Source organism: Gossypium hirsutum, chromosome A03 (genome assembly GCF_007990345.1).
Source record: "Gossypium hirsutum isolate 1008001.06 chromosome A03, Gossypium_hirsutum_v2.1, whole genome shotgun sequence".
NCBI classification, from domain to species: domain Eukaryota; kingdom Viridiplantae; phylum Streptophyta; class Magnoliopsida; order Malvales; family Malvaceae; genus Gossypium; species Gossypium hirsutum.
The window spans coordinates 13,761,698-13,833,786 of record NC_053426.1 but is presented as its reverse complement, the minus strand read 5'-3'; the positions used below and the strand labels follow the sequence as shown (position 1 = coordinate 13,833,786).

Sequence of the window (72,089 nt, the reverse complement as noted above, 5' to 3'; positions counted from 1 at the left end):
ACCTTTTCATATATTTAATGTTAATCTCACATATTTATTATTTATTAATTACAAAAAATATTTTTAACATTATTAATTATTATCATATTTATATATAAATATATATAATTAACTAAAAAACTTGTATTTTTCTATTTTTAATTTATCCAATTATATTCAATGATTTAATAGATTTCTAATTTTATTAATTAATAATATACTGTGTTATTTTTTTAAGTGGATGTTTTAAAAAATATGACGAAATTAATTAATTTCACATTAATATATTATCATATTAATTAATATTATTTTTATCATTATCAATATAATAATATTAATAAATTATTATTCTAATGTTAATTTAGTAATATAATTCCCAAAAAGTGAATTTTTTTTACAAATGCATACTTTTATATATATTATAAATATTCAAAAAGAAACGTATTTAATCATAATTACAAGTATGCTTTTTTTTTGGTGAAAGAAAAAATATTACAAAGAACTATTTAGATATATACCCAAGCCTCTTTGGAGGAGTTTCAAAAAATTGAAGGCCATTGTTATAATCAACTGTCATTTTCGCTAGCCTATCAGCATCTTTGTTGAGTTTTCTGGAAACATGATGAATCGACCAATGCACCATTTTAGCCAATAATAGTTGTATTTTTCTGACCAAAGCGGATGCAACACCCCCAACCCGGCCTAAGAGTTTTCGACTAAGTTGAAGGTGTTACATTCGATCACCAAAGTGATCTTGTAAAACCACCTTTTTACTTGCGTTCATATGTGAGGAAACCACACTTTTGTGTTTAGAAAAACATTTATTAATTAAGCCGGCTTTTCTTAAAAAAATTAATGAAGATACTATTATCATGGAGTTTTAAAATAGTTAAGGTTTTCAAGACTTTTTCCAAAACTTCTAAGTATTTTGCAAAGGAGCGGAAAACATTATTAAAATTAATTGTTTTTAAAACCAAATAGCATGCAATTATCAAAGAATTAACTAAGTATCACGCTTAGAATTAATAAGCTAAAGAATACCAAACCTAAGATATAAAAGAAATAAATAATTAATAATTACAACCCTAAAAACGATGAAGGAAAAATTTAATGGAACTTTAAAATAATAATAAAAATGAGCTGCTAGTCCGGGGTTCCACCGATGCCTTTCCGAGTCCTAGTTTTCTGTGTTACCTGAAAGGTAAGAAAAAAGGGGAGTGAGTTTATGAAAACTTAATATGAGTCTAATTTTTGAACTGTAACACCTCAAACCCTGCCTAGATATTATGGCCGAATCTGAAGATGTCACAAAGAAGGGTTTTGAAACAGCGTCATTTTGATAAAGCTTTGTGTAGTTGTTTGAAAAATCATCCAGGTTTTATAACCCATATTCATTTATAATTATTACTGAAAGCGTTATTTAACCCATTTATTTGCCAAAACATAATTTACAACGGAGGTATTAGAAATCGTTATATTTGAAAATCCTGTTCGTACTCCTAGAAAACTTTGTTTTAGTAAAACCATATTTTTAGTTAACCATCACAAACAAAGAGTTAAATCGAAAGTCCAAAATAAAACCGAACAGTCCGGAGAGTCCCTTAATTACAAAACTCTTAGAAATAATCCATAAGTAAATAAAAACCATTAATTTAAAGCAGTTCACAAACTTGTGGTCACCGTGAGACTCCACTACACCGATCTGCCTAAGTCTGTGGATTACCTGTACAAAACAAACAAATAGAAGTGAGTTTTCGTAAACTCAGTGTGTAACCCAACAGAAATAAACATGCTATACATATAGAAAACACATATACAGTCAGATTCAGATTTGGACTTAAGTCTTTTACATATACAGATAACATAATCAGATAAGCAGAACAGATATACAGAATCCTACCTCTATCCTCTACACACCAGCTCTGACCATTCCACCATGTGGGGTTAAAAATACCCACCCATCCCTACACACCATATAGTGTCGATACTACACATCACAAATAATATGCAGTCGAGCTACCAGAGTATAGGTAAAAGGTCGCCGTACAGATTACTTCTTCCACATATACAATTCCCACCCCAAACATATACACATAATACAGATACATAAATATCATGCTTAACATGCTCGCATATAGATAGCATATATATTTAACAAAATAATCAGACATGCATAATGGTGTCCTATTCAGAGCAGAGTATTAGAATATCAGATCACATAATTTAGGGTTTGGTTAGCCCTTACCAACCCCATAGTAGGCCCACAATCGGTCGAAGCGACTCGTGCTACCTTAGAGAAAATTTTAGAATTATGGGCCTACACGCTCGTGTGGCGTCGACAGAATGCTTTTTTGGCTTCTACCGAAATTCAATTTTTTGTGTTTAGGGAACACACTTATTACAGTTTTAATGTAGAACCAGCCCCAAGACCACTAGCATCTAAAAACAGAATCCCAATGCCTTATTAGCAAACAATTTATGAATTCAACAAAACTAAACCGAGCAACGCTCAAAACTTACCACTGCAAAGATGACTACACGTGAACATTAAACCGTTGAAGAGAAAACTACAGCTTCACCGCCTTCACCCACACAATCATTTGTAGAATTCAGATTCCTTACAACTATCGTTACGCCACAAAAAAAATGAAAATGAAATGAAAAACTTACTCAGATCGCGAGAAGGATGGAAAAGAAAAAGTAAACCGATTGAAAGAACACGAAAGAACATAAAATAAATGTAGATGATGAACAAAAGGACCAAACAACAGAACCAAAGAGGAATGGCAGAAAACTGACATCAAAAAACTTGGACGAGAGACAGAACCAAATTTTTTTTTGAAAAACAAAAATAAAATCAGATAACCCCAATATCCCAACTCCCCACTATCATCTTAACCACACCCACTTACTCAGACTCCCAATCCCATCCAAACTCTCTCAGCCAATTGAGACAAAAATTAATACCCACGCTCATGTAGGGATTCGAACACAAGACCTCCAACACTCCAACTCCTTACCACTCGAACTAGTAAGCTCATTCTAATATGGATTAATAGAAAATTTTATATAAACCCACTCAAAAAGGATAAGGCTAGGATTAGAAAATTAAAAAAATTTACCAAAAGTGGGACTTGAACCCCAAACCTCATACACACACCCAGAACACTCAACCACTAAAGCAGATAGACACTTGTGTCAATTTTTACAAAACAAACTTAAAAAAATTCAAGGAGTTACAACTCTGCCCCCTAAAAGAAATTTCGGCCTCGGCATTTATATGCTCAGAATAGATGAGGTTATTGTTGACGCATCGAGTCCTCAGGTTCCCATGTGGCTTCCTTAGTACCATGATTTCGCCACAGAACTTTAACCAGCGGGATGGATTTCTTCCTTAGAACTGTAATATCTCGATCCAAAATCTGAATCGGCTCCTCCTCAAAAGTCAAATTCGGTCTAATCTCGATCTCCTGAATAGAAACAACATGAGATGGATCAGTCTGATACCACCTCAATATTGAGTCGTGAAACACATCATAAATACGGTCCAACTCTAGAGGTAGCTCCAACTGATAAGCGACTAGTCCTACACAATCCAGAATCTGATACAACCCGATGAACCTAGGGCTTAACTTGCCCTTACGACCGAACCTTAGAATTTTCTTCCATCGAAAAACATTAAGAAATACGAAGTCACCCACAGAGTACTTGATATCTCTCCTTTTCAGACCTACATAGGACTTTTGTCTATCAGAAGTCGCCTTCAGACGATCTTAAATCAATCTAACCTTATCTTTAGTCTTAGAAACTAACTCAGGACCTAAAATCTATCGCTCACCCAACTCAGTCCAACATAGCAGAGTACGGCACTTACGACCATACAAAGCCTCGTAAGGTGCCATCTAGATGTTAGACTGGAAACTGTTATTGTAAGCGAACTCAGCTAAGCTCCCAACTACCTCGAAAATCAATCACATAACTACGAAGTATATCCTTTAGTATCTGAATCACCCTTTCAGATTGACCATTGGTTTAAGAGTGGAACGCAATATTGAAGTCCAATCTCGAACCCAGAGCCCCATGCAATTTCTTTCAGAATCGAGAAGTGAAGCAAGGATCCCAATCAGAAATTACCGAAACTGGAACCCTATACAGTCTTACAATCTCAGAAATGTAAAGCTTCACTAACTTCTGCAGAGAGTAGTTCGTCCAAACTAAAATAAAATGAGTGGACTTTTTCATTTGATCCACGATGACCCAAATAGAATCTTTCTTAGTGGGTGTTAAGGGCAACCCACTAACGAAGTCCATCGTCACTCATTCCCATTTCCATAAAGGAATCTTAATAGGTTGTAGCAAACCTGAAGGTAACTGGTGCTCAGCCTTAACTTGCTAGCACATCAAACAACGAGCAACAAAATCTGTAATATCAAGTTTCAAACCTGGCCACTAGTACAGTTCACGGAGATCCCGATACATCTTATTACCATCAGGATGCATAGCATAAGGGCTACTATGCGACTCCCTCAGAATTGATTGCCTCATATCAGAATCATTCAGTACACAAACCCAACCTCGAAAACACAAAACCCTATCTTTATTCAGCCTAAAATTAGATGCACTGCCACTCTCAACCTGATAGAACAGCATAACCAATGACTTATCTTCTAACTACTTTTCTCGAATCTGCTAAATCCAAGTCGGTTTAACTTGCAACTCGGCTAATAGACCCTTATTATCAAACAGACTAAGACGAGTGAACATCACCCTCAAATCAGTCATCGCTTTGTGACTGAGAGCATCGACCACCATATTGGCCCTACCAGATGATACTCTATCGTGCAGTCATAATCTTTGAACAGCTCAATCCATCAACGCTGTCTAAGATTCAACTCCTTCTGTGTAAAGAGGTACTTGAGGCTCTTGTGATTAGTGTAAATAATACGCCTCTCACCATACAGATTGTGCCTCCATATCTTTAACGCAAAAACCATGCAGTCAACTTGAGACTATGCGTTGGATAATTCCCTTCGTGTGACTTAAGCTGACGAGACGCATAAGCTACAACCATACCATCTTGTGTCAGTACACATCTCAAACCGACGTGTGACACATCACTATACACCACAAACTCTTTTCCAGATTCAGACTATATCAGGATAGGAGCAGGAGTTAGAACAGACTTGTAACACCCCTAACCCGTAACTGTTGTCAGAATAGGTTAAAAGGCATTACCAGGCTTATAACTCAGTTTAGAACAATAATTTATCAATTATCATCTCATTTCAGTAACTATCATTCATTCACATTCAATATGTACTTAAATCGAGCATATAAAGCTTAAAACATGCATTCCGGACTAAATCAATAACATATTAAAATTTTGGAAACTTAGAAAAATTTTAACATTTCAAGTATCACACACCCGTGTGAATAGGCCGTATGCCTCACATGGCCAATAGACACGCCTGTGTCTTAGACCGTGTGAAAACAGGGCATACATACTGACTTGTGTCACATGGCCGAGGACACGCCAGTGTACCAGGCCGTGTGAAAATTGGAGAGGATACTGACTTGGGTCACACAGCCAATAACACGACCGTGTGTCTAGCCCGATTGCTCTTCTAAATGGCCTCACAAGCCTGTGTGTCAGGCCATGTCAAAATTGTAGGGTATACTGACTTAATTCGAAAGGGTACCCCAAGGGACACACGGCCATGCAGCATGACAGTGTATCGCACACACTGAGACACACACCCGTGTCTCTGCCCGTGTGGACAAAAATAGGCCATTTGTAAAGCCATTTTGCCACCATATAAACACAAGCATTCACAAGCATAAATGACCACATTTTTACAACTCAATAGGCAGCCAAAATAACCATTTCAATATACATTATTTGCCATATCCAAGCCTAATAATTACATACTTATATACCTATTTAACATCATGCATAATCCATTCATTTACCAACTACATATCAAGAATTCACTTGCATAATTTCATTCCATCATTACCTTGCCAAAGCATAGTACCATAATTGAACACTTAATTCAACTAAAACATAGTACTAAAATAAGCCAAATCACATGGCTTAACATATACACAAAAACATACCAAAGTTATGATATCAAGTACATAACTAACATATTTTAAACTAGCCTATATATGCCATATTTACATATATCCACAAGATCAAAAATACCAATCGAAAATTGGATAGTATGATGTACAACTCTGACTTTTCCGAAACGAGCGAGCTAACGAGCCTCTATAAAACATAGAAAAAGAAGCAGAGTAAGCTTTAAAGCTTAGTAAGCCCGTACATAATCAAAGTAATAATTAAAGTGCAACCAATTCAATTTACAAATACCTAATCACAAGTAGTCATCATATGTTAGTCATTGTAAAAATACATGAAACCATCCATTAATACAATGCTTTGCATCATTCGAAATTCATATATCATATATATAACATTAACAACATTTATAAACCGTAACTCATCCATATAACATTATTTATGCTCGTTGAACCTATTAGAAATTCAAAGGTTACTCGGGTGAGTAATATCAGTAATTCGTCAATTCATTATCATTTATGCTTTTTCGAGCCATGATTGGTAAGCTCTTCCCGAGCTGATGAACAGTAAGCTCTATTGAGCTAGAATGGTAAGCTCTATCGAGTTGAATAGGAAGCTCATACGAGCTGAAACGGTAAGCTCTAATGAGCTGATAACAGTAAGCTCTTACGAGCTAATATATTGGTAAGCTCATACAAGCTGTGGTGAGTCTGCAACAAATGCAGGAGCTCAACCAAAATGGTAACATCAATAATCCTACGAATTCATACAATTCAAACATGGATCAGCAACAAATAAATTACATGAATAAGGCATTCATACTTCAAGTATGTCCATTATATGCATTCATTTCAATAATTACAAGTATATAAAAGTTTGATTCTAATTATACGAACTTACCTCGTATCTTTAGATAACACTATCGACTATTCGTCCATTGTCCTTTTTCCCCAATCTAGTTCTGGTATTTGCTTATTTTGATCTATAACATATCAAATTTAACCCATTCAAAAGTTATTCAATTCAATATAGTGCATAATTCGTATTTTGACAAATTTGCATATTTGCCCCTATACTTTTAATTTTTTTTTATAATTTAGTCCTTATCACATAAAATTGCAAATTCATGCAATTTAGTACTAACCCACATCTAGCCGAATTTACTATGTATTAGTAGCAGCCCATATCTTTCATTATTTCACACTTTTAACCACATAATTTTATATTTTCTCAATTTAATCCTATTTGACATTTTTATCAAAAATCACTTTACAAAACATGTAAACTATCATCAAGCTTTCGTAATCTATCATTAAACATCAAAGAGCTCAAGTATTCAACAATGGCACTTTACAAAATCATGAAAAAATTAAAAAATTAAGGTACGGGCTAGCTAGAATACGAAGCAACGATCTCAAAAACATAAAAATCATTAAAAACTGAGTCAAAATGGACTTAAATGCTTGAACAACAATGGCCGAACCTTCAAAGCTTTAAAACCCTTATTTTTTTTCTCACATTTGACTATTGAAGAAGATGATAGCATGAAAATTGTTTTGTAACATAATTAATTCAATTACACTAATAACCTTATTATTAAACATTAATATGTCTTATAATTCATGGACATAAATGTCCACTAACCTTAGTCATGGTCAAATTTCATCATCAGGAATTATAATTTATTAAACCATAGCTATTAGGCACATTAAAATAATAGCACACAAAATTTACAATTTATGTGATTTAATCCTTTTTACCGAATTAAGCATTTAAATGGTAAAATTTCTTAACGAAATTTTTATACAGTAATTCTATCATGCTGTAAACTTTAATAAAATAATAAAATAATAAAATAAATATTTTAACTTCAGATTTGTGGTCCCGAAACCACTATTCTGATTTGACTTAAAAACAGGCTGTTACAAGACTTGAGCTTTTCGAAGCTCGATTGTTGTGCATCAGTCTAGACAAAAGGAACACCCTTGCATAGAAGCTTAGTCAATGGAGCTGCAATCAGAGAGAACCCCCTGACAAACCATCGAGAATATCCTACAAGACACATAATACGTGATATTCGTGATAGGTTTTAAATATTTATAATGAATCATTCTTGAAATTAACTATTATCACGATGAAGGCAAGTGTACCTATCGAACAGTAATATAGCTTTAGCAAGACTGGATTGTCGAACCCAAAGGAACTAAAAGTACTAGTAATGACTGTCTTTTTATTATCTAGCCTAAGAATAATGGGGTTTGTTTTAATTAACTAATTAACCAAACTAAGAATTCACAGAAAATAGAATTGGGGAATTACTTTTGGAAAACTCGATTGATTGAGACAATACCTAAGGAAAAATCCACCTAGACTTCACTTGTTATTTGACTCTGAATCAGACGATTTATTCATTTGACTTGATCCGTAGAAATCCTTAAGTTATATTATTATCTCTCTCGAGACTAACAATGTCTAACCCTAGGTTGAATAATTGAAATCTCTTTCTAATTAACTCCCTAGGGTTGCATTAACTCGATCTATTGATTCCCTTATTAGGTTTCACCCTAATCCGGCAAAATCTTGTCACCCTATCTCTAGGCGCGCAACCAACTCCGCTTAATTATGACAAATGTACTCTTAGATAGGGTCTATTCCTCCTTTGAATAAGAGCTTAACTTGAGTCAATATCCTGGAATATCAAAACAAGAATTAAGAACACATAATTAAGAACAAGTCAAATATTTATTATACAATTCAGATAATAATAACAAGATCTGTCTTAGGTTTCATTCCCCTTAGGTATTTAGAGGTTTTAGTTCATAACTAAAAAGGTAAACATCTTAGAAGAATAATGAATACAAAACATAAAGAAAAACCGAAAACTCCTGAAGGGAAATTGAGGGGAGATCTTCAATCTTGATGATGAATCCGGCTTCTTAGATAGATCAATCGGCTTTCCTTGAGCAATTCCCTACTTCCTTCCCTGTGTGTCCCTTTTTCTTCCTCCTTTAGGGTGTATTTATAGGCTTTGGAATGCCTAATAACCCTCAAAATTGGCCTTTTTCGAATTGGACTAAACTTGGGCTCGGCAGGGACACGCCCGTTTGACACACCCGTGTGCGATTACTTCAGGCCGTGGTCAAGCCTGTTAAATAGGCACGGGCGTGTGGTCCACTCGTGTGAGTCGTGCTTCGATTCTGTCAAATTGACACGGTCGTGTGGTCTGGCCGTGTGAGGAGGTCCAGGCCGTGTTGATTTCGTACATTGGCCCATTTTCTCCGTTTTTGGCCCGTTTATCATTCCTTTCACTCTCCTATGCTCACCTAAGTATAAAACATGAAATTAAGGCATTAGGAGCATCGAATTCACCAATTTTAAGGAAAAATCATCCATCAAATGTGCTAAGCATGGGATAGAAATATGTATAAATTATGGTTTATCAACCCAGAAAACTGCAAATCTCAAATATGTTCTTAGGCTGTTTCTAGTCAAGCACAACTTCAATTTTTTTAGGATCAACTTGGATCCACTCAGTAGAAACTATGTGCCCCAGAAAAGTTACCTTTCGTAACAAAAACTTACACTTGCTCAATTTAGCGTAGAGTTATTTCTCTTAGAGTATCTGAAGCACCATTCTAAGATGCTCATCATGCTCATCCTCAGTCTTAGAGTAAACTATAATATCGTCGATGAAGACTATGACCAATTGATCTAGATATACCTAAAAATATTGGTTCATCAGATACATGAATATAATCGAAGCATTCGTCAGACGAAAGGGCATAACTAGGAACTCGTAGTGCCCATAACAAGTCCTAAATGCCATCTTATGAACATCCACTTGCTTAACTCTAAGATAATGATACCTAGAACAGAGATATATTTTTGAGAATACTGAAGCCCTCGGAGCTGATCAAATAAATCATAGATCCTTGGAAGTGGATACTTATTCTTCACAGTAAGTTTATTCAACTGTAGGTAGTCAATGCACATCCTTATGGTACCATCCTTTTTCTTTACAAACAGAACTAGTGGCCCCCACGAAAACACACTCGGATGGATGAAACCATAATCTAGAAGCTCTTGAAGTTGAGCTTTAAGCTCTGTAAGCTCCTTCAGTGCCATTCGGTAGGGAGCGATAGACACTAGAGCTGTACCTGGTAGAAGCTCAATGCCAAACTCAACTTTCTGGTTTAGAGGTAAACTCGGTAACTTCTCAAGAAAGACATCCAGAAATTCCCTCACTTTTCTAATATCCCCGACAGAAGAGTTCCAATAAACTAGAACATTGACAAAAGCGATATACGTTTCACACCCTTTTCTAACCAATTTCTCAGCCACAAGAGTGGAGATCACATTAGATAGATAATCTCAATGCTCACCGATCACAACCACCTCCTTTTCATCCTTGGTCCTCAGAATGACCGTCTTAGTCGCGCAATCCAAGCTAACTCGGTGCTCAACTAACTAGTCCATACCCAGAATTAAGTCGAACTCCCCAAACGGTAGCTCCATCAAATTTGCCAGAAATATAACCCCTTTCACTTCTAACGAAACATTCCTATAAAGTCTACTAACCCGAACAGATTGCCCCAACGGACTCAGTACAGTAATCTCACTTGAAGTACTCTTAATAGAAATCCCCAAGTTTTCGAAAACAGTACTAGCTATATAAGAATGTATAGAACCTATGTTTATCAGAGGCCTATCAGAGCAGTATATGGAATATAAAAAATAAAGAACGTACCCGTGATAACATCAGGAACGTCTCTATCCTTTTGGCATCGAGCAGCATAAACCAGTACAGACTGCCTCGCCTTAGTCTGACTAACACCTCTGTCCGGTGCTTTCTATCTTCAGCCCATACCATTACCACCCCTAGCCGGTCTACGACTCCTAGATGGCTGTTGAACTACCCTCTAAGGCTATACGAAACTCAGACATGAAGCTTGCATTTGATCAGCATGCTGTGCACACTCTCGAATCCGATGCTCCAAAGGCCCACACCCCAAACAAGCCCTCAACCTTCTCCAACATTCTCTCGAATGGCTCCTACCACAATTACCACATGGCTGAATCCCAGTAGCAGTGACAGGTTCCTCCACTGTAATAGGCCTATCAAGTCTAGCCCATTTTTTAGGCCTCTGAATAGAACTAGAGGGCTTTTCCCTCTTATTCTTGCCTCTCTCACGATCCCTATTTTGGTGATCTATGCGCTTAACCTCTTTGGCGATCTTCGCCTTATCCACCAGAATAGAAAACTTACGCTTCCTCTACGGAGCTATCAGAACCCTCAAACTGTCCCTCAAACCATCCTCAAAATGGATACATTTCTTATACTTAGATGCCACTATGCCTCGAGCGTAGCGGCTCAACCTTAGAAACTCGACCCCATACTCAGCCACAGATCTATCACCTTGCTTGAGATTCATGAACTCACACCTACGAGCATCAACATAGCTCGCCCCCACATACTTTCCTTGGAAAGTAGTCTTAAAATAGTCCTAGTTCAGACAATCCGGCTGAGTACCCTCCTCAACTGACAACCATCACTGATAAGCCACATCGCGAAGCAAAGAGGTTGCACCCTTAAGTTTTTACTCAAAAGTACAATCGATGTCATTCATGATCCTCTCGGTGGCCTCTAACCAATACTCAGCCACATTAGGGGCGAATCTAGTGACACCCCTAAACAGCTAGCTCTATTGGACCGGGTCATTCAGTTACCGAGCCATAGGCCTTAGATCTAGAATAGGGTCCAACCACCCTCTCTAACACCCTCAACATGGCTTGAGACAGTGCATCATCCCCAGTCGAGCGGCTTTGGGACCTAGTCTAAGTAGCAGGTGAAACCAGTGTCTTACTCATGTCTAAATTTGGCATATTGCCTAGAGAGGATGGCTTAGCTCTAGCCCCCTTACGGCTTCTACTGCACCCACAAATACCACGATAGCAAGTTCCACGAGTGATCATTGTATATTTTCAAATTTGTCTACATTATTAAATTTTATGCATCAGTTCCAGTATTTATTAGTAGATATTTTATGCTTAAATTATCAAGAGTTCAGACGTAATCCAGAGGTTTTAGTCTCTAACTAACTCAGTATAGTTTCAGAAAGTGCTAACTACAGTGTTTTCAGAATATTCTGTCTAAGTTCAAAAATACTTACAGGATCGACGCCGAAGGCTCGGTGTACCACATACTTACTCAGAGTGATCTAATTCATTTGAAAACCAGTTCTTTTTGAAACAAGATTTTGGAACCCAAAATCCACAACCCGAGTATTGCAACCTAGCTTTGATACTACTTAATATAACACCTCCAACCTGACCTAGACATTATGGCCGAATCTAGAGATGTCACAAAGAAGGGTTTTGAAGCAACGTCATTTCGATAAAGCTTTGTATAGTTGTTCAAAAAATCATCTAGGTTTTATAATCTATATGCATTTATAATTATTACAGAAAGCATTAGTTAACCCATTTATTTGTCAAAAAATAATTTAGAGCAGAAATCTTAGAAATCATTATATTTGAAAATCCTGTTCATACTTTCAAAAAGCCTTTGTTTTAGTAAAACTATATTTTTAGTTAACCATCACAAATAAAGAGTTAAATAAAAAATCCAAAATAAAACCAAATAGTCCAAAGAGTCCCTTAATTAAAAAACTCCCAGAAATAATCCATAATAACAAAACCATTAATTTAAAGCAGTTCACAAACTTGTGGTCACCATGAGACTCTGCTGTATCGATCCACCTGAGTCTGTGGATTACCTGTACAAAACAGACAAATAGAAGTGAGTTTTCGTAAACTCAGTGTGTAACCCAATAGAAATAGACATGATATACATGTAGAAAACACATATACAGTCAGATTAAGATTTGGGCTTAAGTCTTTTACAGAAACAAATAACATAATTAGATAAGCAAAACGGATATACATAATCCTACCCCCATCCTCTACACACTAGCTCCGACCATCGCATCACACTATGTGGGGTTAAAAACACCCACCCATCCCTACACATCATATAGTGTCGATACGACACATCACAGATAATATGCAGTCGAGCTACTAGAGTATAGGCGAAAGGTTGTCGTACAGATCATTTCCTCCATATATACAATTCCCGCCCCAAACATATATACAGAATATAGATACATAAATATCATGCTTAACATGCTCGATACAAATAACATATATATTTAATAGAATAATTAGACATGCATAACTGTGTCTTATTCAGAGTAGATTATTAGAATATCAGATCACATAATATAAGGTTTGGTTAGCCTTTACCGACCCACAGTATGCCCACAATCGATTGAAGCGACTTGTGTGATCCTAGAGAAAATTTTAGAATTATGGGCCCACGTGGGGCTTGCCCGTGTGGCCCACAAGGCCTAGCCAAAAACCTACACGCCCGTGTTTTATGCCCGTGTGGGCCAACACGCCCTACTTGGCCTAGCTCGTGTGGCCCACACAGCCATGCCCACACCACCACACGATCGTGTCTTGCGCACGACCATTCCTTCGTCAAACACATGGTCGTGTCTCATGCACGGCCAACCACACAGCCAGACACACCCCTGTGTGGCGTTGATAGAATGCTTATTCGACTTTCACCGAAACTTGATTTTCTACATTTTGGGAACACAACTGTTACAGTTTCGATGCGAAACCAGCTTTGAGACCACCAACACCTAAAAATAGAATTCTAATGCCCTATTAGCAAACGATTTACAAATTCAACAAAACTAAACCGAGCAACACTCAAAACTTACCACCGCAAAGACAACTACACGTGAAAATTAAACCTTTTAAGTGAAAAGCACAACTTCACTACCTTTACGTACACAACCATTTGTAGAATTCAAATTCCTTACAACTATCGTCACGCCACAAGAAAAATGAAAATGAAATGAAAAACTTACCGAGATCGCGCAAAGGACAAAAAAGAAAAAGTAAAATGATTGAAAAAAATGAAAGAACATAAAATAAATGTAGATGATGAAAGAGAGGACCAAACGGTAGAACCAAAAAGGAATGGCAGAAAACTGACGTTAGAAAACTTAGAGGAGAGAGAGAACCAAAATTTATTTTGAAAAAAATAAAAAGCAGATAGCCCCAATATCCCAACTCCCCACTATCATCTCAACCACAACTTCCCACTCACTCAGCCTCCCAATCCCATCCAAACTCTCTTAGCCAATCGAGGCAAAAATTAATAATCACGCTCATGTAAGGATTCAAACAAAAGACTTGCAACACACCAACTCCTTATTACTCGAACCAACAGACTCATTCTGATATGGATTAACAGAAAATTTTATATAAACCCACTCAACAAGGATAAGGCTAGGATTAGGAAAATAATAAAAATTTTCAAAAGTGGGATTTGAACCCCAGACCTCATACACATACCCAAAACACTCAACCATTGAAGCAGATGGACACTTATGTCAATTTTTACAAAACAAACTTAGAAGCATTCAAGGCATTAAATGAACCATTATATGTATAATTGTTCAAATAGCAAAGCATTCAATTTATAACAACAAAATAATTAAACATAATGTAAGGAACATTCAGTAAATCAATGCATGATCATGACGAACTGCAATTATGAATTTTAAATTCTCACCCATCCATCATATCTGCCCTCGAGTATCACTCGACACACAAAAACACAGGTCAATAAATGACCATCCCTGATTTTCCGATGATGATGGTATTAGAGTATGCCTAAAGACCAATCATGCGATGACTGCAATCACATACTCATTTTATCTTGTTTATTAATATAAGACATTGCCATTATTATTTCAGTTTCTTTTTCTGTTTATATAAGTAAACTGAATTGTAATAAAGTCCTAAGAAAATATGATTATTCTTAAAAGGTCCTTAGTCAAGTATTATTGTTGGCTTGAACAAAAATAATGCATTCAGACTAATGTGTAGTTGATTAATGACAAAGAGTTGTCATTGACATAAGGATGCCAAAATCAATACATGAGTATAGGTTAGAGAACAACATATTAGACTAACCCGGTATGAGTATGTATCTTGGGTTATTATGTAATAGTCACAATATTACTTCAAGTGATAACTATGTATATGATCCTCAAACTTAAGATTATCATTGTCCCAACATCGTGAGTCATATATTTTGATACAGTCAAAACGTCTACCGTAATAGGTTGTACTATAATGATTGATGTTGGATATACCACAATCCATGTAGTGGAATATGGTTGATCAAGATAAGATTTATCCCTCCTACATAATGGGAGTAATATCTTAGGCCTCTTGATGGAGTGAGACTAGAAATGCATGGTCATGCTCGAATAAGTTGATATAAGATATCACACTTATTTGTTTATTGTAGTCTACTCAAAAAAAATCAAGAAATATGAAATTGGACTATACAAATGTGATTATTCCATGACTTGTGTCCAATTTAGATATTAAAGATAAAAAGATATAATACATGAAAAGATTATCACAGAAAGTTTATGCCGAATCACAACTTCTTCTAACTTGGGTGATAATGATGCATTGTTAGATGTCACTAATTACTTCTAATGTTAGAAATGTTCTAGTATTACTACCAACATTACAAGAGCCTATAGGGTCACACCTTATAGTTGTAACGAACATAATTCAAATACATTTGGTATTGCATTTAGTTATCACATGAATTAAATTAATTGTTGAATTAATTTAATTTGATAGTTAAATATTAAACACATTATATGTACAAACTTATTGTACACAAATAGAGAACATAGATAAAATTAATATATGAATTTGATTCATACAAAATATTAATTGTTGTATTTTATCGAATTTATTAATATAAAAAATTATATTAATTAATTTTGGTCAAAATATAAATGTAACACCTCTCACCCGTATTCAACGTCGAAATAGGGTTATGGAGAATTACCGAACTTATAAATTAATTAAACATACATTTCTCATACATTTTCAAAATTCATGCAATTATCATTCAACATCATCACATTGTCCCTAATACAAGCCTACGAGGCCCCAAACATGCATTTGAAATGGTTCAGGACTAAACCGATATCTTAGAAAATTTCAGAAAACTTATAAAAATTTTCAAACTATAGGGGACACACGCCTATATGGCTCGGCTGTGTGTCTTACATGGCCAAAGACACGCTCGTGTCACAGGCCGTGTGGATATTCGAAATGGGATCACATGGCCGTGTCCCAACCCGTGTCCGACCCCGTGTAACTCTCTGACTTGGGTCACATGGCCAACACACACGCCCATGTGGCTAGCCTATGTGCCCTAAGAAATGGCCACATACGCCCGTGTGCCAGGTCGTGTGATAGGCCGTGCCAAACCTGTAGGGTGTACTGACTCATGTCACATGACCAAGTCACACGTTCGTGTGCTGCGTTGTGTGGAGCATACTGACTTGATTTTTAAATACACACCAGGGGACACATAGCTGTGTAACCTGACCATGTGTCACACACGACTGAGACACACGCCCGTGTCTCTACCCATGTAGACAAAAATAGGCTATTTACCAAGCCATCTTGCCACCCAAATTTGCATATATCTACACCAAATCAAATGGCACCAAAACATGGCATAAATGGACATTCAAGTCAACTAAATCAAGCCTAATTCATACTAGTTCTATACCATCATCCACAATACACACAAGTAGCAAAATAGGCCATTCCATTTATACCAAATTTACATTCACAATTCAACTAATTTAACACTTTCAAACATGCATCATTTTGCCCAAATTCACAAGTATACTAATTCTCAAATATCAACCATTTGACATCCACAATACCTATAATCAACAAGCACCATACATCCATCAACAAACTCACAACATAAGCCATATGCACATATATATATGCACAAACAAATCAACAAAATCAAGCCAACTCTCATGGCTATAAACAAAACCAAACTCTTAATAATTACAAGCCATTTCAAATGACTAAATTCATTAACTACACATATACCAACATGACTAATGTCCCTATACATGGCATATACTCAAAATACTTGAGTTCAAAAGTACCAAAGTGATAGTTGGATAGTGTGATGAAGTCTCCGACGATTCTCGAATCTGAGCTAGCTTTGATTTCACTATAAAACACAGAAAATAAAAAAAAAGTAAGCTATAAAGCTTAGTAAGTTCGTATAATACTAAATTCAATTAACCACAAGTATACAATTCAACCAATTGAATATATCAACATATAACTCATATTAGATAACAAACCTTTCACATATTCAATCATAAGATTTGATGTAAAATTCACAGTTTTCTTCGATTCAAAGCTCATGCGGTTCGTGTACATACATGTACAATCTTGTATCAAACTTATAATCAACCACACCTCTAACATATATACCTATTAACCATTCAAAATAATATTAGATACTCGAGAATCTCGCACCCTAAGTGCCACATATATATAGCCGAAGCTATCTCAATCTCGTATCACATATAATGCTCACGCTAAAGCTATCAACGGGTCTGCTCACACAAGCTGATGGTCATGAAAAAGCTACATAGTGCTGCTCACACAAGTTGAAGAGTAGTCGCAACACATGTCAGATAACTCAGCCACTGGTAGGATGTACGGGCCAGCACCCAAATCACATAACCCCTAATGACATGTCATTCGTACCCTAATCTATTCCTAAGGTTCAATCAGGATTTTTCACTTGTCGAATCGTCGTCGAACATGCCCATAGAGTCGTACTCACAATTTATGCAATATCAAGGCATTTAAATACATTTATAACAAAGCTTAATACATATGAACTTACCTCGAATGCAAAAAAGGCGTAATAAGTCGATTAATCTGAACCTTGTTCTTTCCCCGATCTAAATCCGTATTTCACCTTTCTTGATCTAAATAATATAAAATTTAGCTTATTTAATTATCAATCTATTTAATTTAGTCCAAAATACATATTAAGGTAAATTTATACTTTTCCCCCTAACATTTCAACATTTTTACAATTTAGTCCTTATTTCATAAAATCACAAATTCATGCAATTCAACCAAAACCCATGCTGGAAAAAATTCAATTAGGTCCTTAGCAGACCATATTTTTCATTTACTTCACAATTTAACCACAAAAATTACACATTTCACAATTAACCCCTAAATGATAATTTTGTCAAAAATCACTTTACAAATGTTGTTTATCTAAGAACAAGCATGCATTTTCTATCATCAAACATCAAAACATACATAGATTCATTAATGAAAAAGCCATAAACCTTTAACAGTGTTGCAAATTAGTCCTTGGGCTAGTTAGACTAAGCTGCAACGATATTAAAAATATAGAAATCATTAAAAATGAGACAAAAATCATACCTAATTGCAAGAATTGTTGATGGCCAAATAAAGAACCCTAGAAATGGCTTCTTCTCATTCTAGTTTTGGTTGGGAAGATGAAAAGAGATGATAAAAATTATTTTGTTCTATTTAATTAACCTTATTTTTACTAAATACAAAAATTAACCTTTAAAAACATCATAAATTTCAAAATTACCAAGCCACTATCATCCACTATCATGTTATTGGGCTATTTATCACATAAGGGCTTTCACATTAATATTCCATAGCTATTAGAGACGTCTAACTAATAGAACATCACTTTTGCACTTTACGTGATTTAGTCCTTTTTATCTAATTAAGCATTCAAATGATAAAATTTCTTAACGAAAATTTCACACAATCATACAATCATGTTGTAAAATTAAAATAATAATAAAATGATTATTTTGACTTCAAATTCTTGGTTTCAAAATCACTATTCCGATTTAACTAAAAATAGGTTGTTACAATAAAAGACATGAAAATTAACATTCTTTTGAAAAGAATATAATTAATATATGAATTTGATTCATACAAAATATTAATTGCATATATTTTACCAAATTTATTAATATAAACAGTTATATTAATTAATTTCGGTTGAAACATAAAAGATATGGAAATTAATATTCTTTTGGAAAAGATATAATTAATATATGAATTTGATTCATACTAAATATTAATTTTATTTATAGAAATAGTTATATTAATTAATTTTGGTTAAAATATAAAAGATATGGAAATTAATATTCTTTTAGAAAGAATATAATTCATTTTTTCTAACTTTCCCTTTGCCTTCTCTATTAATAAGGGAATAGTCTTATATTCTTTTGTAAAAAAATATAATTCCTTTTTTTTTTAACTTTTCATTTGCCTTTTCTATTAATAAGGGAATAATCCTAGTTTTCCCTTTTAATATGTGATATCAAAGAGGATAAAAGGATGATAATTTCTTAGTGTCTGAAGGTTACTAACTTAATAATTTAAAAGGTCTAGCAACCATTTTAATTCTCTCTGAAAAGTTCAAAAGAAAGTGGTTTTTTCTTTTTGACGGAGTGGACTATGTAGAGCCCGAGGCACTTTCAATTTGGCTTGGACTCGACATCGAATTGGCAGCATCCTTTCAACCTTTTTAGTAAAGAAGGTACATTTTCAACCTTTTTTCAACCCAAATGATTCCTCGTATATGGATCCGTGGTTAATGATCATCAAAATAATTTATTATTGTAGATTAATTATGGCAAACAACACAATTTCTTTATCATAGTGATCAGTCCTTGAAAAGGACAAGTTGAAACGGCTTGAACTTCTTTGACCGGTTCTATAACTTGATAATTGTCATCAAACAAAAACAAAAATTATATGTCATTGAAGAACCTATTCCCAATGAACTGGCAGCTAATGCCTCTAGAGATGACTTATAAGAAGCATCTTGATGACATATTATACATAGGATGTCTAATGCTTGCAACCATGACTCCTGAGCTTCAAAATCAACATGATGATATGGTTGCCTATGATATGGTTTCTGATAAACCGTAAATTATACATATTTTTACCCCATGTTTAATGCATTTTATAGATGATTTCTCATTAGCTCCTAATGCTTTAATTTCATGTTTTGTACTCAGGAGAGCACTAAGAGTCAAAAGGAGCCAAAAACGAGCCAAAAAAGGGACAAAACGGACCAAATCAAAAAGATGACACGGCCTAAGCCTTGCCACACGGGCAGCTCACATGCCCGTGTCTTTCTAGGGTGTCGACCAAGGCTTTCATGATTCACATGGCCTGGCCATTGACCCACACGGCCGTGTGCAATTTAATGGATCGAACACGGCCTGACAATCACGTCACACGGTCGTGTCACACGAGCGTGTCCCTGCTAAGTCCAAGTTAAGTCCAATTCGGAAAAGGCCACTTTGGAGGGTTTCTAGGAATTCCAAAGCCTATAAATACGCACTAGAGGAGGAGAAAAGGGGAGACGGAGAAGAGGGGTGAGGAATTACCCCAAGGAAGTTGATTGATCCATCTCAGAAGCCAGATTCATCATCAAGACTGAAGATCTCTCCTCAATTCCCCTTCAGGAGTTTTGGGTTTTCTTTATGTTTTGTATTCTTTATTCTTCTGAGATGTTTTCTTATTTAGTTATGAACTAAATCCCCTAAATACCTAAGGGGAATGAAACATAAGACGAATCTTGTTATTATTTTCTGAATCGTATGATAAGTATTTATCTTGTTCATAATTATGTGTTCTTAATTCTTGCTTTGATATCCCAGGATACTAATTTAAGACATGCTCTTATTCAGAGGAGGAATAGACACTGTCTAAAAGTACATTTTCCATAATTAAGCGGAGTTGATTGCGCGCCTAGAAATAGGGTGACAAGATTTTTCTAGTTTAGGGTGAAACCTAATAAGGGGATCCATAGATCGAGTTAATGCAACCTAAAGTGTTAATTAGAGAAAAGTCTTGGTTATTCAATCTAGGGATTAGACGTTATTAGTCTTGAATAGGGATAATAACATAACTTAGGGATCTCTACGGAACAAGTTGAATGAATAAATCGTCCGATTCGGAGCCAGAATAACAAGTACAGTCCAGGTGGATTTTTCCTTAGGTATTGTCTCAAGTCAATCGATTTTCCCAAAAGTAATTCCCAAATTCTTTTCTCTGTGCATTCTTAGTTTAAATAATTAGTTAATTAAAACAAATGCTAGATAATAAAAAGATAGTTATTACTTGTACTTTTAGTTCCCTTAGGTACGATATCCCGGTCTTGCCATTACTATACTATTGTTCGATAGGTGCGCTTGCGTTTTCGTCGTGATAATAGTTAGTCTAGGTTTGATATTCATTATAAATATTTATTACTTGTTACGGATCACGCGATCAAGTTTTTAGCGCCGTTGCCGGGGAACTGAAATATTAGGAACACTAAATTTTTATTACTTTAGCCATTTATTTTTCTTGTAATTTTATTTTATTTTATTATTTATTAATTTATTTTTTTCTCTCTCTTGGTAGGTTTTTATAGTTTATGACTAGAAGAAACCCGTTAGGACCATTACTCTTTGACGAAGAAATCGATCGTACAATTCGCAAAAATCAAAGAGAAATAAGGCATAGTTTACGATACACGGAGAACGAGCGAGAAGACGATACTCAACCCCCAACCGAAGAGATGGCCGAAAACCCAGGAGATCATCTGCCTCCTGCAATTGCAGCTAATCAAAATCCTGCTCCACGTACTATGTATGATTATGCTAAACCGTCTTTAACAGGAACTGAGTCTAGTACAGTTAGACCTGCTATTGCTGCAAATAATTTCGAACTAAAACCTAACACGATTCAGATGATACAACAGTTTGTTCAGTTTGATGGTTTGCAGGATGAGGATCCCAACACGCACTTGGCAAATTTTCTTGAATTTTGTGATACATTCAAAATCAATGGCGTTTCTGATGATGCCATTCGTCTTCGGTTATTTCCCTTTTCACTGAGAAACAAAGCTAAATTGTGGTTGAACTCGTTACCACGAGGGTCTATCACTACTTGGGAACAAATGACCGAGAAATTTTTACTAAAATATTTTTCGCCAGCTAAAACGGCTAAATTGCGTAATGATATCTCTTCTTTTGTGCAGATGGATTTAGAAACACTTTACGATACATGGGAGAGATACAAGGACTTATTGAGAAGGTGCCCTCACCATGGGTTACCGCTTTGGCTGCAAGTTCAAACGTTCTACAATGGTGTGAATCCCTCGACAAGACAAATGATTGATGCAGCTGCTGGCAGAACCATCAACAATAAAACACCGAAAGATGCCTATGAATTCATAGAGGAGATGTCACTGAACAACAATCAGTGGCAAGTTATGAGGACAAAGCCAACAAAAACAGCCGGCGTCTATAACATCGATTCAGTCACCATGCTCTCTAATCAGGTAGAACTTCTCAATAAAAAGATTGATAGTTTTCTTGGTTCTACGCAGGTATATCCAGTAATGAGGTGTGACTCAAGTGGAGGATGTGTGCATGCAGAATACCAATCCTCCAATCCTATAACTGAAGAAGAACAAGTCAACTATATGGGTAACAATAACTTTAGATCTCAAAATAACCCATATAGTAATACTTATAATGCAGGTTGGAGGAACCACCCAAATTTCTCCTGGGGTGGTCAAGGAAATCAAAAGCCACAAAATCCTCAGGGTTTTCAATAGCCACCTTATCAACAGGAGAAGAAACTAAACCTTGAAGAGATGCTTTCTAAATTCATCTCGGTGTCAGAAACCCTTTTCCAAAATACCGAGACAACACTTAAGAATCAACAAGCATCGATCCAAGGACTCGAAACTCAGATAAGCCAGCTGTCTAAACTAATCTCGGAAAGGCCACTAGAAAATTTATTTAGTAATACCAAATCCAAAGAGCATGTCAAAGCAGTTACACTAAGGAGTGAGAAAGTGTTACCTGAATCTGAAAAAAAGTTAGCAAAAGAAGCCGTGGAAAGCGAAAGGAGGGAAGAAAAACTCGAAAATAGTGACAAACCAGTACCGAAGGAATATTCACCACCGGTTCCATATCCAGCAAAATTAAAAAGAGATCGTATTGATGCACAATTCGGTAAGTTTCTTAAACTTTTTAAGTAATTACATATAAAATTACCTTTTGTTGAAGCTATATCGCAGATGCCTACATACGCAAAATTTTTAAAGGAACTTTTAACAAATAAAAGGAAGTTTGAGGACTTATCTACAGTAGGACTCAACGAGAAGTGCTCCGCCATACTCCAAAATAAGCTTCCAACCAAACTAAAAGATCCAGGAAGTTTTACTATCCCTTGCTTAATTGGTAATCTGAATATTGAAAAAGCATTAGCTAATTTAGGCGCTAGTATTAATTTGATGCCCTATAAAATGTTCAAACAGCTTGGTCTTGGGGAACCTAAACCCATTAGGATGAGTATTCAATTAACCGATAGATCTGTTAAATATCCCAGGGGTATTATAGAAGACGTACTCGTAAAAGTAGATAAATTTATATTCCCTATTGATTTTGTTGTGCTTGACATGGATGAAGATGTGGAAGTACCCTTAATTTTAGGGTGCCTATTCCTAGCCACTGCTAGAGTTGTGATTGACGTGGGTGTCGGTAAATTGGTACTTAGAGTAGGTGACGAGGAAATGGTCTTTAAAATTTATGATGCTATGAGATTCTCTAGGGAACAAGATGATTCATGTTATTTCATTGACTCTATTGATCATATTACTCAAGACTCTTTTCAGGAAATTGTACAAGAGGAGACGACAGAACCGTGTCTAGCTCAAAACGAGGAGATAGGTGAGGAACCTAATAACCATCCTTCAAGACAAGTAGAATACGAGGGTATTAAGATCAACGATGAACTTAAGCAAAAACCCTCAATTGAGAAGCCTCGCAAACTGGAACTTAAATAATTACCAAACCATTTAGAATATGCATTCCTTGGAAATAATTCTACATTACCAGTTATTATTGCTTCTAATTTGAAACCAAAGGAGAAAGAGGAATTAATCCAAGTATTAAAAGAACATAAGAAGGCCATAGCAGGGAAAATTTCTAACATTAAAGGAATCAGTCCTTCTTTTTGCCGCCACAAAATTTTAATGGAAGATTAATACAAACCATGTGTGCAAGCTCAAAGACGTCTGAACCCCAACATGAAGGAAGTTGTAAAAGCCGAGGTAATTAAACTTCTAGATACTGGAATTATTTATCCTATTTCTGACAGTTCTTGGGTAAGTCTAGTGCAGGTTGTCCCCAAGAAAGGAGGCATGACGGTTGTGACCAATGAGAAGAATGAGCTAATCCCAACAAGAACGGTTACAGGATGGAGAGTTTGCATAGACTACAGGAAACTAAATGACACCACAAGAAAAGATCAGTTTCCCTTGTCATTCATTGACCAAATGTTAGAAAGATTATCCGGAAACTAAATGACACCACAAGAAAAGACTAGACACAAGAAGAGGAACTATCTTGCCTATCTTGAAGAGGTCAAGAAGGCAAAGGAAAATGGAGCATCCACTTCAGGTATTTATGTTATTGATATTAATTTATCAACATCTACTTCTTGGGTATTAGATACCAGATGTGGTTATCATATTTGTACCTCTATATAAGGATTGCAAAGGAGTAGGAATCTGGCTAAAAGAGATGTGGACCTGTGAGTTGTGAATTATCGCGTGTGAATATAATGTGCAAATTGTGCAAGTGTACACGTTGAATCAAGTAATAAAGTGATGAGTGAGTATTGTTCCCATGACGATTGGATGAGTGCTCTTTGTCTGAGTTATCACAATTGAACATAAAAGATAAATGTATCGAATGATGTTTAGTGAAATTAAAATGGGATTAACACATTAGAAGTGAGAGTAATGAAGTATACTAGTAGAGATTACCATTGTAACAAATCAAACAAGAGTACTAAGGACTTTAGCAAGGTTGGAATATTAGTCGTGAAGGCTGGGATTACTAAGGGATCTATTCTAACTCGTGAACAATGTTGTGGCAAAACTATGGTGAACTTTCTGGTTGATTGTGTACTAATGTGGTTTACCTCTGTCTAAAGCAAGACCTAGGGTTACTCACCCCTAAGGCACTATATGTCTATAGGCTCAGAATTAGCAACTACTACTAAAGCTTAGCCCTCTGAATCGTATAAGATAAGGCTCTATGTCTAGAGTTTACACGAGTATTTCACTCAACCCTTATTTATATTACCCAACTTCGGTCCAGTTAACCTAATCTTATCGGTGTCAAGCTACCTTAAGAGTTATTGAGCATTCATCAACACTCTTTTAAGAATTTTAACAATAACAACCATTGGGTAAAGTAGTAATATGAACCATATTAATCCATAAACATTAATCAAAGTTAAAACATCATCCAAAGCAAACCCTAGTCGTATTAAGGTAGCTCATGGCTGGGCTACACAAATTCAAGTTGTTTTCATACCATCAATATCCCAAAATATCAATTTAGAATAGAAGAAATTACTTAAAATGAAGCTAATTTTACTTAAGTACAAACAATTAATTAAGTCTAAAAGTATGAATTATACCTATTTTCAAGAGTTATCAAGAATGGAGCAGAAGTTGTTGCATTAGCTGTAGGAACACATAGTTTATCATTGCATAATGGACTTGATTTAATTTTGGAGGATTGTTATTTTATTATTTCAATTTCTTGTTTAGACAAAATTGGTTTTGAGATATTTATTAAGAATAATTGTTGTTCATGTTATCTCAATAATGTTTTCTATGGTTCGACACAATTAGTATATCGCCTCTACATTTTAGATCAAGATAGACCCATTTATAAAATAAATACTAGAAGATAAAAAATAAATGACTCTAATCAAACTTATATTTGGCATTGTCGTTTGAGCCATAAAAGTAAGAAGTGCATATCAAAGCTCTATAAAGATAAGATTTTGGATTCTTTTGTTTTCAAACAATTAAATATATATGAGTCTTACTTGTTGGGTAAAATGATTAAAACTAATTTTAATAGTAAAAGTGAATGAGCTAGTGATTTATTGGGCTTAATATATAGTGATGTATGTTGTAACACCCCTAACTCATCTCTGTCGTCGGATTAAGGTTACGAAGCATTACCGTACAATAAAAAACATTTGACATCTTAACAGTTAAATAAATTAAACATATTATAATCTATTTAATCTCATGCATTTTGTCGTTCAATCAAGCCCTTGAGGCCCTAAATATAGCTTTGAAACAATTCGAGACTAATTTGAAACAAAACAAAACTTTTAAGAAAAAGTTCCAAAATTTGGAAAATAGGGGTCACACGGTCCTGTGACATCACCCCAGGCCGTGTAACAGTCGAACAAGGGACACACGGCTGTGTCCCAGCCTGTGTCCTCACCCGTGTTAACTTACTGGGTTGCCCACATGCCCGTGTGCCAGGCTGCGTACTAGGCTGTGTAACTCTCTGAGTTGCCACACTCACCTGTGTGCTAGGTCGTGTAACTCACTAACTTGAAACACTAAGTAAGTCTCAAATGACACACGGCCGTGTCGCCAAGCCGAGTGTGTAACAAATCTTTTTAAAATATCATGATTCAATCCATTTGCATACTTACCATTTAGTTTCCTTTTCTTACTTGTTGGACCATCTAGAATTACATCGGATACTCGGGAAAGCTCACACATAGTGTGCTTTTATATATAACTGTAACCTTTCCTTTACATCAATGCTCACAGGAGATAGGAAATGGGTCTACTCACACAAGTTGTAAGTCGAAATGGAAGCTACACGATGTTGCTCACACGAGTTATGAAGAATCTACAACAAATGCAGGACCTCAGCCATCGGTAGGACATTCAAGACAAGCACTCGAAACATGAAATCCCTAATGACATGTCATTTGTATCCTAAGAATTCTAAAGGTTCAACCGGGACTCGATATTTGTCAATTTATCATAGCATGAATATATTCATATATTGATTCATTTACGTTAAAAAAACTTAGTAAACATTCAATTTAGATAACATTAAAATGATTACAATTCATACGAACTTACCTCAATAACTAAAGTCATAGAAGTAATGTCAAGCTAATCCAAAGCTTTGGCTTTTCCTCGATTTAAGTCTGAATATGGTTTATCTTGATATGCACCAAAAAGAGCTTGGCCGAACCTAACCTTCTTCTCTAATGGTGATTTTTGGTGGGGGAGTCCAAATGAAGAAGATGAAGCAAGTTTTGTTTTATTTGATTTAGGTTTTAATTATTCAATTACCATTTTAACCTTTAAAATCTATCAAAATTTAAATGAAACCTTAACCATGCACATCCACTATGTCCTTAAATGATATATTTCACATTCAAGTCCCTTATTTTAAGATTTCATAGCCATTGGGCCCCTTTAACTAATAGAACTCAACTTTTATACTTTTTACGATTTAGTGAAATTTTCACCTAATTAACCATTTAAACATCAAAATTTCTTATAGAAATTTCGATACGAACTTAGTATAATCCTGTAGAAATTAAATAAATATTAAAATAATAAATTACTCATCAAAATTCTGGTCCTGAAACCACTGTTTTCAACACCACTAAAAATGGGTTGTTATAGTTCTCCCCCCATAAAAGAATTTTCGTCCTCGAAAATCTTACCAAAAAATAGATTCAGGTATTGGACTTTCATAGCTTATTCTAGTTCCCAGGTAACTTCTTCAATTCCATGACATTGCCAGAGAACTTTAACTAGAGTTATTTGCTTATTTACTAACTCTTTAACTTCTCGAGCTAAACTTTTGATCTGTTCTTCACTGTATGACATATCTGGCTGAATCTCAACATCTACAAGTGAAATCACATGAGGAGGGTCAGATCGATATAGCTGTAACATCGATACATGAAACACATTATGGAATTTATCTAACTCTGATAGTAAAGAAAACGATAAGCCACTGATCCAATTCTTTTGATGATCTCATACGGCTCGATAAACCGCGGACTAAGCTTCATTTTTCAACCAAAATGCAGAACTTTTCTCCAAGGTGATACTTCCAAAAATACTCTGCTGCCAACTTGAAATTCAATATCTTTTCTATTCAAATCCGCATAAGATTTCTTACGATCAGAAGCAGCTTTCAAAATTTCACGCATTATTTTGACCTTTCTTCAGTTTCTCGAATCAAGTCAACACCAAATATCTTTTTCTCGCTCAACTTAGTCCTGTATAATGGAGTTCAACACTTTGACCATATAAAGCTTCTTATGGTGCCATTTTAATGCTTGTCTGATAACTGTTATTGTAAGCAAATTCAACCAACAATAGAAATTTCTCCTAGCTACTTTTGAACACTAAAATACAACATCGAAGCATATCCTCGAGTGCTTGAATCACTCACTCAGACTAACCATTGATCTGTGGATGAAACATTGTATTGAAATGCTGTCGAGTACCCAAAGCTTCATGTAATTTACTCCAGTATCGAGAAGGAAACCATGGATCCCTATCAGAGATAATAGGCACCGGCACACCATGCAGTCTAACAATATTAGAAACATACAATTCTGCATATTTCTCAAGTGAGTAATCCATACGTATTGGAATGAAAAGCACAGATTTAGTCAACCGCTCCAAAATGACCCGTACATTTTATTGCTACCAAGGTGTATCGATAAGCTACTGTTATGAGCTTCCTATAAATCCTTTGAATGACATTTGAATTTCTCATAACACAAATTATGTTGTAGAAATACAAACTACCATCTGAACTAACTTGGAATTCTAAATCAGGTGCAGACTTAATTTGTTTCTGTTTGGCATTCAACTCGGAGTCATCTTCTTGAGCTTTGCAAATCTATTGTCGAAATGCTAGTCTAGCTTTCAATTCAGCTAAAATAGAACCATCATCAATCAATGTCAATCATGTGTTCAAAGCTCACAAAGCAAACAAGGATTTTCTATTTAAAGCATCAGCAACAACATTAGCTTTTCTCGGATGATAGTCGACGATTAAATCGTGATATTGTAACAATTAAAGCCATCTACGTTGTCTCAAGTTCAGATCTTTCTATGACATCAAATACCTCAGGCTTTTGTGATCCATAAAGATATGACATTTTTCTTCGTATAGGTGGTGCCACCAGATGCAAGCTCTAAATCAGGAGTCAAGTAATTTTTCTCGTGCAGTTTCAAATGTTAGGACGTGTAAGCTACCACTTTGCCTTCTTCCATCAAAACACAACCCAAACCACTCAAGGAAGCATCACTATAAATAAAAAATTCTTACCCGACTCTAACTGAACCAACCCAAAGGCTTCAGTCAACAACGCTTTCAACTGCTCAAAGGTTTCCCTGACACTTTTCCAACCATTTGAACTTGACATCTTTTTGAAGCAGTTTCGTCAATGGCATAGCAATTATCGAAAATCCTTTAACAAATCTCCAATAACAACCGGCTAAACCTATAAAACTTCTTATTTTTGAAACATTCCTCGGAAACTTCTAGTCCACTATAGCCGATATTTTACTCGGGTAAACCTTAATACTGTTAGCCGATACAACGTGTCCTAAAAATCTAGCTTCTCGGAGCCAGAACTCACATTTGCTAATTTTAGCAAACAACTGTTTATTGTACACTACAGTAAAACAGACTTTTAGCGGCGTTTTTTTGCCTTTAGCGGCGTTTTAAGCGCCGCTAAAAGTATTAGCGGCGCTTTCCCAAGCGCCGCTAAAAGTATTAGCGGCGCTTTCCCAAGCGCCGCTAAAAGTATTAGCGGCGCTTTCCCAAGCGCCGCAAAAAACGTCGCTATATGCAGTGCCAAAAAATTTAGTGGCGTTGACCTTTAGCGGCGCTCTTATAAAAACGCCGCTAAAGATCAGGACCTTTAGCGGCGCTTTTTTAAAAAACGCCGCTATAGACTTGTACTTTTAGTGGCGCTTTTATAAAAAAAGGCCGCTAATGACCAAGACCTTTAGCGGCGCTTTTTTAAAAAACGCCGCTATAGACCTGTACTTTTAGCGGCGCTTTTATAAAAAACGCCGCTAATTTGCCCAGTTTTGCAATATGTAAATTACACCTATATCCAACCCTCCTACAAGAAATTCAATAAAAAACAACAAATATATCATGAAATCCAACCCAACCAAAACACGCAAATTTAAATAATACAAAATTATACGAAAAATATATTATATAAATTGTAAATGAATATTCAAAATATTCTTACAATAATGTTAAAAGTTACAAGAAAACAAATGTCTATGATGGCGGATTTTGAAATTGGTGGAACATAGTCATCATAGACTAAAGCTGTTGCTGGAGTTCATTGTATTTCCTGTTCTGCTCCGCCTCCCTCGCTGCTGCCTCCGCCTCCCTCGATGCTGCCTCCGCTCTAAGTTGAGAAATTTTCTCGTCTGTGCTAGCTTGTATCTGAACTATCTGATCTTTTAACCTTTGAACTTCAGCTTGACTTTGACTCCCAGAAGGCATGTATTGGTGCGAGGTGGATCCAAAATATTGGGTCGGGTTAACACCGGATCCTTGAAATCTAACCCGACCATACCTTTCAGGACCCAAAACTTCATTAATAATTCTGTTATCAATATCCTCAAAATTAACAGAACTATCAGTCGAAGTAGTCGCTTCATACTCTGCCTTCATATCTTTTAGTTTCTCCTAATAAATCAGTTAAAGAGTTAGAAACGAAATATACAATAAAAAGGAATACAACATAACATTATTTAAATTACACTAATAAAAACAACGAATTAAAACATTATAATTAAATATTATAAATATTTATAATGAATCAATTTTTATTAAGTAAATATACCATAATTTCTGCAGCCTCAGATGACATCGGAGTTCCATCTTTTTTCCTGTTCGTAATGTCAAAAAGTTGAAGGCGTCCAACTTTTTTACCAGACGAGCTTCCTACAATATAGTAGTAAAAATATTATTTAATAGTAAAAAGTTATTAATACTTGATAGATTTAATAAATCCATAGTACCTCGGCCTGAGCTACACAAGCAAAACTTTTTGACCTTGCCGTGTGCTTAAATTTTTGTTTTTGCCTGCTGCTTGTTCAACTCGCTCACGGTCCTACATAATGAAATTATTATTACGTATATAGTAAATACTATAAACTGAAAAATTTATAATAGTTTGCAAGTACATAATACCTCTCCTTTCTTCGAATTCCAAAATCGAACCGCATCTTTCCATTGGTACCTCAGCATTCCCGGTGGGACATTTTGCAATTTTTCTTCGAGGCTTATGGGTTTTTTAAAATATTCTTTTTTCAAAGTGCTTTTATTGTCTCTCCATTTTTTACCCAATGCCTTCTTGATATAGGCATCAGAGACCTCTAAAGCAAACCTATCCTAAAAAACACAAGTTTAGGAAGTAAATATAAATGAAACTTAAACAAAAGTATTATAATTACATTAACATTTTGTTACCTTAATATTAGAGAGAGCTTGATTTTTATTGCTATCAGGCATGTTATGCCATGATTCGTAGTTGATGGGCAACATATTGGCATTTCGTGCTATAATGCCCAAATAGCCTGCTAAAAGTCGAGTTTCTTGTCCAACAGGCTGACCATGGCTGTTTCTAGTTACTTTGACACGCTCGACAGAATTTAAGTTATATAAATCTGTTAGGAGCGTACGTCCTCGACCTCTACGTGTCCCACCATTTTCAGCTGAAAAATAATAAATTATTACTATATTGAAATTTAAAAATAAATCAGTAATAAAATTTAATACAATTTGTAAAATAAACTTAACATTACTTTGAATTTCCACAGACTCGTCAAGTGTCTCCGGCACGCTTGAAGATCCAACAACTGTCTGCTGTTCAGTAGTTACTTCTTCCGAATTTGTAGTATTCTGTACAATACTAAGATCTCTTAATCTTCTTCTAGGCATTTTTCCTGCAACACATAAAATAGATAAAATTTTAGTAAGAAATAACAACAATAGTAAATATAAAATAGTTAAATTATATAACATGACCAATGTTAATATTGTGACATTACATATAAATAAAAAATCATAAAATCTTACTACATCATAAATCGTAAATATCTTCGTCTACATCCTGACGAACCCATTGAAATTGTGTACTAGTACTAGGGATATTTTCATCTAAGTCTTGTTCTGAAAAAGGCAAAGTTTCTGATCTTTCACCGATGTCATCTCTACTTCCATTCCCCATGTCAAACAAGTCTCTAGGGGTGTTTCGGAGTACAACGTACCAACCCTCATCAATTGGATCTTTCGAGTAAAAAACTTGTTTAACTTGAGAAGAAAATACATACGGCTTGTCTATCAAATGTTTTCCAGTGTGAATTAATCGAGAGAAATTCACCATTGTAAAACCAAACTGATCATTTTTAATTCAGCGAGCAGTATTAGCATCAGCCCAATCACATCGAAATAAGACAACTTTTCATTTTCCATAATAATCCAACTCAATAATGCCGGTTAGAAGTCCATAATACTCCACATTTCCCTCGATAGGATTACTGTCCCTAGCACTAGCGTAACTTGTAATTAAAGAACTAACAACTACTCCACAATTTTGAGTTCTCCTCAATCTCTTGCGATATTTGGTATCAAATCTGAATCCATTCATGATGAAGCCACTATATCTTTTTACTACTCGATTCGGACCTTAGGAAAGCCATTTAACTTCGTCATTAACGATATTCCCACTCCAAACCTATTGAATCGAAAGTAAATTGAGTAATTATAAATGTTATGAGAAAACATTATTATTTGTCAACAAAATGTTGAGTTGCATACCGTTTGGCTTAACCATTCATGAAAAGATTCTGCGAATAACCTATTAATCTCGCGATGTTGTAATCTTCGTGAGCGTGGACGAGATCTTAAGATTTGTTTGTACTCACTATGTTAAACACATGTTTAATTCGTTAAAAAATAAACAAATCAAAAAAAGAAGAATATTTATCATATTCTAGAACTTACTTGCGTAATTGTTCAAGTGCATCGTGGTGGAAAAGAACATATCTATGTGCTTGTATCCAAGATCGGTCATCTAATTCTACAATTTCAACTTTGCCGATTGGTTCTCCATAACTTTGAAATAAATAAGTTTTTGTCCAAGTTAGGATCATTGAGTCCGGCATTTCTACTTGGTCTATTCAATCTTGTTTCAACATCTAAATATCTAGAACAGAATGTCATACACTCCTCTGCCAAGTAGCCTTCAGCAATTGATCCTTCCGGATAACGCTTGTTACTGCAATAAGACTTCAATTTGCTTAGGAACCTAAACACCATATACAACATTATCAAAACTGGTAACTATAGGTATAAAGGTGAATGCCTTTGAAATAAATTAGCACCTTTCAATTGGATACATCCAACGATAGAAAACCGGCCCACCAATTATTGCTTCACGAGGGAGATGAATGACAAGGTGCACCATAATAGTGAAGAAGGAAGGTGGAAAGATCTTCTCCAAATTGCATAATGTCAAAGCGGCTCGATCTTGTACTTTTTCAAGTTCTTCAACATTCAGAACTTTGCCACAAATTGCTTTCATTATATTGGACAGCTCAATTATACAGGACATTACCTTCTTTGACATACAGCACCATAAAGCAACTGGAAGTAGATCTTGCATCAGGATGTGATAGTCATGTGATTTTAATGAATATAGTCTTCGATCTTTAAGACTTACACATTGAGATATATTTGATGAATACGCATCCGGAACCTTTATATCCTTCAATACCGTGCAGAACATTTCTTTCTCTTCCTTTGACATTGCAAAAATTGTAGGCGGCAATCAATATTTTCCATTAGGAAGTACTTGGGGATGAAGATCACGCCTAATTCCCATGTGAACTAAATCAAGTTAACTTTGAAGATTATCTTTTGATTTACCATCGACGTTCAAAATTGTCCAGATGATGTTCTCACAGACATTCTTCTCAATATGCATCACATCAAGATTGTGGCGTAATATGTGATACTCCCAATAAGGCAACTAAAAAAAATACTTCTTTTCTTCCACAAGTCCGCCTCATTAGGGTCATCCTCCTCGTTAGATTCATCATCAGATTCATCCCTCGATCGTCTATTTGTTTGCCTGTTAGATGGTTGATTCAGCTTCCCGTAACTGAAATCCATATCTTTTAACATGAATAAGATTTCAGATCCAATGGTCTGCTTAGGAGCTTTTTTCAACTCTTCAGTACCGTCAAATAAAGCCTTCTGAAATCTATATCTATGATTTTCATCTAACCACCGACGATGCCCCATATAGTAGAACTTCTTCCCATTATATAACCACTGTGAACACGTTTGAGGAACACAACAAGGACAAGCATAACGTCCTTTGGTACTCCAACCCGATAAATTCGCATATGCCGAGAAATCATTAATTGTCCACATCAAAGCAGCATGTAGGTAAAAGTTCTCCTTTCTCAATACATCATACGTCTCAACACCCGCCCATAATTGTTTTAACTCTTCAATAAGTGGCTGCAGATATATGTCAATATCATTTCTGGGGCCTTTCTCTCCGGGGATAATCATAGATAATATCAAAGAAGATTGCTTCATGCAGAGCCATGGAGGCAAATTATAAGGAACAAGGACCACAGGCCAAGTACTGTACGAGGTGCTCATGATTTTAAAAGGATTAAATCCGTCAGATGCTAACCCGAGCCTTACACTCCGAGGATCACTTGCAAAGCTTGGAAATTTATTGTCAAATGATTTCCATGCAAAAGAATCTGCAGGATGCCTTAATAATCCATCATCCGTTGGTTGATCATGATGCCACGTCATAAACTCAGCTGTCTTTGACAACATGAATAGCCTTTGAAGCCTTGGGATTAGCGGGAAATATCGCAAAATCTTGTTCGGCTTCCTTCTTCACTGTGGCCCATATTCATCCTTATTAACATCTTCTGCATCTCTATTCATCCAACGAGATTTACTGCAAACATGACATGACTGTTGATTTCTCTGATCACCCCAATACAACATGCAATCATTTGGGCAACTATGAATTTTGTTGTACCCAAGGCCCAAATCTTTTATCACTTTCTTTATGTCTTTACATGATTGAGGGATTTTTGCAAATGAGAACATTTCTCTCAAAAGCTCTAACAGCATTGTCAAAGAGTTTCCGGTCCACCTTCCCAAACATTTTAAGTTGAAAAGTCGAATATAGAATGACATTTTCGAAAATTTTGATCCCTCATAAAGTTCTTCATTCATTTCACCAAGTAACGTGTAGAACTTCGCCGCTTCTTCATTCCGTTGTTCATCCGGTACACTTCTTCTCGTTTCCATAAAAGCATTCCCACTGATATTATAATCATCAGATGCAACATAGTTTGGTGGAAATGATTGGAAACTTTCACTCCGCATATTAAATGCATCCCGCATTATACCTTCCATGTCATCTTCTCTAACATGCCAACGGTAACCACTATAAGGATAACCTGGATTAATCGTCGAAGAGGCTCCACTAGGTGTACACTCTCCATGGAAAATCCATTTTTTATTCCCCTGAATGAAGCCATCAACAATTAGATGTTCGTAGACAACTTCACGATAATGCCAATAGATATTGCCACACTTCTTACACGGGCAAAGAATCATATTCTCTTGGCTTGAATTGTGAAATGCAAAATCTAGAAAAGATTGCACTCCATTTTGATACTCGTTGCTTGCCCTTGAGAAATTCATCCAAGTCCTATCCATTTCGTAGTTGTTGAAGTCTAAAGTTGGCAATAAGTTTCACGGGTAAGTTGTTTATTATGTAAGTCTTGATATGATATATATTTATGTTTTATGTAAGTTATGTAGATTATGTAAGTTATGAAATTTGAACTTTTAAACTATATGCTTTTAAGGAAATTATTAGATTAAACTACATGTATTAGTTAAGTTATGTAAGTTGTTATGTACGTTATGTAAGTTATGTAATTTATTTAAGTAATGATCAATATTAATACTATTTTAATAAAAATTAGTTATAACTTTTAAAGACATTTAAAAATATTAAATATTAAAATCAAACATGTTTAATATAACAAAATAGTAATTTGAATATAATAATATCAAGAAAGAATCGTAGTTTAATTTTTATAAGTAAATTGGAAATAAATTAAGGTTATATAAATATTCAATAGCACTAGAAATTTTTTCAATTCTTTTTGAATTTTTTAAGATTCACCATACGTGGCGTTGTTACACCCAGGGAGGATCCATTATATCTTGCAGCTCTATATAAGGCAACCCGTCAGGTTTCCAGCCTATATACTTTGAATCTTTAAAATATTTAAAATAAGGAATGGACAAGCAAGCTACATATATGGTAATAAAATTAATTCATACTTAAGTTGAATCAAATAATACTTAAGTTGAACCAAAATATAAAAACTTATTCATACTTATTCATACTTCAAATAATAATTAATACTATTTTGATAAAAATTAGTTATAACTTTTAAAGACATTTAAAAATATTAAATATTAAAATCAAATATGTTTAATATAACAAAATAGTAATTTGAATATAATAATATCAAGAAAGAATCGTAGTTTAATTTTTATAAGTAAATTGGAAATAAATTAAGGTTATATAAATATTTAATAGCGATAGAACTTTTTTCAATTCTTTTTGAATTTTTTAAGATTCATCATACGTGGCGTTGTTACACCTAGGGAGGATCTATTATATCTTGCAGCTCGATATAAGGCAACCCGTCAGGTTTCCAGCCTATATACTTTGAATCTTTAAAATATTTAAAATAAGGAATGGACAAGCAAGCTACATATATGGTAATAAAATTAATTCATACTTAAGTTGAGTCAAATAATACTTAAGTTGAACCAAAATATAAAAACTTATTCATACTTATTCATACTTCAAATAATAATTAATACTATTTTGATAAAAATTAGTTATAACTTTTAAAGATATATAAAAATATTAAATATTAAAATCAAACATGTTTAATATAACAAAATAGTAATTTGAATATAATAATATCAAGAAAGAATCGTAGTTTAATTTTTATAAGTAAATTGGAAATAAATTAAGGTTATATGAATATTCAATAGCGATAGAACTTTTTTCAATTCTTTTTGAATTTTTTAAGATTCATCATACGTGGCGTTGTTACACCTAGGGAGGATCCATTATATCTTGCAGCTCGATATAAGGCAACCCGTCAGGTTTCCAGCCTATATACTTTGAATCTTTAAAATATTTAAAATAAGGAATGGACAAGCAAGCTACATATATGGTAATAAAATTAATTCATACTTAAGTTGAATCAAATAATACTTAAGTTGAACCAAAATATAAAAACTTATTCATACTTATTCATACTTCAAATAATAATTAATACTATTTTGATAAAAATTAGTTATAACTTTTAAAGATATTTAAAAATATTAAATATTAAAATCAAACATGTTTAATATAACAAAATAGTAATTTGAATATAATAATATCAAGAAAGAATCGTAGTTTAATTTTTATAAGTAAATTGGAAATAAATTAAGGTTATATAAATATTCAATAGCGATAGAACTTTTTTCAATTCTTTTTGAATTTTTTAAGATTCATCATACATGGCGTTGTTACACCTAGGGAGGATCCATTATATCTTGCAGCTCGATATAAGGCAACCCGTCAGGTTTCCAGCCTATATACTTTGAATCTTTAAAATATTTAAAATAAGGTTGGAGAGAAGGTCAGCTATTGTTGTAATTATAATGGACAAGCAAGCTACATATATGGTAATAAAATTAATTCATACTTATTCATACTTCAAATAATTAATACTATAAGGTCAGGTTTCCAGCCTATATACTTTGAATCTTTAAAATATTTAAAACGTACCTTAATAAAACGTACCTGGTCTACTCCACTCTCACCAGCAAACAGAGGCTGGAGTCCAAAAAGTAATATTTGTTAAGTAATTTAAAGTGAAAATGCATTGAAATAAGGAAAAAAATTTAGCAACTAAACGGCCTGTACGTACCTAGAACAAATGTCAATGGCTGTGTGTATTTAGTTGCACCAAATATTATTTCAGGTGCTCGATAGTACCTAGAACAGATGTAAGATTATAAGAGTAGCACCAAATATATTTCAGTTTAAGCAAATATAAAAAACTTTATCTATATCAGTACCAAATTTTAATTCGAAGATTAAATGCCAGCTTCAGTTGAACCAATACTTGCAGGAGGAACAAGAAGCAGTAAATGAAGCTGTACACCTCAGCAAAATCTGGCAAAACTGCACCGTATAGAAAGCACACTTATCATCAATGGGACAAAGGAAACTTAAGGATGTGATGACAGGAACTACTGAAGAAGACACTGATTATCACGTGTTCTTATTCATACTTCAAATAATAATTAATACTATTTTGATAAAAATTAGTTATAACTTTTAAAGACATTTAAAAATATTAAATATTAAATATTAAAATCAATTGCTTCAACCCCAATCAACTGGAATTTGCCAATGACCATGAAAAACATCATAATATATTGAGTCTTGCTGCAATTTACTATATCCAATATAAGCTTGCCATTCTAAATACCATTATCAGTGCCATTTTCTTCCTTCACCATAGCATTTATTACCTTCAATCGACATCTCATTTTATAATTAGAAATTGAAAAGCATTTTCAAACAAAATATAACAATTTTATTATATAAAACGTGAGCAACAAGACAGCATTAAACTTTTAAATCAATCTAAGTCCACAGTAAACACATAAGTTGGATAGAAACATGAAAACAGACCAAAAGAACATCTAAAAAACCAAAATGGAATCACCATTATTATGTAAACATGAAAATGCACAGCTTGAAACAAACTAACTTTGCATGTGCAGAATCATACTCCACAAAACTCATAAACATTAACTTCTCCTAACCAGAATACCAACTTTATGTTTACAGAGGCCTTGATGGAAACTAACATAACTTTTGATATATAACTTATCTAATAAGAATCACAGAATATGCAGAAAGTACCTGAGTATTTAGTATCAAGAGAACCATGTATTCAAAGGAAAAGAGCCAGAAATTGATCAATGTATGCAAAACTTGGTCTATATTTCAAAATTGGAATAAATCTTTCATCTAGTACCAAATACATACATATATAGAGACACAAACACACAGGCATACATCTTCCATTACCTAAATCTGTTTCTTGAAAATAAAAGATAAGTAAGCTTCTACAGGAAACTTAACGAAGGAAGCCAAATCGAGACAAAACACAAAAAAGAGTGGATGAAATAAGCTTAAAAATTTAGGAATGTAATTAAAATGTTAATTAAATGTTAGGAAAAACGTTAAAAATTTAGGAATGTAATTAAATGTTAATTAAACATTGAAAACATAAAAGGAAAAACATGTTGAAAGAAACATAAATGTTAGGGAAGACAATGTTTACCTTGATTGAATTGGAAATGTTTTCTTGAGGGTTTATTTAGAGATGCTTGGGATTGATCTCTAATAATGTCGAGAGACTTCCCTACTCATTGCATTTGAAGAACAGAAGTCTGTTTCTGGTCGACAAAACAATCAAATGAGTTCTAAAAATAAACAACATTTAATGATTGGTATAATATTAATTATATTGCATAATAACAGGTGGGAATAAACAAATAAAATGATTAAAAAAAGCAGCCAGCAATTTGGTATAACATTAACAGGAGAAACAGTATACCATTAACAGGAGAAATAGGACCAAGCTCAATACCATTAAAAGACAGTAAGTTACATTGTATACATATTATCATTGCAATTTGGTATAAATATTCCTGATTGTCCCAGCAATGCTAACTATCACAACCAGTATTAACATTAACCACGACAAAAATTCCTCTACTCTGCTCAAGCTCATGCTCTCTTCTTGCTGACTTATCCTCAATGCAATTAGAGCAGGGAAAGTAAAACCTAAGGAAAAAGTTGTTGTTGCTCCAGTAAATTTGAAAGCTGTCCATATATTTGGGATCATAGTAGATCCAATATATATAAGCACTAACAATATTACTGTTAATGCCAAAGACCTTTTTTTACTCTCCGTGAGAGGAGCTGATCCCTCAAACACCAAGTTATCCACAGTTTGTCGTAGGGAAAAGTGAATAACAGGGAAAACCAGAACCAAATGAAGAGCAAATATAATTCAAAGCAGTGCTAAAACGAATTCCCAGATTCCTATCAAAATTGGTCAAAACATCACCTTCGAGCTCATTGTATATAGGTTGAACATTGAAATGGCAAACATATGCATTAGTCATAATAGGGATAACTACTAGTAAATCTAAAATTGCCATTTTCGATCCAAAATCTGGGCTCCTCCTTGGAGCCTCTATCTTCCCTTCAATAAGCTTAATGAATGCAACAGCAAAGCAAACCATAACGAAAACAACAGCGAGAGCTACCGAAGCAGCCGAAGTCATGCTCAATGAATCAATCCTATCTAACACGCAAAGTGGAGCAAGAAAAACAACCATAACAACCAAAACCAATAACTTCCTATGATCCCAAAAACCAGTCCTAACCACTGATCGAGAACCCCAATATGACGAACCGAACCAGGCATAACATCACCCAGACATTACGAACCAAACCAGTCCTAACCACTGATCGAGAATCCCTAAAACAAGCCCCAAGACCTTCATAGTAGCAGGTAAAGCCATGATTCCAGCACCAATAATTGTGGTGGTTCAGTTAAAAACAGTACCAGAAACACCAGACCCGGTATTGGGCTTACTTAAAACAAGGGTATAATCATCGAGATCAACATCAACATCAGTATCAACATCATCATCATCATTAAGATCATCAAAATCATCAATAACCTTGGGATGATTTACCCAGTTCCCATCATCAGAGATGAGCGATTTTTGTTGGGATCTAAAGTCGTGGTGTTCATTATGCATTTGTAATTCTACAAATGAGCCTTTGGGTATAGCTGAATAATTACTATCCATTCTAGATCAAAGAAATGCTTAAGAAGCTTGAAACTTTTTGAAGATCTCTCAGAAAAAAATCGAATGTAACGATTAAAAAACTTACAAAGAATTGGGAGGAATTGAATTGAATGGAATGGATTTTGAAAGGGTCAAGAAAAAGCAGTAGATCCGTGGTGGGTCAACGTTTTTGGATGCTTTATTGGAAGGAGAGAGACAAAGAGCAATATGTTTGGAAATAAAGGAAAAGTTTTCCAGTGCTGCCATTGGAGGATATAATTAAAAGCCAAAGCAACATGGCCAGAGCATAATCACTCCCAACTACTATAGCAACTGAACAAATCATAGCAGAGGTAATGTGCTAAAAACGAGTTGCAAGTTCTCCATGAATAACATTTAATTACACGAATGACAGAGAAGTCTACAAGAGAAGAAGACGTAAGAAAATTCCAGCATACACTACATATCAAGAAAGGAAGTGGTTGTTCAAAATAGCAAGTTCAGTCAATTAAGCTTAATTCCAAAAAAAAAAAAATAAAAGGCAAGTAATATAGTAACTACACATTAATCTAAAGGGGACTAAAAAACTAACCATTTCAAACCCATGAAGCATCTAACTGTCGACGACAGGAAAGGGAAAAAAGTTAGGGATTTCGGATATGGGGGAACAGATTAAGGGGAAAAAAGGGAACTTGGGGAAAATGTTAGGGATTTCGGGTTTGGGGAATTAGGGGATGATTTGGGGAAAAAGAAAGAGGTGTTTGTTTTAGGGATTTGGGGAAGGAAGACGAGATGGGGGAAAATGACTTAGCAAAAAAATGAAACCGATTTCGGGTAAAGGGCATAAACCTCAGGAGAGAAAAAACGACGCCGTTTCAAATAAGGAAAATTTGTGGCGTTTTCATCAACGCGCCGCTAATAAGACCTTTTGCGGCGTTTTCAGCAAAGCGCCAATAACACCTATTTTATCTACACTATAAAACGACGCCGTTCTAATACGCGTTGTGGCATTTATTATAGAAACGCCGCTAAAACCACTACTATTCAGAGGAAACGACGCCGTTTTACTCTAATGTATAATGAAATATTGTGGCGTTTTCTAAAAAGACGCCGCTATTTTCTATCTTTTGCGGCGTTTTATGTATAAACGCCCCTAATACCTGAATATTTTATAGAAATTGATCAAAATTTAAAACTATATATTTAGAATTTCTTTTAAATTATATATAAACCCTAAAACCCTAACTATAGTTGAAACTTTAATTTTGATTTAATACACATTTTAAAATACATATTATGTATGCATATAAATTAATTAAATAAAAACATGATGCTGTTTATTATATCAATAACGTGTAAATATTTTACAAGATCTAGATCAAATTACAGTTCATGTACACAATTGCACACTAAACCACTTTTCATATATATTTATATATATTTTAAAATAATATTTTATATATATTTATATTATATACATTTATCTTCTAAATTAAAATCCAAAATTTTACTCTAAATTTAAAACCCTAAACCTGATACTCTAAACCCTAAACCTTAGACCACAAACACAAAACCCCTCACCCCAAACTTTAAACCCCAAAACCATTCGGTAACCCCTAAACCAACCATAACTCCTAAACCATAAAGCCTAAACTATAAAGTACTCTAAAAAACTGTTAACCCTAAACCATAATAAAAATATTTTTGGGAATTCGTGTGGCCAATGTTAGTGTAGTACAAATTAAAACACACACATATATATATACATATGTTTATATTCTTATATTAAATAATATTATGAGTACGTATATACAAAAGAACATGAATCTTAGTAAAATCCAAATGTTCTTCAGTTAATTTCTAGCTAATAGTATCATTAATTTCCTTAAACCCTTAACCTAAACTTAATTTTTAACATATTTTATTTCAGACATTATATTAATTTAATCTAAATATATTTAAACAAAAAAAATAGATAATTAAAAATACACAATAGCATTATTATTTATACAAAGTTACATAACTTTAATAAAACAATTAATTCTCTATTGGAACACTCTAGTTATAATGTCCACTCTGTAAGATATTTCTATGTTATATAAGCTTGGAATTTATACATAGTTCAACAAATGCTAATTCCACATTCAAAATCACCCTTTCTTAATAGCATCCCAAGTAAGAATCTGGAAAGGAAATTATCTCTTAAGAAGTTAATAATTGTCCAATTGATCTAAACTTTAACCCTAACCTTTAAACCCTAAATCATAATCCCTAAACCTCGAATTCATCATAAACCTTCAAATACTAGTTAACTCCTAAACCTTAAACCATAGTTAACTTATAATTAAACCTGCTTAAACCATATATCTTAAACCATAAACCTTAAACTATAATGATAATTAATTCAATATTTTAAATTCAATACTATCTCTTTTATGATTATATAAGAAAATATTTAATATATTGTATAATCATAAATTTTAATAATTACTGTTTTAGAGGTTATGATTCTTTTTGAGGTTTAGAGGTTAGGGGATTTTTAGCGGCGTTTTAGAAAAAGTGCCGCTAATGCTCTGGTTTTTAGCGGCGTTTTACCAAAACCGCCGCTAATGCTCTAGTTTTTAGCGGCGTTTTACCTAAAGCGTCGCTAATGCTCTGGTTTTTTGCGGCGTTTTACGGAAAGCACCGCTAATGCTCTGGTTTTTAGCGTCCTTTTACCTAAAGCGCCGCTAATGCTCTGGTTTTAGCGGCATTTTTGACTAAAATGCCGCTGTTGCTCTGTTTTTACCGGCGTTTTTTTTAGAACGTCGCTATTGCTCTGAATTTTAAAATTTTGGCGGCGTTTTTTAATAAAACGCCACTAAAAACGCCGCTATTTTCCTGTAGTGGTACAAGGTCTGCAAAACTATTATAAAATGCTAGGCATGTTTAATTTCATCTCAGGAATAGATTAGAATGTCATCAATGAACACAACAACAAATCTATCTAGATACGACCTAAATATTATGTTCATCAAATCCATAAATACAACAGGTGCATTGTCAAACCAAAAGACATAATAAGAAATTCATAGTGTCCGTACCTGATTTTGAAAGTAATTTTTGACACATCTAAATTTTTAACCCGTAACTGATAATATCTAGAACGAAGATCAATCTTTGAAAATATTATCGTACCTTTCAGCTAATCAAACAAATCATCAATACGTGGTAATAGATATCTATTTTTGATCGTGAGTTTATTAAGCTGTTGATAGTCGATACATAACCACATTGACCCATCCTTTTTCTTAACAAATAATACAAGAGCACCCTAGGGAGAAAAACTAGGTTGAACAAAGCCTTTGTCTGTTAACCCTTGCAACTGTGCTTTCAACTCTTTTAGCTCTATAGGTGCCATTCTATATGGAGCTAACGATATCAGATAAGTTCTCAATATTAACTCAATAGCAAATTCAACCTCCCTGACCAGGGATAATCTTGGTAATTCTTCTAGGAACACATCCAAAAATTCACAAACAGTCGGAACTGACTCTAACTTTAACTCTGAAACCCTAGAATTAAATATATAAGCTAGATATGCCTCATAGCCCTTTCTGACATATTTCTCTGCAACATAGTAGAAATTACATTAGATACACCATCAATTTTATTTGATTCAACTCGGATTATTTGACTATTCTAACATTTGAACACAATTTGCTTTTGTCTACAATTCACAACAGCATCATGCAGAGTTAACCAGTCCATACCTATAATCACATCAAATTCATCAAATGACAACAACATCAAATCAGTTAGAAATTTTCAATTCTGAATCATCAAAGGACAATTTTTACAGACTTTATCAACTAACACATAAAAGATTCGTTACTTTGACCACAAATTAAGTTGGCTCAAAATGTATTTTATTATCCGACACTAAAGTTGTGCATATATATGAGTGCGTTGGCCCCGGGTCAATCAAAGCGTTAACTTTAGCATCAAATATAGAAAATGTACTAGTGATCACATTAGGTGCTGAAGCTTCCTCTCGAGCTTGATTCACATAAGCCTTAGCTGGTGCCCATGCCTCAGCTCTAACAGTAGAATCTTTCATTCCACTTCAACTATTACCCACACTTCTACTATTTTGGGGTGGTCTCCCTCTCGCAGCCGTGTTGCTCGAATGAATGTTTAAAGCTTTCTCTTTATCTGATCTTTTAGGCCAGTCTCTAAGAAAATGATCATAAGAACCATATTTGAAGCATGATCCATCTCTCAATCTGCACTCCCCGAATTGGTGTCTATTGTATTGTTGACATTCAAGTTTATTATTTTGGATGCTATCCACACTCGGTACAGATGTAGCCTGATGTCTCGAACTCAAATGCTACTTCCCTTTATCTCTCCCCGAGAATCTTATTGAAGCTAATGTACGACTATGAAATTCTTTTGATTTATTTGATGGAGAAGAAAATGACTTTCCCATAGGTCCTTTACCTATATCACGAGCCTTAGAATCTGCCTTTCTTTTTGCTTTATTGTGTTCTTCGACTTTATGTGCTCAATCCACTAGAACCATGAATTCATTCAACTATATTATCCCAAATAACAACTTGATATCTTCGTTTAAACCATCTTCAAACTGGGTACACATAACAGCCTCTGATGGTATGCATTACCAAGCATATTTGCTGAGTCACACGAATTCTCTTTCGTACTCGGCGACAGTCATACGACCCTATTTCAATTTAAGAATTCTTTCCATTTCTTGTCGAGAAACCATTGACTAACATAATTCTCCCTAAATTCTATCCAAAAGAAATCCCAATTCACACAATCTTTTGGTACCACCGCTATCAAGGTATTCCACCACTAATATACTGAGTGTTTCAACAAGGATACTGTACACCTTAAACATTCAACAGGTGTACAAGACAAGTCATCGAATACTTTCACAATGTTTTCCAACCAAAAATTGGCTTTTTCAGGATCTTTTTCAACTGTACCGTGAAACTCTTCAGCCCCATATTTACAAATTTTATCAACTGGAGGCTTGTTTGCACGTACTTGTTCCAAACCCTGAAGGATAATAGGGATAGGTTGGTGTACGGGAAGGGAAAATCGTTGAGCCATCGCGTTCGTTCTCACGAACTCAAAGAACCACTTAGACATCATTTGGAAAAAGACATTTTTATCCTCACTTCTCCGACCCTTAGCTACAGGCCCACTACCACTACTAGTTGCTCTATGTATGGAGGCTTGCATGTTACCCTCAACCTCATCAGAATTAGCTTGGTTGGATAACATCTTATCTATACAAAAACATAGTTCAATTTGAGTTAGGAGATATCACACTATCACAAGTTATATAATGCATGTATTTCTAGACTTCATACATGCTACGTTTAGTTCAAGAACTGACTAAACCATAACTCTAATACCACTAAATGTAACAAACCTAACCCGTCTCATTCATCAAATTGGGGTTATTGAGCATTACTGTACAATTGAAAACATTTGACATCTTAATAGTTAAATAAATTAAAAATATTATAATCCATTAAAACTAATGCATTTTTCCCTAAATTGAGCCCTCACGGCCCTTAAAATAGCTTTGAAACAATTCAGGACTAATTTGAAACAAAATAGAAGTTTTAAAAAAAAGATGCAAAATTTGGAAAATGGGGGTCATACGACCATGTGAAATCACCCAAGCCGTGTAACATTCGAACAAGAGACACATGGCCATGTCCCAGCCTATGTCCGTACGTGTGTAACTCATTGAGTTGCCCCACACACCCGTGTGTCAGGCTGTGTGCTAGGCCGTGTAACTCACTGACTTGAAACACTAAGAAACTCTCAGATGACACATGACCGTGTGACAGCCTGTATCCTAGGCCGTGTGAACCCAAAATTTACCTAAAAATAAGCCATTTCAATTCCAATTCAAGCATAACTAACCCTTCCATTTGAGCACATAATCAAGGGGTTCAAACATCATTCAAACACACATAAACATGTAATTTCAAACATCCTAAATCACCTGCCAATATGTCATTCAAAGGCACCATAAATATACCAAAACATTACATACCAAAACAAATCAACATTGCCTTATTTCATGCATAAAGACCTACTTCATATATGTGCCAAATCATGTCACAAATGAACATTTTCAAGCCATCACAAACATACCAAAAGACCATGCATTTCAATTACCTAAAGGTGGTCAAGATGACCTAATTTAACAAGCATTACATGTAACACCCCTAACCCGTATCCGTTGCTGGAATGGGATTACAAGGCATTACCGATCATAAAACAATTCAAAACAAACTTTCATTACAAGTTAGTCATATAATATTTTTTTATTTTTTTTAAAACAACCAAACTAACACGTTTTGTTATTCCATATATCTTGTTAACTCAATATAAACATATAACCATAAAAATCAAATGCTTAAAATATAACCCAGTATACTTTGTTTCATAAGTACAATGCCAAACATTCCACATATATATATGTCTAAGTATATTCATATATACATATCAATATAACCGAACCAATAAATTACTCACGAACCAATCAAACATGATCATATTATTTTGACCCAACCAAACATATATGCATCATAAATATATAGCTCATTTTACCTTTTTTTTTGTTAATATAAAATACACTATCCATTTGGTTATTTATTACAATGTATTACTCGAATATAAACTTACCTAATAATCATACTATATTCAAGATTACATCTACTTCATTTAATCCTATCATTTCATATATATATCCTATCACGAAAATAAAATTAATTAACATATAAATTAACCATAATTTACCCCTCAAATTTAAATCATTACGAACATACGTTCTCAATTACATATATGCATATTTCATATCAACCTATCTCAATAAATAATTCATAACACATCAAATTATTGAATGACATAACCAAATTTACATTATAAGTAACATTACTACTTTGCCGACTTATGAACAACCATATTAAATTCATATACTCTATATCTTGAGCTCATGTACTTCAATTATTGTAATGCAAGTCATATCTTTCCAATATATCAAAATAAAACCACAACCAAAATATTTATGTCCTTAAACAATCATCATTCAACCCACTTCCAAACACACATGTGTAACGCCCCAATTTTCGGGAATTCTGTGAATGTTGGCATAGGTTTAATTATGTTAGTGGGCCTCTAGAAGGCCCAAGCTTAAGATAGAACCGGACAATTTTAGTTAATTTTTGTTCCATAAGAAAAAGGGGGTGAAATTATGAAATAGGACCTATGTGAAAATGTTTGAAAATGCTATAGGCTAAATTGAAGTGGCCAAATAAATAGGAGTGCAAAATAGGAGGATTTGCATGACAAACCTCCCATTTTTCATGAAGTGGCCGGCCATCATGTTGTTGTAAACAAAATGTGTACTTGATATCCATAATTTATGGTACAAATTGATACAAATTGATAATGGGTTAGGTAAATGTTCCATGATAATGGGTTAGGTAAATGTTTCATGATAATGGGTTAGGTAAATGTTCCATGATGGGAATTTCATGTCTTTTGTATTAAAGAATTAAATGGATGAAATATGAAATTTTATTAAAAAAAAGGGGTGAAAAGAACAAAGTTTTGTCCATCTTTGTTCATCATAGCCCAAAGTTAGAGAAGAGAAAGAAGAGGAGAAAGCTCTTGAATGTTCGGTCACTTGGGGAAGAAAATTGAAGGTAAGTTCATGGTAGTTTGCTTCTATCTTGATGTTCATGAGTTCTTCTTGATTCTACCCTAACTCTTGAAGCATATTTTGGTTTTTGGTTGTGTTGTGAGCATTTGGTCATGAATTAAAATGAAGGAAATGGTTGTTGTTTCATGTTCTTTTGATGAAAAATGGAAGATATGTGAAGTTGAGCCAAACAAATGAGCATGCATGTGCTTAGATGCTAAGGGAAAAATCGGCTCATATGTTGTGCTTTAAAATGATGAAATGGAGATTATACTTAAGTAAAATCATAGATATGTGATGATTGATTGGTGATATACATGTTTAAAAAAAACATGCATGCAAGTTATGTGTGAAAGAGTAATTTGGTAATAAATCTGCTTGGGAAAACAGCAGTAACATGCATTTGGAAAATCACCATAAATTGTGGGAGATGAGTTAGAAGCTGAATAAATTATGTAATTAAAGCTTAATGAGTCTATTTTCAAATGAAATAAATGAGAACATATTTTGAATTCTGTACAATGAGAAATTGTATTCGTAATGAAGAGTGGTCAGATTAGTCAAACAGTGAAACATGGGAAACTTTAAGAAAAATCTGGTATTGATTTGCTAAACCAAAAATTCTGAAAATTTTATGGATAGAAGATATATGAGTCTATTTTCAGGTAAAATTAACGGAACTTAATTTGGAGTTTCGTAGTTCCAGTTATAAATGATTTAGTGACTGTTGTTCAGGAAGACAGCTTGCAATGAGATTATGATTATGTGGTAAACATTGACAAAAATTTGTTAATGAGTTGCTTATTGATTTCTTATAAGCTTAGTATGATTTGTAGGTGTGGTTGGCCGAATATTGTAAGGGGTTAATACGTAGTTCGTATTTGAATAGTTAGATTAATGTGTTAGTAATCCAATTGTAGGCAGTTCGTGTGTGGATCTCGTCAGCATATTGTCGCAAACAGGTATGTAACTAACACCCTCTTTCTTAGTCTGGATCGGCAAAAGTCGAAAAGCTGAAATGCCGAAAACTGGTATTTTGTAGATTTGTGAGTGTGCGAATGCTCGTGAGGTAAATCAATTAATGTTTTTGGTAAGCTACAAAATTTGGACTGCAAAGTGCATGATTTCTGTGCCCTCGATTTTTTTGGGCTTAATGGGCCAAAATTGGAATGATGGGCCAACGGGCCCAATTTGGTAAGAACCCTCGGTACGTGATTCTGTTAGTACGTGAAAAGTAGGAATATGCATGAAAAACGCTAAAATAGATAAATTACTGAAATACCTTTAAAAGTGGAAAATTTACAGTTTTACCCCTAGTAGATAAATTACTGAAATACCCCTAGGGTTAAATTAACCTAAATGCATGTTTGACTGTTGTTATTTATTGCATGCCATGTTATTATTATCTGATGCATAGGATTGGGATATTGACGGAGGAAGTACTGAAAGTGGCTTGTCTATGTACTGGAGGCTTTGCCTCAATTTACTGTTAACTGAGCAGCAAGGCTGCAACTGTGGAGTGTTAGGCTGGGTGGGTTGAGCTATTCCCCACATGGAGTGTAGGGCTGGTACGGGTGGAGTGTAGTGGTTGGTGGATTGAGTAGTCTCCCCAAATGGGCTTGCATATGTTATTGATGTTGCATGTATTTTGAAATGGGCCTATTGGCCATACTGTTATCTGAATAAGGGGCTAAGGCCCAGTTTATTGTAATCTGAAAAGGGCTCTGGTCCAGTACCACTGTTACCTGAATGGGCTTAGGCCCAATAGGCTTGAGCTGACTTGGGCTTTGAATGGGTTTTCCTTACACACTGAGTTTCCCCAAACTCACCCCTTTTATTTTCAACCACGCAGGAAATCCCCAACCATAGTGGGCTTGGAGCTGTGAGGGAATTCGGAGTGGCCACCCGTTCTGAAAGTTTGGTTTTCTTCTGGTGAACTGGACATCCTATTATTTACGTTGAGGTTTGGGTTTTTAAATGTAATAAGGCCGCTTAATTATTTTTGATGGTTTTAATATGTATTACTAAGATAGGTATTGCTTATTTTAACTGTTGAAATTGGATAGCTTTAGGGCGCATTTTCAAAAAAAAAAAACAACAACAATTGATTTCAAAATAACACGACAACAAGCAAAGCTTCTGCAATGAAAGTATTTTCCAAAATTAATCACTTTTCCTAAAAATGACTTAATCAAATCGGTTTCCTAGAAATATACATGACGTTAAGGTGTGGCAATGGCGGTGTGCATGTCTAGGATTGGATTCGAAGGGAGCTTGGTACTTAAGTAGTCCGATAGACTCACCTCCTCTTTTCCAGTTTCCTACCTGGTGCACAGCTTCCATTCACTTTAACCTATAATGAAATTATCTTTTAAAACACTAAGTAGGTTTTTCTGGATCAACAATATAAAATGTTTTGAATGCTTCGATGTGGCATGTCGGATCCGGCCATAACGTCTGGGCCGGGTTTGGGGTGCTACAACATGACCAATCATCTATATATTTTTACAATGTCGAATTACTGATCAAAAATATTCCTTAACTCATTTCGACATTTATTCAAATATACTTTTAACTAAATTTTTAAACCATTACTAACACATAAGAAACATAATCAAATCACTTTAACTAAAGTTAGTATAACAAACATAACTCATACCATTATATACATATCATAACCGAATTACTTATACCACGTCCAAAATCATCAATTAACTTCAATGCACAAAACACATATCACATAAACTATTAACCCACTAAACTTATTATTTCCTGAATATAATCATGCATGTAGTTCACTTAACGAATAATCACATAACCATTACAACATGTTACTAATATAATTATGAAATCAATTCAATTCATCCTAATTTATATATTATACATATCAATACTTGACTAAATCATATAACCAAAACACCATTCAAACATGTCATAGATTATACTTACCAAAATATATTTATCTCTTGTCAAAATAATAAATCAACAACTAATCTAATAACCAAGCCGAACCATATTGCCAATTACCACACATTCAAAATTACTAACCAGACATATCCATAGCTTAATCAAACTTAAAACCAAACTTAACATGAATAACAAGCCATTTTCGCATGGCTTTTATATATACAAACCAAAATCCAATGCTTCCAAATATTATCTAGCCTATACATGTCATAGATCCGAAATTTAGCTTAAAAAAAACCAAAAACGGTCGATAGTGTGATATACCTTACTAACGATCCCCAAGCTCGTAACCAACTTCTAAAATCTATAAACAGTGAACAAACACACACAATAAGCTATCATAGCTTAGTAAGTCATAAGCAACTAATAACTTAAAACTTATAACAACTCGACCTAACCAAAATAAATTATGCTAACATAATCACATTTATTTCAAGATCACAATTTTATATTTATCATATATTTCCATTTACAATTTTACCTTAGCCGAACATATACATATATTTATTATCAAGGTAATATTCAATTTCAAAACCTTAGTACCATTAGATAGCCGAATATACATAACCCATATACATATATATCCATGAACCATTTCATAAATATACACATAATATAATAAAAAGGCCAAATACATTTTCAATATGCTTATAAAAAATTTCCATTTACATTATACATGATTTATAACACATATCGAGTAACTTACTTACCTTATTTCAAATAAGTATTAAGCTATCACATACTTGATTACTTTAGCTCGTTTTATCCATTCAATCATAGCTATCATTGCCCATTGAACAATTCGGAATTGTATAGGACATTCGGATAATCACATATATCGTACAATGCCAACGTCGTAGATGTGGTCTTACATGTAACCACATATCGATGCCACTGTCCCAGACAAGGTCTTACTCGCACAAATATATCAGAGTCACATATCGATGCCAACATATAAAACGTTGTCTTACTCGCACACATATATCGGAGTCACATATCGATGCCAACATATAAAAATGTGGTCTTACTCACACTCATATATCGGAATCACATATCAATGCCTCATATACATCCTTGTATCAACTTCAAATTGGTCAGAATATACATATATTCATTTACAAAATTATCATTCACTACCAAGGCCACAACAACATTATATAATCGAATATACATATATATATCTATGATTCACATTTTAACGTCATATACACAAACATATATTATATAGCCGAATATAAACTTGCAACTTATATACAAATAATCAACATTTTAACGTATATAGCTCATGTCAGCACTTTCAATACTAAAACTCATTCATTACTTTATCATCAAACGTAAATTACTTTCATTACTCAATGTCTATTCATAAATTACTTCATATTACTACAACTATTTATTGATCATGTATATATTAAAAATTTAACCACATGTATTTGCTTATAAACTTACCTCGGACGATGTAAAACGGAACGGGACGACTAGTCGACAACTTTCGTTTTCCCCTGATCCTAATCCGATTTCTTTGGTTCTTGATCTAAACATATTCAAATTAATCTCATTCAAACATATTTTCATTAAATTTAGTCCAAAAGCACATAAATGGGAAAATTACCATTTTACCCCAGACATTTACACTTTTTACAATTTAATCCCTATTGCACAAAACACAAAATATGCAAAATTTCACTATACCCATGTTAGGCTGAATTTTACTCATATCCATACAAGTCCATATATTTCATTTATTTCAAATTTGTCCCTCAAATTATTATTTTTTGCAATTTAGTCCTAATTACTTAAAATCATCAAAAACTCCAATACAAAACATGTTAATCTAAAACATATCTTTCATATTTCATCATTAAACAACAAAAATCACAAGCTTTAAACAATGACATAACTCAAAATATTCACCAAAATCAAAAATTCAAGCATGGGTCTTGTAGATAACTCAACAACGATCTCAAAAACGTAAAAATTATAAAAAACTGGGCTAGTTACATTCCTTGATCAAGATCAACCATGGCCGAAAACTAAACTTCTTTTTCTTTTATTTATGTTTTCATATTCGGTCATAAGAAACAATAATAAACATTGCTTTTAAGTTATGTTATAATATAATATATAATAACATATTATTTAATTTACATTTATAACTTTAATTAAAACATTATATTATTACTTATATTATGTCCATTGCCGTCCAAATATAAAACCAATGGCATAATTGCATCATAAACACTTCCTTTTATAAAGACACATTCATTTTGGCCCTTTTATAATTCACCACCAAATTTTCATTTTATGTGATTAAGTCCTTTTCTTTAATCGGGCACCCAAACGACAAAATTAAATTACGAAAATTTCACACACACAAATTCACACATAATAAACATAGAAAATAAATTTTAAATATTTTTTTGACTAGGATTCGTGGTCCCGAAACCACCGTTTCGACTAGGGTCTAAATCGGGTTGTTACATTACAAGTCCATCAATTAAACATAAACTTCAAAGACATAAGCATATTAAGTCTACCATTTACACTTTCATGAACTACCATTACAAAGATCTTATACATGCCATTAATAACCTTGGCCAAAATGCTCAAAAAGTACCAAAATGATTGTTGGATAGTGTAATAGGTCTCCGATAAGCTTCCAACTGATCGAGCTTCTAATAAACTATAAAACAAACGAAATAAATTATGTAAGCAACAAGTGCTTAGTAAGCTTGTATAAACTTAAACTTAACTTACCATTTCATTTATACATTTCATAGATTAGGCATAAAACATTACCAATACCATAAGCTTAGCTTAAGCCTATACAACATCATCAAATTCACAAGTTAGTACACTTGTTCATGATACAAATGAATTCAATCATAAGATGAGTAAATTTCAATATGTAGATACATCATTTAGCTCATAAATATTTTCATAATATCATGATTCAATCCATTTGCATACTTACCATTTCATTCCCTTTTCTTACCCATTGAATTATTTAGAATTACATCGGATACTTAGGAAAGCTCACACATACTGTGCCTTTACATATAACCATAACCTTTCCTTTACATCAATGCTCAAACAAGCTATAAATTGGGCCTGCTCACACTAGTTGTGGGTTGGAATGTAAGCTACACGATGCTGCTCACACAAGCTGTGGAGAATTTGTAACAAATGCAAGATCTCAGCTATCGGTAGGACATTCAAGACTAGCACCCGAAACATGAAATTCCTAATGACATGTCATTTGTATCATAAGAATTCTTATGGTTCAACCGGGACTTGATATACGTCAATTCATCATAGCATGAATACATTAATGTACTGATTCATTTACATTAAAAAAACTTAATAAACATTCAATTTAGATAAAATGAAAACAATTACAGTTCATATGAACTTACCTCAATAACTAAAGCCATAGAAGTAAAGTCGAGCTAATCTGAAGCTTTGGCTTTTTCCCGATTTAAGTCCGAATGTGGTTTATCTTGATATGCACCAAAAAGAGCTTGGCCAAACTAAACCTTCTTCTCTAATGGTGATTTTCGGTGGGAGAGACCAAATGAAGATGAAACAAGTTTTGTTTTATTTGATTTAGGTTTTAATTATTCAATTACCATTTTAACCTTTAAAATCTTTCAAAACTTCAATAAAACCTTATCCATGCACATCCTGTAACACCCGTAATTCGTATCCGAACTGAAACAGGGTTACAGAGTATTACCAAACTTACAATCGAACAAATAGACATTTCATGTTCATCTCCTATTCAAATAAAAAACCAAACATAATCAATCATATAATCCCTAATACGAGCCCTCGAGGCTCAAAATAGACATTAAAAATAGTTAGGGACTAAACCGAGTACTCAAGAAATTTTTCAGAAACACTAAATTTTTTCAAAGTGCAGGGGACACACGTCAGTGTGACCAGGCCGTGTGTCTCACATGGCCAAAGGACACGCCCGTGTCTCAAGCTGTCTGGGCATTTGAAATAGGAACACACGATCATGGCCCAGCCCGTGTCTGTGTCCATGCCCGTGTAACTCACTAACTTGGGTCATATGGCCAAACCATACGCCAGTGTGCTAGGCCGTTTGCTAGGCCGTATAAAAACTGGAGGGTCTATGGCCGTGTAAAGCTATTGACTTGTTTCATTTAGAAATCATAGGGGACACACGACCATGTCACTTGGAAGTGTGTCACAGACGACTGAGACATACGCTCGTGTCTCTACCCGTGTGTGTAACGCCACAATTTTTGGGAATTCTGTGTATGTTGGCAAAATTTAAAATTTCCGTGTTCTGTCTATTTGGCGTAGGTTTAATTATGTTAGTGGGCCTCTACAAGGCCCAAGCTTAAGTTAAAACTCAGTAATTTTAGTTAATTTTAGTTCTGTAAGAAAAATGGGTTCTGGTTAACTGGGCTTTTAAGTATTAATTGGATAAAATAAAACATAAAGAAGCAGGTGGCAGAGTGGCATGTGATGCCACTGGGAAGGCTATAAAAGTGGCGTGTGGATGCTAGGGAGAACCAAGGTTCAAGTCACAATGGGAGCATATTAAGGGAATTATTTTTTATGTTTAGAAAGGGTAAGTAATGGAACTCAAGTAAAAGACTGTCAGGAGGAGTTTTGAGTTGCTCAGGTGATTGAGTAAGGAGGGGATAAGGGAGAGGATTTAGGAGCTGATTAGGGAGAGTAATGTTGGCTGAATGGTGGACTCTTGAGGAGCAAGAGTTGGCCGACCAAGGGTTTTTCTTTAGGGGGCAAGTTTCGGCTAGGTCAAATGCCAAGGATAAGTTCGGCATTAGGGGTAAGTTGTGCTGTTTTCTGGCCATCCTTCCTCCTCTTCTCTTCTTTTCTTTTTCTTTCCATCTATTTTCTCCTCTTCTTTTCTCCATAGCTGAATCCTTCTACCACTCTACTCTACACCACTTCTTTACTATTATTTTTAAGCCTTACAGCCGAATATAACAAAAGTCGAAATCCTGAAAGTTCATATTGTCTATGCCAAATTCTCCTAGCAAAAACCTACTGATTTTTCTTCATCCTTTTTGATTAATTCTTTCTTTTTCTGAACCCTAAATCTCTATCAACAAAGCCACTACAAAACCCGCATCTTTTCTTCACTGCTACAAAAAAAGCCGAAAACGCATAGCCATAGGGACATAGCCGAATCTAAGATCACTAAAGGCTCGACGTTTGTTATCATTTGAGGGGTTAGATCTGCATCAGAATCGAGTAGGAGTTAATTGGAATCATTGAATGAAGGAACTGGTGGTAAGTTTTTGAACTTAATCTTATTTCAGGTTTTAGAAAAAGCCAAAACCCCTAAAGGTTAGGGAGGCTGTCGACTTGGGTTTGTAGCTCTAAGGGTTGTTATAACTATTTTATTTTGATAATAGTGGGATCTAGAGGCTGCTGATCGAAGGCTTGGACAAGTGGAACGACTGGATCTAGACATAATCGCTAATTTCGGCAAAGGTAGGATCACTAGTGCCTAAGGTGTTTTTGGCCGAATGTGGTAAGGGGTTAATACGTAGTTCATTTTCGATAGTTAGATTAACGTGTTAGTAATCCAATTGTAGGTAGTTCATGTGTGGATCTTATCAACATATCGTCGCAAACAGGTGTGTAACTGACACCTTCTTATAGACTAGATCGGCAAAAGCCGAAAAGCTGAAATACCGAAAAGCCGGTATTTTGAGAACTTGTGAGTGTGCGAATGCTCGTGAGATTAATAGTTTGATGTATATGGTAAACTAAAGTGATAAGATTGCAAAGTGCACGATTCTGTGCATTTCGATGTTTTTAGGTTTAATAGGCCAAAATCGGGATAATGGGCCAACAAGCCCAATTCGGTAAGAAAACGCGGTAAGTATTTCTGTTAGTATGTAAATGGCTATGTTATGCATGAAAACCTTAAGAATAGTTAAATTACTTGAATACCCCTATGTATGGGAAATTACTGTTATACCCCTAGGTGCAAAATTATCATTATACCCCTAGGGGTACTTTTGACTGAAAAGCATGATGATCTGATTCCGTTTGATGTATGCCATGATTGTATATCTGTTGCATGGGGACATAGGTTATATTATGGAGGAAGAGTCCTGGTGGCTATGCCACAATTATCTGATCTGGTGGCTCTGCCACATATATCTGTTCTGGTGGCTCTGCCACGATTATCTGTATCTGGTGACTCTGTCACATTATCTGTTCTGGCAACCATGCTGCATATTTCTGTAGCGTGTAGCGGTTGGGTGGGTCGAATAGTCTCCCCACATGGTGAAAGGTTGGTATGGGGGTGCATATGGTTGGATATGGGTTGGGTTTGCATAAACATGTAATATCTATTCTGATCTGTTATGGGCCTATGGGGTATATTCTGACTTCTGTTCTGGGCTAAGGCCAACTTATTCTGTTTCTGTGGTTTGAGCCGATATAGGCTATGGTTGGGTTAATTTATACACTGAGTTTCCCCAAACTTACCCTTTTATTTTCACCCACGCAGGTAATCCCCAACCATAGTGGGCTTGGAGCTGTGAGGGATTCGGAGTGGCCACACATTCTGTAAGTTGATTTTATTCTGGTGAACTGGACATCCTTTTTATTTACGTTTAAGGTTTTGGTTTTTTTTTAAATTGTAATAAGGTCGCTTAATTATCTTTTTTTGATGGTTTTAATATGTTTTATTAAGGTAGGTATTACTTATATTTAACTGTTGGAATTGGATAGCTTTAGGGCGAGTTTTCAAGAACAATAATTGATTTCAAAATAACACGACAACAAGCAAAGCTTCCGCAATGAAAATATTTTCCAAAATTAATCACTTTCCTAAAAAGGACTTAATCAAATTGGTTTCCTGGAAATATACATGACGTTAATGTGTGGCAATGGCGGTGTGCATGTCTAGGATTGGATCCGAAGGGAGCTTGGTACTTAAGCAGTCCGATGGACACACCTCCTCTTTCACAGTTTCCTACCTGGTGCACAGCTTCCATTCACTTTAACCTGCAATGAAATTATCTTTTAAAACACTAAGTAAGTTTTTCTAGATCAACAATATAAAATGTTTTGAACACTTCGATGTGGCACATCGGATCCGGCCATAACGTCTAGGCCGGGTTTGGGGTGTTACAGTGTGGACAAAAATAGGTCATTTTCCAAGTCATATTTCTCACCCAAATTGGTACCAACCTAAACACAACAATTTTCATATAAACATGACATAAATAGGCATTTAAAACCAACCAACATCAAGCCTATAACATGTTATAGTATCACATACAACCATGATACATATATGCACCTCAATTGGCCACTTATAATCATGCAAACAATATCTCCAAAACTACCTAATTGGTCAAACACATATATGTATCATTGTGCCTAAAACTTAACATGTATGCCACTTATCAATCTCAACTATTTGGTACCCAAAATACCAATTCACAACCAAGGCATTCACATGGCAACCACACACCACATACAATAAGGCTATTTACATATTTACATAACAAAATATATGTCCACAATACAAGCCAATTCAAATGGCTAAAACACAACAAAACACATATAGGCTACCATTAGCCAAAATGACCTATACATGTGATAAACCGTAAATTATACATATTTTTACCCTATTTTTAATTCATTTTATGGATGATTTCTCATTAGAATTGGTGAATTCGATGCTTCTAATGCTTTAATTTCATGTTTTACACTTAAGAGAGCATAGGAGAGCAAAAGCAATGAGAAACAAGCCAAAAACGAAGAAAATGGGCCAAAGTACGAAATCAACATGGGCTGGACCTCCTCACATGGGCAGACCACATGGCCATGTCAATCTGGCAGAATTAGAGCACGACTAACACGAGCGTGTCACATGGGCGTGTCCTTGCCGAGCCCAAGTTGAGTCTGATTTTGAAAAGGCTAATTTTGAGGGCTTCTAGGCATTCCAAAGCCTATAAATACAACCTAGAGGAGGAAGAAATGGGAGACGGAGAATAGGGGGTAAGGAATTACCCCAAGGAAGCCGATAGATCCATCTCAGAAGCCAGATTCATCATCAAGACTAAAGATCTCTCTTCAATTTCCCTTCAGGAGTTTTGGGTTTTCTTTATGTTTTGTATTCTTTATTCTTCTGAGATGTTTTCTTATTTAGTTATGAACTAAATCCCCTAAATACCTAAGGGGAATGAAACCTAAGACGAATCTTGTCATTATTTTTTGAATCGTATGATAAATATTTAACTTGTTCTTAATTATGTGTTCTTAATTGTTGTTTTGATATCCCAGGATACTGATTCAAGACATGCTCTTATTCAGAGGAGGAATAGACCCTGTCTAAGAGTACTTTTATCATAATTAAGCGGATTTGATTGCGCGTCTAGAAATAGGGTGACAAGATTTTACCGGATTAGGGTGAAACCTAATAAGGGGATCCATAGATCGAGTTAATGCAACCCTAGAGTGTTAATTAGAGAAAAGTCTCAGTTATTCAATTTAAGGATTAGATGTTATTAGTCTTGAATAGGGATAATAACGTATCTTAGGGATCTCTATGGAACAAGTTGAATGAATAAATCGTCCGATTCGGAGCCAGAATAACAAGTAAAGTCTAGGTGGATTTTTCCTTAGGTATTGTCTCAAGACAATCGATTTTCCCAAAAGCAATTCCCCAATTCTTTTCTCTGTGAGTTCTTAGTTTAGATAATTAGTTAATTAAAACAAAACCCCCTTATTCTTAGGCTAGATAATAAAAAGACAGTCATTACTAGTACTTTTAGTTCCTTTGGGTTCGACAATCCAGTCTTGCTAAAACTATACTACTGTTCGATAGCTGCGCTTGCCTTTTCATCGTGATAATAGTTAGTTTAGGTTTGATCTTCATTACAAATATTTATTACTTGTTACAAATCACGCAATCAAGTTTTTGGCGCCGTTGCCAGGGAACTAAGATATTAGGAACGCTCAAGTTTTATTACTTTAGCCATTTATTTCTCTTGCAATTTAATTTTATTTCATTATTATTATTATTTATTAATTTACTTTTTCTTTCTCTTGGCAAGTTTTTATAGTTTATGACTAGAAAAAACCCGTCAGAACCATTACTTTTTAATGAAGAAATCGATCGTACAGCTCGTAGAAATCAAAGAGAGATAAGGCGCAGCTTACGATACACAGAGAACGAGCAAGAAGATGATACTCAATCCCCAACAGAAGAGATGGCTGAAAACCAAGGCAATCAGCTACCTCCTGCAATTGCGGCTAATCAAAATCCTGCTCCACGTACTATGTATGACTATGCTAAACCTTCTTTAACAGGAACTGAATCTAGCATAGTTAGACCGACTGTAGCTGCAAATACTTTTGAACTGAAACCTAACACAATTCAAATGATATAACAGTTTGTTTAGTTTGATGGTTTGCAGGATGAATATACCAATGCTCATTTAGCAAACTTTCTGGAATTTTGCAATACATTTAAAATCAATGGCATTTCTGATGATGCCATTCATCTTTAGTTATTTCCTTTTTCATTGAGGAACAAAGCTAAACAGTGGTTGAACTCGTTACCACGAGGGTCAATTACTACTTGGGAACAAATGGCCGAAAATTTTTTACTAAAATACATTCCGCTGGCTAACACGGCTAAATTACCTAATGATGTCTCTTCTTTTATGTAGATGGATTTAGAAACACTTTACGATGCATGAGAGAGATACAAGGACTTACTAAGAAGGTGCCCTCACCATGGGTTACCACTTTGGCTGCAAGTACAAACATTCCACAATGGTCTGAATCCCTCGACTCGGCAAATGGTTAACACAGCTGCTGGCGGAACCATCAACAACAAAACACCTGAAGAGGCTTATGAATTCATTGAAGAAATGTCACTGAATAACAATCAGTGGCAAGTCATGAGGACTAAGCCAACAAAAATAGCCAGCGTTTATAACGTCGACTCAGTTACTATGCTGTCAAATCAGGTAGAACTTCTCAATAAAAAGATTGATGATTTACTTGGTTCTACGCAGGTACATCCAGTAATGAGGTGTGACTCAAGTGGAGGAGGTGTGCATACAGAATATCAATCCTTCAATCCCACGACTGAAGAGGAACAAGTCAATTATATGGGTAACAATAACTTTAGATCTCAAAATAACCCATACAGTAATACTTATAATGCAGGTTGGAGGAACCACCCAAATTTTTCCTAGGGAGGTCAAGGGAATCAAAAGCCACAAAAACCTCAGGGTTTTCAGTAGCCACCTTACCAACAAGAGAAGAAACCAAACATTGAGGAGATGCTCTCAAAATTCATATCAATGTTAGAAACCCGTTTCCAAAATACTGAGACAGCACTTAAAAATCAACAAGCATCGATCCAAGGACTCGAAACTCAGATAGGCCAGCTATCCAAACTAATCTCCGAAAGCCCACAAGGTAGCTTACCAAGTAATGCTGAACCTAACCCAAGGGAACACCTTAACGCAATTAGTACTCAAGATAAGGAAGGACTTATTGCGCCTGAGCCAGAATTGATGCAAGAAACTATGGTGAGCAAAGGTAAAAGTGAGGTCAGTCATAACAAAATGGTGAATGAAGAATATATACCTCATGTCCCATACCATAACGCGACAAGGAAAAATGATAAATGCCAAATTATACATGTTTTTACCCCAAATACTTAGCATATTTACGGATGTTTACTAATAGATTTGTGAATTTTGGTGCTCTTAATCCGGTTATTTCATGTTTTGTACTCAGGAGAGCACCAAGGGTCAAAAGGAGCCAAAAACGAGCTAAAAAGGGACAAAACAGACCAAATCGAGAAGACCACACGGCTTAAGCCTTGCCACACGGGTAGCTCACACGCCCATGCCTTTCGAGGGTGTCGACCAAGGTTTACACGACTCATACAGCCTGGCGAGCCCATATGATCGTGGCAATTTAACGGATAGAACACGGCCTAGCAACCACGTCACACAGCCGTGGCACACGGGCGTGTCCCTTTTTTAAGGAGTTGTATTTTACACAGAAAAAGGATACTTAAGGGGCAAGAAAGCCAATCAAAAGTCTATATAAACACCCTAAGTATGACCTAGAAAGGGGCCTCTCTCTCTAGAACTTTTTTGGAACACAGAACCACACGCCGAGAATTACTTGAAGGAAGCCAGATGATCTATCTCAAAAGCCGGAGCTACTCCAAGATTGAAGATTTCTCTCAGAATTCCTTCAGGGGTTTTAGAGTAATCTTTGTGTTTTGTTATTTTCATACTTTTGAGATGTACTCTTATTTTATTATGAACTAAACCCCTTAGATTCCTAAGGGGGATAAAACCTATGATGGATCTTGTTATTATTATCTGAACTGTATGATAAATATTTAATTTGCTCTTAATTATGTGTTCTTAATGCTTGAGTTAATATTCTGGGTATTAATTCATGATTTGATGTGCTTATGCAGAGGAGGAATAGACCCTGCCTAAGAATAGATTTGACATAATTAAGTGGAGTTGATCGAACGCCTAGAAATAGGGTTACAAGATTTTGCCGGATTAGGGTGAACCTAATAAGGGGATACATAGATCGAGTTAATACAACCCTAGAGTGTTAATTAGAGAAAAGTCTCGGTTATTCAATCTAGGGATTAGATGTTATTAGTCTTGAATAGAGATAATAACTTAACTTAGGGATCTCTACGGAACAAGTGAAGTGAATAAATTGTCCGATTCAGAGTCAAATAAGAAGTGAAATCTAGGTGGATTCCTCTTTGGGTGTCGTCTTTATTAATTGTTTCTCTTCAAGTCTTTTTCCAAATTCCATCTTCGCTTTAATTAAATTAGTTAATTAGTTTAGATAATTAGTTTAATAAACAAACCCTTTTATTCTTAGGCTAGATAATAAAAAGATTGTTATTACTAGTACTTTTGGTTCCCTTGGGTACGACATCCGGGTCTTGCCATTACTATACTATTGTTCGATAGGTGCGCTAGCCTTTTCATCGTGATAATAGTTAGTCTAGGTTTGATCTTCATTATAAAAATTTATTACTTGTTACGAATCACTGCTATCAAGTTCTTTTGGCGCCGTTGCTGGGGATCTGAAATATTAGGAACACTAAATATTTATTAGTTTAGCCATTTATATTTCTTGCAATTTAATTTAATTTAATTTAATTTTACTATTTATTAATTTATTTTTTCTTTCTCTTGGTAGGTTTTTATAGTTTATGACTAGAAGAAACCCGTCAGGACCCTTACTTTTTGACAAAGAAATCGATCGAATAGTTCGTAGAAATCAAAGAGAAATAAGGCGTAGTTTACAATACACAAAAATGAACAAGAAGACAATACTCAACCTCCAACCGACGAGATGGCTGAAAACCAAGACAATCAGCTGCCTCCTGCAATTGCAGCTAATCAAAATCCTGCTCCACGTACTATGTATGACTATGCTAAACCCTCTTTAACAAGAATTGAATCAAGTATAGTTAGTCCTGCTATTGCTGCTAATAATTTTGAATTAAAACCTAAGACTATTCAGATGATACAGTAGTTTGTTTAGTTTGATGGTTTGCAGGATGAAGATCCCAACACTCACTTAGCAAATTTCCTGAAATTTTTCTATACATTCAAAATCAATGGCGTTTCTGATGATGCCATCCATCCTCGGTTATTTCCCTTCTCACAGAGAAACAAAGTGTAGCACCCTAATTTTTGAGTTTTTTGTGTTTCTGTGATTTTTAAAATTTGTGTTGTGCTCTGGTTGGTTAAAGTATATATTTTAGTAGGTTAGTAGGCCTTTGGAAGGCCCAAACTTAAGTTAAATCCGTGGTAGTCTTCGGAATTTTAATTTTATGAATAGGTGATGCAATTGGTGTTTGGGCTTTTAAGAGTAAAGGGGTAAAAGATGACACAAAAAGGAGTGTGGTGTAGTGGCAAGGTGGCACCACTTAGGGGACAAGGAAGTGATGCCATAGAGGAAGCAAGGGGTCCAAGGTTCAAGTCTTGGCTCTTGCAATATATTTTGGTTTTTCTTTTCAATAAATCTGGAAGTAAGTGGGTGCGCTTTAAAGTTTAATGTGTTGGGTTTATGACACTAATGAGTTGATGGCCTAGTGGTGGTGGCGTGAGTTGGCATGTGAGAGGACTTTGGTTCGAATCCCTTGGCATGTAAAGGTTGATTATTTTACTATGTTGGGACAGCAAGAGTTGGTGTTGGTTTTAAACTCTGGAGATAGAGGGATCCCACATCGGGAAGCTAACATAAGAGTAGATGGAGAGCTGGCTTTAAATAGAGCAAACCATGAAGAGAGTAGGCATACCCTTCTTGGCTGATCCCTTTCGCTTTGTGACGTGCTCGTTTGGGTTGGGCGTCAGCTAAGAGTGTTTGGAGTGCGGATTAACTGCAGTCTCCTAACAGGTGTGTATTTCTCATTACTCTAGCAGTAGGACGGCTATTTCGGGCTGCGATGGGCTGAAATGGGCCATGTGGTCCCAATGGGTCCGTAGGCCCAAGTGGATAAGTTGTAAAATTACTAAAATACACCTATAGGGTAGGACTACCGATTTACCCCTGGAGGGTAAAATGACTATTTTGCCCCTCGTGCGTAAATGACTAACTTGTGTGATGATTGGGTTAGTTGACGTGGATTTATGTTAGTTATCGTTAATTCGTAAGTCTAATGTGTTAGTGATCGATTGTAGGATTATCGCGCGGGAGATATAGTCATCAATCGTCATCAACCAGGTGTGTAAATGACACCCTCCCTTAGACTGAATCGGTAAAAGCCAAAATACCGAAACGTTGGTATTTTGTGAACTCGCGAGCGTGCGAGCGCTCGTGAGACAGTTGTTAATGAATATGGTGCATTTGGATGATTAGAGTGCAGATGGTGTATTTGGATGATTAGAGTGCAGAGTGTGCATTTTCGTGCACAACGATAATTTTGGGCTTAATGGGCCGAAAATAGGCCAATGGGCCAACGGGCCTACTTTGGTAAAAAGACGAGGTAAGTACTTCTGATTACTTGGTAAACGTTAGAATGAGCATGAAACCTTAGCAATAGGTAATAATTACTGAAATACCCTTATGCATGCAAAATTATGATTTTACCCCTAGGGTTATTTTTTTTGAAAAGCATGATGTTCTGTTTCTGTATACGTATGCCATGACATATTATTTCTTTTGCATGGGACATGGGTTTATATTGATGGAGGAAGCGTTATGGCAGCCTCGCTGCAATCTGGTGGCGTCGCCACATATATCTGTTCTGGTGACTTCGTCACAATATCTAGCAGCCTCGCTGCAATCTGGTGGCTTCGCCACATATATATATATGTTCTGATGGCCTAGCCACAATATCTGTATCTAGTGACTTCGTCACAATATCTGGCAGCTTCGCTGCAATTTCTGTGGTGTGTAGCGGTTGGGTGGGTCGAGTAGTCTCCCCACATGGTGTAAGGCTGGTACGGGGGTGTTATGGATGGCTCTGGGTTGGGATTTCTGCATTCATGATATATTTGTTCTGTATCTGCTATGGGCCTATGGGTTTTATTCTGATTTCTGTACTGGGCCAAGGCCCAGATAAGTCTGACTTTGAGGTTTAATCTGTTTTTGGCTATGGTCGGGTCATGTTACACACTGAGTTTACCGAACTCACCCTTTATTTTCATCTCTGCAGGAAATCCCCAACCATAGTGGGCTTGGAGCTGTGAGGGATTCGGAGTGGCCACATCATCTACAAAGTTGGTTTTTCTAAGTTAGTTATTTTTATTATTTTTATTATTTTTATATTCTGATTTAATTTTGGGTTTTAAGTTGTAATAAGGCCGCTATTTAAATTTCTTTTTCCGCTATGGTTTTATTTTCTGATTATATTTATACTATGTCAAAACTGCTAGCGTTAGGCTGTGTGGGTTTTCAAAATTAATAAATGTTTCCAAGACTCAACAAACACAACAAATGGATTGCCTAAAGATTGATAAACCGGCTTTTCATTCAACCGCTGTTTTTACAAAGACCACCCCAATCACTTAAACCAACGATTGCATACTAAGTCGTAAGTCCATGTGACACGTCAGATCTAGCCATAACGTCTGGGTCGGGTTTGGGGTGTTACACTAAACAGTGGTTAAACTCGTTACCACGAGGGTCTATCACTACTTGGGAGCAAATGGCCGAGAAATTTTTACTAAAATATTTTCTACCAGCTAAAACGGTGAAATTACGCAATGATATCTATTCTTTTGTGTAGATGGACTCAGAAACACTTTACGATGCATGGGAGAGATACAAGGATCTATTGAGAAGGTGCCCTCACCATGGGTTACCTCTATGGCTGCAAGTTCAAACATTCTATAATGGTGTGAATCCCTCGACAAGACAAATGATTGACGCAACTACTGGCGGAACCATCAACAATTTAACACCGAAAGATGCCTACGAATGCATAGAGGAGATGTCACTGAACAACTATCAGTGGCAAGTCATGAGGACTAAGCCAACAAAAACAGTCGGCGTTTATAACATTGATTCAGTCACCATGCTCTCTAATCAGGTAGAACTTCTCAATAAAAAGATTGATAGTTTTCTTGGTTCTACGCAGGTACATCCAATAATGAGGTGTGACTCAAGCGAAGGAGGTGTGCATACAGAATATCAATCCTTCAATCCCACAACCGAAGAGAAACAAGTCAACTATATGGGTAACAATAACTTTAGACCTCAAAATAACCCATACAGTAATACCTATAATGCAGGTTGGAGGAACCACCCAAATTTTTCCTAGGGAGGTCAAGGGAATCAAAAGCCACAAAATCCTCAGGGTTTTCAATAGCCACCTTATCAACAAGAGAAGAAGCCAAACCTTGAAGAGATGCTCTCTAAATTCATCTCGATGTTAGAAACCCATTTTCAAAATACCAGACTGCACTTAAGAATCAACAAGCATCGATCCAAGGACTCGAAACTCAGATAGGCCAGCTGTCCAAACTAATCTCCGAAAGACCACAAGGTAGCCTACCAAGTAATACTGAACCTAATACGAGGGAAAACCTCAATGCAATTAGCGCTCAAAATAAGGACGGACTCGTTATACCCGAGCCAGAAATACAACAAAACAACGCAATGAACAAAGGATGAGAAGAGGTAAACGATAATGATCCCAAATAGGTAAGTACGAATCATGAACCTCGTGTGCCATATCCTAAAGCGATGACAAAAGATAGAACAGAAGAACAATTTGGTAAGTTTGTCAAACTCTTAAAGAAATTACATATTAACTTATCATTTATTGAAGTTCTTTCGCAGATGCCCAATTTAGCAAAATTTTTAAAGGAAATTCTGAGCAATAAAAGGAAATTAGACGCTACATCGTTTGTGGAACTCAATGCAGTCTGCTCAGCTATTCTAAAGAACGAGCTACCTAACAAATTAAAAGATCCAGGGAGTTTTACAATTCCTTGTTTAATTGGTAGCTTATCTGTGAATAATGCTTTAGCTGATCTAAGGGCAAGTATAAATGTTATGCCGTATAAAATGTTTAAACGACTAGGTCTCGGTAAACCCAAACAAACTAGGATGAGCATACAATTGGCTGACAAAACAGTTAGATTTCCTAAGGGTATTATTGAAGATGTTCTCGTTAAAATTGATAAATTTATTTACCCAGTAGACTTTGTCGTCTTAGATATGGATAAGGATAATGAGGTACCTTTAATTTTAGGATGACCCTTTTTAGCAACTGCCAGAACCATTATTAATGTAGGCACAGGGGAGCTAACACTTCATGTAGGTGACGACGCAGTAACATTCCAAGCACGCAACTCAGTCAAAACCCCTAAGACTCAGGATAATACTATAAAACCTGTCGATGATAAAACTAATATTCAATCGTCCTTGCAGGAACCTTCTCAAACCAAGACAACAGAGACAGTGTGCTACTATCATGAAAAGAACAAAGATGTCCATGAAGAACGAAGGCTACGGATAGAGGAGCTAGACGAATGGCGAGAACACAAACCAAGAACACATGATAAACCGAAACTATGCCAAAACAAACCCGATACCTCTCCTAATCAACTTAAGGGTAGGCGATAAAGTCTTACTAGATGCCATCGATCCTCACATTGTCACTACGACACCGAATGAGGAAATCCTTCTCACGGTACTTAGTATTTTTCCATTCGGTACGGTAGAGGTGAGTCATCCCAAGTTCGGCACTTTTAAGGTAAAAAACACCCGATTAAAACCTTATTTTAAGATTGACAGCAGGAATGAGGAGTATGAACTCCTCAAACCACCATGATAAATCAACGGAGAGGTAAGTCGAGCTTAGATTATAAATAAGCGCTTCTCGGGAGGCAACCTGAGCACTAACATATTTTGATTTCTTTATTTTTAATTAATTTCTAACACTTCGAATCATTAACTTTATCTTTGAATTGCAAAGTTTTCCAGCACACACGGCTAGGCACACGGACGTGCCTGAAGTCGTGGCCAAACAGGGGAAGAGACACGGCCGTGCGAGACGGCCATGTTGAAGCAAGACGTGATTTCCCCAAAACACGAGGTGCGATAAATCCCCACAGCCGTGTGACATGGCCGTGGGTGAACTTGATAGGAAGAACACGGGCATGGGATAGAAAACCAAGGGCGTGCCAGGGACAAGGCTAAATTCTGTTTCTCTGACACGGGCGTGCGACACGCCTGTGCCACTCAGCCGTGTACAACAATACATGGGCGTGGTACCATACCACACGGGCGCGAGAGAAGTGAACAACACGAGGCACGGCCGTCCGACATTGCCGTGTGCCACACACGCGACACACGGCCATGTGATAGTAGCCGGGCACGACCACATTTGAAAAAATTTGAAAAACACGGGCTACCCTCACAGCACACGGGCGTGGCCTTAGGCCGTGTGCCCCTCCTCTATATAAACAAACCACTATTCATCTTTTTCCTCCTTTCAAAACCCTAGTTGAAATCCACCCTCCCCTAACCCCTACTCCCTATTCCGGCCACCATTCCCTAGATTCTCACTTCCCCAACCCCCAAACCACCCTCAAAGTCACTCCACTTGCATTAATCCCTATTTCCCCTCCCTATACCCTCCATTTTCCTACCACACAGTTTCCTCTTCGCGTCACACACCCGTGCTTGCCATCGTACGCCCGTGCACCGCCTTACAACAAGCCCTTGGTTCACTTTCTTAACCTTGTTTTTCCAATTTGTGTTGTTACATTAGTATTTTTCATGCTTTACATAGATATTGTTACTATTACAAATATGTTTTAGACATAAGAATTTACTTTAGAATTTTCTATGTTTGACTTATTTAAAACACTAAATAGCATATACTAGTTTTAGGCCTATTGCTTAACTATTGATGTATCTTGGATTCTATCAATGCTTATGTGTTTTTAGGTATATTATGTCGTCATCAAAGGGCAAGAAGGCCGTAGTCCCTTCCTCAAAAAGACGTAGGGGACCGGGTTCTTCCTCGGTACGTACTACAGCCGAAGTTCGGCACCCGTTCCTTCAATTTCCACAAGCTTCGCAGGAAGAGTTATTTTAGATACTCCGCGCACGACCCATCACCATAGGTCGCTGCATCGACTGGGCTGCCGTAGAGCAAATCCAGCTCGCTGATGCCATCCACGCCCTCCTATCCACCGACCCATGGGAACGGTTCTTCGCTATTACGTAGCCCACTTATTTAAATCTAACTCTAGAACTATGCTCTACTTTTCATTTATAGGTAGTGATGACGAATAATGACGACCTAGTCACCATTCACTTCCGATTAGGCGGTCTAGTTCGTGCGATGAGTGTCCCAGAGTTTGGAATTGCTCTGGGACTTTACACCGATGAGTTTATGGAAGAGGAGGACACGAATGCACTCCCACGCAATATCCAATCTCCCCCTCCTTGCGCTGGAAAGCTTTGGCACCACTCTCTTCCACCTACGACCCCAGCTGCTCGAAGGCCTCAGCTCTCCCCCCTTCCCTCCGCTGTCTACATGCCATATTGGCTCACACATTGACCGGGAGGAGAGAGAGCACTGGCGTCGTCAACACCCACGACACCTACTATCTATGGTGCATGGTGAATGCACACGTGACCGACTTGGCATATTTCATTGCTTTCGCCATTCGCCGTTAGACCGAGCGGTATAGGAAGGGAATGATCTCCATTGGCCCCTACGTGACGTGCCTTGCCAGACACTTCGACCTCCTCAACACCGCAGCTCAGTCATCAGCGCTTACCTTGATAGGTCAGATGTCCCCACAGGGCATCACGACTATGTTACACATGCGGATGATCGAGCGTCAACGTGGGACCGATCCTCCTCAGTACCGTCTCTCGCATGCCATTGACGAGGAGGATCTTGAGGACATTCCTGATGATGTTCCCCCATAGCACGAGGAGCCTGCGATCGCGCCCCTAGGGAACGACCAGTTCCTGCGGCTGCTTCATTGGCACATATTTCCAACGGACTCCCCCACTTCGAGTAGTACTGCACTACGCAGTTCGAGATGATCCACAAGCAAGATCAACGACGGGACCAACAGATGGATGATATGCAGGCCATGATGCAGCAACTGTGCCAGCACTTCCACATCACCACTCCAGCACCACCACCTGAGGGCAGACGAGGATCATCGAATCCTCCTATTTTATTTTTATTTTTATTTATTCTTATTTTTATTTTATTTTATTCTTATTCTTATTTTTCTTTAGATTTTTATTTTTATTTTTCAATTTTCTTATTTTGAAAGACATATATATATTAGTAAATTTTTATTTTCCATTTTCTGGTATTTCTAACAAGTAATTCCACTACACTCTCTTCCACACCAACTATTAATAAGCTCTTCATGATTCTACAGACTTCCAAGCAAAGTTGCTAGGAATATTTTATGCAATGAGGAAAAAAATAGGGAACAATACCTAACGAGTGCTACGTTCAACGACCCAATTTCTTCATCTAGCCAAGAACAATGGCCGCTACCATTTTCCCCAAACATTCCATCCTCAGAATCAAGCTCCGTATCTTTCTAACAGGGAGTTTCACTTCTTTCCCTCTTACGATTTTCTTTATGTTGAATAGTTTATCTTTGTACATTGAGGGCAATGTACATCTTAAGTGTGGGGGGTGAACATGAAACCTAACTTTTTGCATTATTCTCAAATCCCTGAATTTGGTCTTGTGTTTAAGTGATGTTCTCATAATCCTGATCGAATGAATTCTGATTGATCTATAATTATTATTGATATGTCATGAATTAGACCAAGGAATTATGTATGATTATTTGATTATAGGACATTAGAAAATCAAGCATGATAAGTTGATAATTTG

General features: G+C 35.5%; 2 non-coding genes and 2 pseudogenes across 2 annotated transcripts; all 4 read right to left on the bottom strand.

Annotated features, from left to right (window-relative positions):
* Nucleotides 1-22,076: 22,076 nt before the first annotated feature.
* On the bottom strand, nucleotides 22,077-22,183 carry LOC121226765 (small nucleolar RNA R71). Its single transcript, XR_005924444.1, has one exon. It is a non-coding gene; the product is annotated as a small nucleolar RNA R71 (small nucleolar RNA).
* A 17,638-nt stretch (nucleotides 22,184-39,821) lies between these two features.
* LOC121217819 (amino acid transporter AVT6E-like) lies at nucleotides 39,822-41,022 on the bottom strand (annotated as a pseudogene).
* Nucleotides 41,023-61,372: 20,350 nt separating this feature from the next.
* On the bottom strand, nucleotides 61,373-61,478 carry LOC121225379 (small nucleolar RNA R71). The gene has a single exon (XR_005923238.1). It is a non-coding gene; the product is annotated as a small nucleolar RNA R71 (small nucleolar RNA).
* Nucleotides 61,479-66,982: 5,504 nt separating this feature from the next.
* On the bottom strand, nucleotides 66,983-67,054 carry LOC121225398 (uncharacterized; annotated as a pseudogene).
* Between the last annotated feature and the right edge of the window lie 5,035 nt (nucleotides 67,055-72,089).